This window comes from Macaca nemestrina, chromosome 3 (genome assembly GCF_043159975.1).
Source record: "Macaca nemestrina isolate mMacNem1 chromosome 3, mMacNem.hap1, whole genome shotgun sequence".
Taxonomy (NCBI): Eukaryota; Metazoa; Chordata; class Mammalia; order Primates; family Cercopithecidae; genus Macaca; species Macaca nemestrina.
Genome location: NC_092127.1, coordinates 117,297,062 through 117,362,512, shown reverse-complemented (window position 1 = coordinate 117,362,512; position 65,451 = coordinate 117,297,062). Strand labels below are relative to the sequence as shown.

General features: G+C 41.8%; 1 long non-coding RNA gene across 1 annotated transcript; it reads right to left on the bottom strand.

The window, feature by feature from the left end:
* Positions 1 to 16,820: 16,820 nt before the first annotated feature.
* LOC139362380 (uncharacterized) lies at positions 16,821 to 46,440 on the bottom strand. Its single transcript, XR_011621187.1, has 3 exons — positions 46,209 to 46,440; positions 43,592 to 43,805; positions 16,821 to 18,344 (listed from the first exon to the last, which is right to left on the bottom strand). It is a non-coding gene; the product is annotated as an uncharacterized lncRNA (long non-coding RNA).
* Between the last annotated feature and the right edge of the window lie 19,011 nt (positions 46,441 to 65,451).

Here is a 65,451-nt window from a genome sequence, read left to right as displayed (position 1 = left end):
GTGATAAGGGATCGATAATTCTGTATTCCTATTCACATCCTTTACTTTTTTTGTTTTTGGAGTTCCTCACATTCTAGATACTAATCTCAATCAATTAATCACATATTACATTTATTTCCAGTCTGTCGCCCATCTGTTAATTTTATTATAGTTTGTTCCATTTGAACTGAAATATTTAATTTCAATGTGGTCAAATAATCTGTTTTTTTTTTTTTTTTTTTTAATCCTTAAAGTTTATAGAGTTCAGAAGAATCTCAAGAAAGGATTTAGACTCATGGTGAGAATGTGACACAGTAAAAAGAGCATGTTTAAAACTGGCAAGTTGAATTTCCATTGAATGGGGTATGATGTGAAAAACATCAGTATTGTAAATTTCATCTACTTATGGAGTTAGTTATGTTCCACCCTATTCATCTTCTTCCATCTTCACACTTTCTCCCTTGAGAGGTCATATACTTTACTCTCTTATTCATTCCACAGACTCTAGCCAAAACCTCTTTTAAAATTCCAGACTCACATTTTCAACTGCCTGATCTAGGGTGAAGTAGAAATGTGTTTCCCTTGCCTGTCATTTCTTCTCCTTTCTTCTGACTAACAGAATATAATTATAGTAGTAAACACTTATATACTACTAATTACATGACAGATTTTTTTTCTGTGCTTTACAAATATAAATTCTTACATTAACCTTGTTTTAACAACCCTGTGAAGCCACACCCTTATTATTCCCATTTTATTGATGAGAAAACTGAGGCTGAGAAATTGTGACCTGTCCAAGATGATACAATTAGTATGTGGTGGAGCCAGGATACGTCTTTTTTTTTTTTTTTTTTTTTTTTTTGCTGTGGGGAACCAATTCCATATTTCAGAAGTGGAGTTGACACCATCACACCCCAGGAATGTGACCCAGGTCCCCCAGTACATGATTGGTTCAAGGATAGTCACGTGACCACACTGAACCAATCAAAGCCCCTTTATGGATGCTTTCTTTGTCTGAGCCCTGGGGAAATTCTCTGTTTCTGCTAATGAAATTGTATTGGTGTGTGAGGCTGCCAAGGGGCCATTATGCTATCCACATAAAATAACCTGAAGACGGAAAGAGATTGATACCTGATGACATCATTTGAGTCCCTGGATCCAGTTATGGCAGGAGCCAGTGTGAACCTGGACATTTTGGTTTTGTGAGCCCATTAATTCCCTCTTTTCCTTAACCTACTTTGTATTGGGTTTCCTTTACATGTATTCAAAACAAGTTCTCACTACTATCAATAACCTACAAGCACTTTTGTCAGGTCCTTGTTGTCACTTATCCTTTTTTTTTTTTTTTTTTTTTTTGAGAGACGGTCTCTCTCTGTCGCCCAGGCTGGAGTGCAGTGGCTCGACCTCAGCTCACTGCAATCTCTGCCTCCTGGATTAAAGCAATTATCCTGCCTCAGCCTCCTGAGTAGCTGGAATTACAGGCGCCTGCCACCATGCCCAGCTATTTTTTTTTTTTTTTTTTTTTAGTAGAGACGGACTTTCACCATTTTCGTCAGGCTGGTCTCGAACTCCTGACCTCGTGATCCACCCGCCTCGGCCTCCCAAAGTGCTGGGATTCCAGGCGTGAGCCACCGCGCCTGGCCACTTATCATTTAAATAGGCTTCTCTGATGAGGGAAATTCCCACATTATGAATTCAGCCTCATCAGTGCAGAATTCAGAGCCCAAATTCCCAGCCGCTTCGGCAGCTAGGAGGCAGGCATGTGACCCAGGTTCTGGCAACCATTTGACTGTCTGCACACAGGGTCCCACATGTGCATGCAGCCTCCATCTTTGCGAATGCAGGTAGCAGCCGATGAGCTCAGCTTTCAGGAGCGGCGGGGGCTACAAATACAAGTCCTTGACTCAGAAGTAGCACTGGTGCTGGAGCAGTAGGAGCTACACTAGTCAATTCCTTTCATTTCCTGCTTGGCAGCGGCAGTAGCAATGAAGGTGGCTGCCTCATCAGGTCAGTTCTGCTATGTGATTTGGGGCGTTGCTCTGGAAAGTTTAGCCTTGAATCTATTTCTCCAACTCTCCCAACAATTCTGGGGAACAATTCCGGAGAGAACCATACTTTAATAAATCACATTCTAGTTAAATTAGGCAGCATGGTTTCTGTTGTTTGCAACCAAGAATGCCGGCTGATATGTCCAGTCATAAAACACAAGCTCTAGGAGAACAGAACATGATAAAGTGTTTGACACATAATAGATGATTAATAAATTATAGATAGAATACAACTATGATCATATAACTATTCTGCTCATAGTCTATGAAGGCAGAAAAGCGGAAAAATTACTCACCATCCCATCACCAGAGATGATTATTAACCCTTTGGTGACTCTACTTCCAGGTTTTCTTTCTTTGTAAGTACAAACATAGATAGACATATAGATATATATAAAGAAATGGAATATTTTAAAGCAAAATGTGATTATAAGATACATATTCTTTATAATCTGCTCTTTTCCCCCCTTGTTTCTTACTTTTTAAAACCTCAGTACGTCATAGGCATTATTTCATGCAAACAAAAATTTTTTCTTTTTGAGACAAGGTCTCACTTTGTCGCCCAATGGCTTAATCACAGCTCACTGCAGGCTCAGGTGATCCTCCCACCTCAGCCTCCCAAGTAACTGGGACAAAGGCACATGCTACCACATCTGTCTAATTTTTTGTAGAGACAGAGTTTTGCCATGTTGCCCAGGCCAGTCTTGAATTCCTGGGCTCAAGTGGTTCTCTGCCTCAGTCTCCCAAAGTACTGGGATTACAAATGTGAATCACTGCACCCCCACTTCATGTAGACAAATTTTACCTCCATCATCATTCTTACCAGCTATAGCTTCAGGTATTCCATTGCTTGTATAAACCATATCTTGCATTTTGAAATGTTTAAATTAGTCCCAGTACCTATGTATTATATATGCAATACCTTTTACATATGTGTTAAATTATTACATATGCAGTTATGCATACTGATTATATATAATTATGTAATAATCAATTCTCTTAGAAAACTATTCTTGACAATATATCTCTGCTCACTTGATTGGAACCTTCTCTCACTTTCTATTTCTCCCTAGGAATTTCCCCCATTCCTATACCTTTTACTCTAAATCCTTACAATCAAGGCAACAAAAATGTGGAGTATATCAAAATATCTACACTAAGTATTAAATGTTTGGGAAGATTATTTGTTTATTTCCCTGCTTATGCGCCCTCCTTATCCATCCCATCTCATCCCTAAGGCTTTTGTTTTATTGCTTGTTTGTTTGTGAGACAGGGTCTCACTCTGTAGCCCAGGCTAGAGTGCAGTGGTGCAATCATTGCTCAATGCAAGATCAAATTCCTGGGCTCAACTGATCCTGCCTCCTCAACCTCCCTAGTAAATGGGACTACAGGTATGTACCACCACGTTCATTTATTCATTTATTTTGCTAGATTTGTAAAAACCAAAATTGATTACATTTTAAGCCTGACTTTTCCATTATGTCTTCAGGGTCAAACAAGACGTTTTCTCAGGTGAGTTTTTTAAAAGCCATCTTACTTTTGCATGTAGTGGCATATTTTAGGTGTTTAAGTATAATAAACCATGCACTGTGAGAAAACCCTGAATCAAAAAGAAAAAGATCTGGTGAAGAAGAAGAAATGTCATTCTACTCCTGAGAACTGAGTTTGATAAGTGAGACTTGCCCATTTCCCTATTCTGTGGCTAGCAGGACATCTTCTTGGATCTTGAAGATTTCCCTCAGGGCCAGGTGGAAAGAGACTGTGCCCCTGGTGATTAGCTAACATGTATTTCCAATTAGGGGCATCTTGTGGTTAATTGTCTCTTTTGTCCAAGGGGTAGCTTTCCTGACTCCTCTCCAGATATATATCATCCTCTCAAAGACGCCTCAGTATAAATAATAGAATAATTGTAAAAATGAACAAATGCACTCCTCTGCATTCAAGTGGTTACCATGGCAATGAGTGAATCACCAGTGTAAATTTCCTCTGAGCCAGCCATTCTCTGAAGGACCCAGTGCCGCCTCTCTTAACCAGAGGCTGCCTCTGCAGCTGAGCTTCTCAGGCCCTCTCTTCATGGAGCTAGAGGACACTCAAACCTATCAGAGAAGAGCTGCCCACCTTCTAAATCACAGATCTCTCAACATCTTTCTCTGTAATCCCACTCAAATTGCACACCCAATAGGTTTCCTAATGGAGTCAGCAGAGAAGTGATTCATATCAGCCCTAAGTGTTCATTAGAAATATTGGTACTAAATGAACTAAGATAATTTATCTGAAACATGCACTTAAAATTACTCTTTCTTTTCTATTTCCAGTTTCGTGAACAATTTTCCCTTTATGAAACCTTAGGAGCCTTTCCATTCAATTGCCATAATCCTTTGTATTAATATACTTCAGAGCCAGTTTCATTTTCTACTGTCTTTATTCTCTTAAATCTTTCTCTTTCTTCTCCTCTGCTTCCAGCTCCTCTTCTTCTTACTCTATAATGTTGATTACTAAGTGTTTGCCTCCCTGTCGGCCATTAATGGCCAGAATATATTAAAGAAATCATTGTTGTCAGGACTCAGGACTGAAATAGCCGTTAGAGGCAAAGTCCTGGAGGAAGACCAATGCCGAACACACTGCAGGCTTGTGTTGTATTTGATAACAACAGAGGTTCTCTGTGTGTAACTAGGCCCCAGAGTCTTCAAGTGAAATTGGACTTTGATCTTTGGCCAACTCAGAGTCCTCCTTATCCCATCCCGTCTCATCCCTAAGGCTTTTGTTCATTTGCTTGTTTGTTTGTGAGACATGGTCTCACTTTGTAGCCCAGGCTGTAGTGAAGTGGTGCAATCATTGCTCACTGAAAGGTCAAATTCCTGGGCTCAAATGATCCTCCCTCCTCAGCCTCCCTAGTAATTGGGACTACAGGTGTGCACCATGACGCCTAGCTAATTTTTTTTTTATTTTTGTAGAGACCAGGTCTGGCTATGTTGCCCAAGATGGTCTCAAACTCCTGGCCTGAAGCAATCCTCCCAACTCAGCCTCCCAAAGTGCTTGGATTACAGGTGTGAGCCACCACACCTGGCCTCTAAAACTTCTAATATACATTTCCTCATGTCTGCAAGACCTTGACTGGTTCGAAAAAAGTGCTGAGTCCTTGTACTTTTCATCTGCCAGCACCAAGGGGAAGGAAAGATCTCCTTCCCTGAGCTCTTGAGGATTGAATCCCTTTGAATCTGATGCAGGCTGCAGACTGGGCACATGCACACACCATACACCCACACATATTTTCTCACACACACAAACACACACTAAATTTTTGGTGAGTTCATGGATCGCCAGTGAAAGTTGGGGTGATAATTGCAGAGCAAAATGCATTATTCAGGATGAAAGGGTACAACAGCAGATCCTAACATCTAGTTTTTTGTCCTCACATAATTCATCCATGAGTGCTGATTAAACACTTCTTTTATGCCTAGATACTCTATCTCTGGCTAGGTACTTTGAAATGAAAAACAAAAGAAAAAAATATAATCCTTGTTCTGTAGTATTCTATAAGTTAGCAAGAGAAATGAGGGGAGACAAATACATGAACGAGCAAATAGAAGACATAGGAGGATAAAGGAAAAAGATAAATCTTTCTCTCTCTTTTTCTCTGGCTCTCTCTCTCTCTCTCTCTCTCTCTCTCACACACACACACACACACACACACACACACACACACACACACTGCAGAAAGGAAGACAAGGAAGGAAGAGAAGAGAACTTGTGGCTGGAATTAGTCACAGACACCTTCATAGAAGTAATTCTTGGATGCAAATCCAGATTACAGGTCACACTCCAACCACAAATGGAAAGGAAATTGAAAACTTCCAAAGTAGGCCCTCTGAGGTTAATAGTGTGATCATATACCTTCTTCCTTATTAACTCCAGTGTTAATTTTTCCCACATCCACAACTGGGAAGGAGAAAGGATGTAGAGTTTAAAGAAAATAAGGAACTCTCTATTCACCTAAAAGTGGTGTGGTTCTGCATATTCTCTCAATGTTTTAGTTGTGGAAAATCAGCAGTGCCAAGAGGCTATTTCCTTGTCTATCTGCAGGGTTACTGAAGTCAGCGAACTGCTCTGTTATGGGAAGAGTTCATGAAAGTATTTCTTAGGCAGAGAGAAAAATAACAAAAGGGGTTTTTTCAACCTAAAATATTTATATGAACAGGAATACTGTGCTGTATCACTCAAATGTTATGCTAAACTGAGAATCCAAGCAACCTTCCTCAGGACTGTGCCTCGGCAAAGCAGCTGAGCTATGGAAGATCGAGTTTATATAAAAAGGCATAACCAGCACTTGACGATCCATATGTAATGGTCCCAAGAATGAGGGTCTTGCATATGAAGTATGTGCCACTGGCTTTCCAAAACAACAGGAGAGGATGTATACTTTAGATAGCATGTTCTGGTTTCTATCATTTTTTTTTTTTAAGATTTTAATACAACTGTCAGAGCTGACCAATGATTTAAACAAATCTATCATGGCTGTAAAAAGAAATCATTGTGTTTTGGAGCCTCACATTAAGTTCGCATATCTAAAGTTCAAAAAATGACATTTAAGAAACATGAAATTTTCATAGAAATAGAGGCAAGTGCACACCCAATCTAAAGTCCTCTGAGGCGACATTCTGCTCCCAAATTGTGTGGATCAGAGCACTATTAATAGCTACAAGAATAACCTAAAATATCACATGGAAGCAAAGCAGGAAAGGGAATGGTATCATTAGAACCTGAACATTTCTGTTTTTTAACCTGATGTTTAAATTGGTGACACTATTGTAAGCATGAAAAATTGAGGAAGAAGTCACTGCTCAGTATTGCATAAATGTGCCTATTTGAGTTTGCATTTAATTAGAATTATTTGTGATTATTTGCTAATTATTTGGATAAGAAAGTGAAAAATAGTGAGAAAGCCATTCTGATGGAAGGGGATGGAGGTTGCAAGAAAGTTTTCATCCCTACTGTTCTCCAGGCTCTCTCATGATGCTTGCTGCCACGTTAAGTAGGCCTTTGTGATGCTCTGTCTACTTAAGTCTTCTGCAGCAGCTGGTCATGTTACTGCTTTTTTGAAGTTACCTTGCAGAGCTTGTCTGCAACTGTCTTTTTTTCTTTTCTTTTTTTTTTTTCTTTTTTTTTTTTGAGACAGTCTCACTCTGTTACCCAGGCTGGAGTGCAGTGGTGTGATCCTGGCTCACTGCAACCTCCTTCTCCCAGGTTCAAGTGATTCTTCTGCCTCAGCCTCCCGAGTAGCTTGGATTACAGGCGCCCACCACCACACCTGCCTAAATTTTGTACTTTTAGTAGAGACGGGGTTTCTCCATGTTGGCCAGGCTGGTCTCAAACTCCTGACCTCAGGTGATCACCTGCTTCAGCCTCCCAAAGTGCTGGGATTACAAGCATGAGCCACTGCACCCAGTCGTGCTACTGTCTTAACTGCTCTTTATCTTCTCTCCATCTCTTGGCTCATCTTCTTACATCTGTGCCTCCCACCACAAATGTGGATTTTCACCTGTCTCTATTTTCGACCTTTTCCTCTCTTGTTCCACAATTTCACAGGTTGATCTGAACCATCTCATGATTTCAGCCATCTTATAAACCAACATGGTCAAAATTCTACTCCAGCCCAAAGTTCTGTCCTGAGTATCAGGCCCAAATTTCCATGTTCCACATGAGACATTTTCACTTAAATATCCCCTAGGCTGCTTACATTCAGCATATCTAGAATAAAAGTATTATCTTCATCCCCAGATTTGCTGTTCTGTATTATTTCCTTCCTAGTGTCGTGTCACCACCATCCATTTGTTCAACAAATATTTATGGGGCTCTTACTATACGCCAGGCACTGTTCTAGGTGCTGGAGCTGCATCAACATACAAAACAAGTCCCCTGCCCTGATGGAGCTGGCATTCTAGTGGAACCACCCAAGTAACACAAGCCAGAGGCCTTGGAATCTGCCCCGCTCTCCCTCTCCACTCCAAGGCCCCAGTGAAGGTTATTTCTCTCTCTCTACCTCACGTCTTTCAATAGGCCCATGACTGTTTCCTGACTCCCATCTCTTCCTACTTCGATCCATCCTCCACAAGAGTGGTCTTTTCCGATTGCCAAGTGGCTTCTCATTGCCCATAGGATAAATTCGTAGTTAAGGCTTCTGCAGCCTGGCTTCCTTTTCCCCCTTGTGTACGCACTAGTCACTTAGCAACCTGTGTACTCATCCCCAAACACATCAAGTCCTTCCCTACCTCTCTGTCTCCTTCAAACAGGGACAATGTCCCCACCATCATTTTCTTTCTTAGCACAGAAATGAATAATCACAGCAATAGTTACTGTGTATTAAGTGCTCACTGAATCGTCAGAGACTGTTAAGCCCCTTCAACATATATTATTTAAACCCATAACACAAGTCTGCGAGGTAGGTTCTACAATTATGAACTCCGTTTTACAGAAGAAGAATTGAAGCTCAAAGATTAACTGTCTCAAGTTACGCAGCTAAAAGGTATTCCAAAGCTCCTGCTCTCTGCACAAAGCTGAACTCCATGCAACCCAGTACTTTGTACATATTAGATTCACACTTAATTCTTATTAAATTATTTAATTTTCTTATATCTGCATCTTTTGTTGGAAGCTGCTAATTAACATCATAAGAAGTGGATACATAAATAAATAAATTCCAGTCAAAATAAGTTTAATTACTAGGGATGTCTTAACACTCTCTCTTCAGATCCCAGAATGACAGTTCTTTTATGGATGTAGTTTTTTCTTTACTTATCTCCTTCCCTTGTTTCCCTTGTTTTCTTAACTTTAGAGCATGCTTGTGTAGGTTGTAAAGGTCAGAAGCCAGAGAGAATGGAGATAGAGATGCAGAGGGCACCCCAGAGACAGGACACGAAGAAGGCCCCATCCTATGCCCCAGGAACGATAAACTCCTGCCTCATGGCCCACACTAATTTTCTCTCTTTGTCTTGCCTTCTCTCCTTATTCTAGTCTGTCTGGGTGACAATAACTCTGGGGAAAAATGACAAGGACAAAATATGAGTTTCTCCCCACCCATTTTCGGAAGCCCAGGTCCCACTGATGACACCCAGAAAGACCCTCTGGGAAAGTAGTCAGATAAGATACATCAGCTCCAGGACATAGATTTTCTTCAGTAACACCAAACCCCAATATTTTGTTCTGTTTCCACTCAGCCTAACCCAAGCATGATGGAGTTGCTTATGGCCCTTTAGGCAAGTCACAAGGCAGAAACTTACTGTTTGTCATTTCCCCAACAGAGGCTGGGTGGCAGCACTTGACAGACATACTTGGAGGATAAAGACCATTTGGGGGATTCAAAACTAATAAAATTAAAAACTAAAAAAAAGACATACTTGGAGGGGAGGGTCTGCCAGTGCATGACCAAGAGGATATGGCCTGAGACAGCTGGGACAGGGGAGAGGCATGCCCAGGCCAATGTTGGGCACTGTGGGTAGTGGTTTCCCATGCCAAGGTAAGGATAGGGATGAAGTGACCAATCTGTTTCTCCCCCTGGATCTGAGTTATCGTCACAAACTAAGATAGACCTCAAGAGAGGGGTCTCCCACCTTGTCCCCTGGGACTTAGGGTATGTGAACATTTCTCATTACTGAAAGACCTCCCTGCTCCTGCAGGTTGGAGATGAGGCTGTCACCAGTGTGGAGGCACCAGCCCTCAGGGAGTGTCCCTGCTGCTGGTCAGGAAGGAGGGGGAGGCTGTCCTGGCCTTGCAAACCAGAGGTCAAGGGTCACTCAGGAGGTGGTGGCAATTGTGTGAGCTTTGATCTGTGGCACACATGAGCCACTCCAGAAACCCCACCTCATTTATAGAAACCAAAGTTTCTATAAATCACCTTACCCGTGGCTCTGAGGCACAGGCCTCCTCTTCATAGAGTCAGCCCCTGACATTGATGGAATAAACCTGTCATCCTCCCTCCACTGCTCTCAGTCTCCACTGACTCAGAACCTCATTCTTATCCTTGCCAGGCTACTTCCCCTGCTTGAGGAAGAAAGATGGAGGGCTTCTGGTTTTAAGGGAGAGTGTAAAACAAAGAAGGGTGGTGGGGAGGGGAACGCTGAGGAGGCCTTCTCCTCCAGGTGAGCCCTGAGAGGGTGTCCAGGCACTGCCATGCCTCCTTCCTCCCCTGCATGCCATCCTCTTTGAGCAGGTAGCCCAGCGCTCCCATGATTATAGAGAGGCCCTGGCAGGGGCCAGAGGGTTCAGTCTAGTCTCATTGGCCACCAGAACAGTGAGTCTCCACCCAAACTCTGCCACATGGACATCTTCCTCATTGCAGCTTCTTGGAGGAGAAGTGACAGGAGGTGCAGGAGAGGTGGTGAGCAGCACTGAAAGACTCAGGAGAGGAGAGGATGGGACTGGGATAGAAATGTGTCTTCACCACTGCTCAGAGAGGCAGGCAGGGCTAGGCAACGATTGAACGTGGAAAGAAGTCCATAGCTTTCCAGGTTATCTCATTTCATCCTTATTTTGTTGCCCCCCTTTAATAGATTACAGAATGAAGCCTTTAAGAAGTTGAGCTTTGATATTTGACAGATCATTGTAAGTCTTTAGGCCCCAGTGTCTTCACCTGCCATGAAATATCACCTTCTGGCTCATGTGCCACAAGGAGTATTCCATAAGGCTGAGGCTTTTGCTCAGGCCCCATGGTGTCACCATTTCTACCATGCTTGTTTGCATTAGCCTGGAAACCATATCCCATGAGGCCACTCCTGCCAGTGACAGACAGGGTGCGCCACAGCTTTCCCAGCAGCTCTTCTTAAGGTCGGCATGTTGAGGCCATTAAGGTAGCTTTCATGTCTTTCATGTTCAGTGTCAATTTACCAGTGTACAAGACCTCTCCCAGGTCTGGGGAAGGAAATTCAAACTCTTTGGCTTTAAGGAAGGGAACAAACAGAGAAAGCAAGAGGGAAAACCAGCTGATTGTGGCAATAAGAAATGTCCAAGACAGCTAATGTCTTATTTTGAAAAAATAACTCAAGCCTGTGTGGATAAAATAAATATTTAGGCTAGTAAGACTTTAATCCTGTAAGACCTGTTTGGGGTTGGGGTGGACCAAAATTAAGACAGTATTAACAGAATAGTAAAACTTTCACCTATGTTTTCTGATCATTCTTCAGCTTCCAAAGAGTTAAACATATATGCAAGTATGTAGTTTCAGCTACTCCTCAGTTTTATTAAATAACTAATTGATGGAGACCCTTACTTATGCTGACATTCATGGAAGCTCTGCCTTGAAGACAGGGTTGCCTTAGGCCCTGGGAGAATCAATATTGCATTTTTTTTTCTTCAATCTTTTATGGACATCATCATGTGATTTTTAATATAGATCTTTTTATGATGAATTTGAGGATAGCAGAATGACTTTTATGAGGACAAACCTGGTTACTCTGTATGTAATTCATTGGGGCTTTTAAGATGTAGAAATTTGATTGCCTGCCTAGTGTGGGGGCTTCTTTTTATTGCCCATTCAAGTTTGTTTATGAAATTCTCTGGCATCAGATAATATTGCTGTATGATAAGAACAGGGAGTGTTTTTGTGACCTTGTGGTGATGATGGTGGTTGTGGTTTGAGGGTCTCCTCTCTCAAATTCTCACTTTGAGAGAGGAGTGAGAACATTCAGTTACTCCCCGTGAAGACAGTGTAATTTGATGATACATAGAAGTTTTAACAGCTCCGTAATCACAGTGGACTGAAATGAAGGGTGCTGGTGTCTTCCTCTTTCTGGAAGCCCAAAAATCCCATGCCCATTGCACCATGAGGCAGACCAGACTCCTCCCCTGACTGTGGAGGTGAAGGTGCCAAAAGTCAAGTGCACTGTTCAAATGGGCAAGCCCAAGATCCATCGGATAATTGTATAATGAAAGTTGTAGGCAGCATTTCCAGGGCTCACCAGGCAACACCTGCCGAGCCAAGGAAGATAACCATGGAAAAGGCACATTCCTGGGCTCTGCCCTCTCTCTCCAATAAAATGTATAGTTCCACTAATCTAGCACTCTTCCTGTTTCTCAAACTCTATGTTCAATACTGTGCATGCATTACCTCAAGTAATCCTTACACAGATCCCTATGGAAGGGGAAATTGAGGTTTGTGGCAGTTAGGTAGCTTGCCTAAGCACAGTGCCTGTGCTTCTAACTATTAACACTTCACTAATCTGCTTTCCTACTGCCAAATAACAACCTGGCTATCTGTCTTCTTCAAACTAACTGTGTCTACAATCAAAGGCACCATCTTTCCTCCCAATTTGGCAATTTCTTGTTACTTCCCTATTGTTCATGGTCATACTCATTTCCTGCATCATCATCTCAATTCAAGTCCTTATGTGACTTTGCTTTTCATTTGCCTTCTGCCATGATTGTGAGGCTTCTCCAGGCATGTGGACACTGTAAGTCAGTTAAACCCCTTTCCTTTATAAATTACCCAGTCTCAATAAGCAAAAAGAACAAATCTGGAGGCATCACACTACCTGATTTCAAACTGTACTATAAAACCATAATCACCAAAACAGCATGGTACTGGTACAAAAATAGGCACATAGAACAATGGAACAGAATAGAAAACCTAGAAATAAATCCAATTACTTACAGCCAACTGATCTTTGACAAAGTAAACAAAAACATAAAGTGGGAAAAGGACACCATTTTCAACAAATGGAGCTGGGATAATTGGCTAGCCACATGTAGAAGAATGAAACTGGATCCTCATCCCTCACCTTATATAAAAATCAACTCAAGATGGCTTAAGGACTTTAAGACCTGAAATTATAAAAATTCTAGAAGCTAACACTGGAAAACCCCTTCTAGACATTAGCTGAGGCAAGGATTTCATGACCAAGAACCCGAAAGCAAATGCAATAAAAACAAAGATAAATAGCTGGGACTTAATTAAACTAAAGAGCTTTTGCACAGCAAAAGGAACAGTCAGCAGAGTAAACAGACAACCCTCAGACTGGGAGAAAATCTTCACAATCTATATATCTGACAAACGACTAATATCCAGAATCTACGAGGAACTCAAATAAATCAGCAAGAAAAAAACAAATAATCCCATCAAAAAGTGGGCTAAGAACATGAATACAGAATTCTCAAAAGAAGATATGCAAATGGCCAATAAACATGAAAAAATGCTCAACATCACTAATGACAAGGGAAATGCAAATCAAAACCACAATTCAATCCCACCTTACTCCTGCAAAAATGGCTGTAATCAAAAAATGAAAAAATAGTAGATGCTGGCACTGATGTGGTGAACAGGAAACACTTCTACACTGCTGGTGGGAATGTAAACTAGTACAATCACTATGGAAAACAGTGTGGAGATGCCTTAAAGAACTAAAAGTAGAACTACCATTTGATCTAGCAATCCCACTACTAGGTATCTACCTGGAAGAAAAGAAGTCATTATACAAAAAAGGTACTTGCACACACATGTTTATAGCAGCACAACTTGCAACTGCAAGAACGTGGAGCCAAACCAAATGCCCATCAGTCAACAAGTGGATAAAGAAACTGTGAGATATATATATATGTGTGTGTGTGTGTGTGTGTGTGTATGCACATATATATACCATCATATATATTCTGTCACATATATATTTCATCATATATATGTATATATATGATGGAATATTACTCAACCATAAAAAGAAATGAATGAATGGCATTCACAGTGACCTGGATGAGATTGGAGACTACTATTCTAAGTGAAGTAACTCAGGAATGGAAAACCAAACATCATATGTTCTCACTTGTAAGTGGGAGCTAAGCTATAAGGATCCAAAGACATAAGAATAACACAATGGACTTTGGGGATTTGGGGAAAGGGTAGGAAGGGGGTGAGGGATAAAACAGTATAAATAGGGTGCAATGAATTCTGCTTGGGTGATGGGTGCACCAAAATCTCACAAATCACCACTAACTTTTTCATATAACCAAACGCCACCTGTTCCCCAATAACCTATGGAAATAAAATAAATAAATAAATAAATAAATAAATAACCCAGCCTCAGGTATGTCTTTATTAGCAATGTGAAAACAGACTAATACACTATATAAGCCTATTCTAAATCTTGTCAGAACATACCCTTGGGTCTTATCAATCACTTATGGTTTTGATATTACATCTCTTCTTTAACATTACATTCCATTCAGCCCAGCAAATGCTCATTCAGCCTCTACTATGTGCCAGGACTTCGATGAATATGGTCGGATATCAAGACTGGAACTCAGAGTCTAGCAAAGGAGAGAAGTGTGGGCAAATAGTAGCAATACTGTCTAATGGTGTTATAATAGAGGAATTGATAAAGACTTTTGTAACATGCATAGGCAAGCATGAGTTCTCCTGCAGTGGTTTCTCCTAGAGGGGGCTGGATGTGAAGAATGGGTCAGAGGAGGCCAGGCGCAGAATGCATGGAACAGCATTCCAACAGAGGAACAGCGTAAGTGAAGACATGTGGTATTACAATACATGAGAGTCCCAAGTGGTCAAATATAATTCACACACAAGTGAGCAGCTGATAAGAAGCCCAGGAAAGTATGATGAGATGTTAGGTAAAGGATTTGCATGCTAAAAAATTTGTGCTTTTCTTTCTGTGAACACTGAGAGCCATCAGAGGTTTTTAAGGAATGAGGTGGCAGAATGAGATCTGACATGTTCAGAGGAGATATACTTGGAAATAAAGATATTTGCAATGACTATTTCTATTCAGCTTCTTTTCAAAAAATCTCCTTGGGAGACCAGAGGGCACTGATAAGCATTGTCAGCAGGTCTGCATGGGATAGGCCCAGGCAGATTACAGGACTTCTGGTCATTTCTGATAGTTTCTTAATCTTACAGGAAATCACAACAGCCTTTGTCTTTGTCATTCACCACACTTTCTATTCCCTGCTTTGGTGCCTGATTCTGTGCCTCCCTTTAATCTTTTGAAAGATTTATGGCAACAGCACTTTTGCATGTGATGTGCTCATCTGATGTCAGTTACCGTAGACGGAGGCTGGCAGAGAGATAGTCAGTTACAGTTGAGGACGTGTGACACTATGTGAGGGAAACATTTCTCTGGGGAAATAACTTGGCATTTCAGCTTCATACGAGGGCCCATTGGGGAGAAGAGAGGATGAGATGCCAATTTGCTAATGGGAATCTACAACCTTGAGCCCCCCTCTCCACAGAGAACTCAAACACTCATTGGCGGGGATCGTTTGCATTTACTCACATCTCAGAGGCTCTGGTGGAAATACAATCTGTAAATATTGAAGACAGAGCTGGAGACACAAAAATCGCTTTGCTTTTATTTGCCCCAAACCACATACACTCAAACAGATGAAATATGTATGAAGTGAGAACTATCTGTGGCACGTACAGAGTGTGTCCCATGGACGCATCCAGGGCCTCATTCTGAGGCTCGGATACCTGTCTCACAGAGACAGAGAGCCAGCGGCACCTGCATCTTTGATTTGGGCTTTTATTGTCTTTCATGCAATTTCTCCCCATGCAGTCTTGATAATGCCCTTTAAAAAATGTGTTTTAATCTTGGATCTCTCTGTCCACAGGATGCTCTTCTGACAGGGTCTCTTTTGGACAGAGGACTTGCAAAGTAAGGCTAACACAGTTGGGGAGCATTGGGGATAGGCAAATGTGGTGATGCAGGTTGTTTGCAGCAGTTGTCTACAAAGTGGCTCAAGGCAGGGGTGTCTATCTGGTTTGCACAGGCACCCGATAGCCTAGCAGTGGGGCTGGAGTTTTTCACACCACATGGATTCCTTATGGTGGGCAGCCTCCTATTACTGCTTCTGCCAGTCTGGCATCAGAAGGTGAAGTGGGGAGCTGGTTATAGGATCATGCCTGGTGTATTGGAGGGTTGGGGGGTGTCTATGGCACAGAGACATGGAGGTAAGATTACACATCCAATGAATGTGATGAGTCTTGGGGGTATCGCTCTCCTTCAGAACAGCCTCCTGGCCTCCCACCATCCTCGTTGTCCAACACACAAAAGCCCATCTTCTGTGTTGCTCTTTGCTGGAGGTGTGTGGAGCTCATAAACCTCTCATGATCCCCAAACATTCTCAGGGCAGCTTCAGATGCCATTCTTCAGCATCCTCCACCGGCTCCAGGGAGACAGGCATCCCAGCTCCTCCTCCAGGCTGTGCTCTACACAACCTCCCTTCACCTTGCCTCAGGCCCACCTCAGAGTTTGTACAGTTTCCTACCCAGCAAACCCCAAATTGGTGCATGCCACTCAGAGAGGAGCTGCTTGGTTTCAGAAAGTGAGCAGCAGGGATTCTGGGTGTGTGGGAGAATGACAGAATTAAAAAGGAAAGAGAAGATGGCCTGTCCCTCTATGGCTCTGCCTGAGGACAAGGTAGTGGGGAGGGTTAGAAAACTCACCCAGGTGTATCTCCATGTCTGGCAGTGACCCCAGGCTTCTGAGGCCAGACACCTCCCTGCGAAGTTACATAATAGATAAAGAGAACTATGTTGGATGGAAATGGAGGAATCACGGCTAAGATCTGAAGACCTGTTTACCACTCTGATTCTGCCACCTGCCAGCAAACCTGCGATGCCATTGCCCATGCAGCAGAGTCTGGACTTCCAAGCGCAGTATACAGGCCCTGCATGATCCCACCCCTGTTAATCTCTCCAACCTCACCTCCTTTGTGCTCCACTTCCCTCTACTCCGGCCATCCTCTCGCCCCTCCTCACTACCCCACCCCGCTCCCATGCCCCACAAATACACCAACAATATCAGACAATTTAGAATCTTTCAAATATCTCGCACTGCTTCTGGCCCCAGGATGTTTGTATATACTATTTCCTCTGACCTCTATGCTCCTCTATCCATACACTCCACAAAGCACCACAGGGAAGTTTCTGCCTGGGGAAGAGCCTCTTGCCATCTCTGAAGCCCCTGTAATGTTGCCCTTCTCATAGAACAAAGAAGTTCTCTGACTCTCAGAAGCCTGTAGACCCTTCAGCACACAGCACAGTGCAAAAATCCTCTTTCGGTCTCTGTGCATAAAACTTGGCTCAAATTTTATTTGGGGCCAGTATTTATGCCTCTCCAAGCATTACATGCACATAAATGTACATTTGGACATGCTCCCATACTTCAAATGCTTCTTATGAGGATCTGTTGATTTTTTGGTAGGCGTTAGATGGTAGCATGTTTTTGTTTTTTAATCACAAAAGGAACATGAAATGTAATAAAATTGAACAACGTGCAGCATACATTTCTCTTCTCTGTGGCGTCTTTTCAGAAAAAAACTGTGGCCATGGAATTTAACCATCTCTGTTAGTCTGTTGGGCTGCTTTTTAAAAAGGCCTTAGACTCTGCAGCTTAAAAATCAGACATTTATTTCTCACAGTTCTAGAGGCTGGGAAGTTCAAGATCAGGGTGCTGGCTAATTGGGTTTCTACCGAGGGCCTGCTTTCAGGTTCATGGATGGTGCCTCCTCATGCATCCTCACATGGTGGGGAGAAAGAGAACGAGCTCTCTGGTGTATCTTATAAAGACACTAACCCTATCGCATCACAGCTCCACCTTTATGACTTTATTTATCTGTAATTACTTCCTTACTCCAAATATAGCCACATTGGGGGTTAGGGCATCAACACATGAATTTGGGGAAGACATAATTTGGTCTATAGCACACCTGTGTTTTTTATTCTTTTGAAGCCCCTGCCTTACAGTAACCTGATCCCATACTATTCAATTCCCAAATAAAAAGGGCATGCATGCCTGGTGCCTTGAAGGTAATTCTGACACTCAGTTATATTTTTAGGGAGTTCTTAAAACAATTACTTCCAGAAAACTTGAAAAATATAAAATATACCAAAAAAGAAAATCAAAAGTCACCAACAAATCCCTTAATCAGGAGACAACATTTTGATATGCATCCTTCCAGCTAATGTACATAACTATCTAGTTGTCTATCCATATTTTTAATAAATATTGTATCATCCTTTACAATGTGTGGCTAGAGATGGCCTATATACTAATTACAATTCAGCTCTGGTTCTCTGTGGATGGATTGTGAACCAAATAACATACCCAAGGATCTGATAAACCAAAACTGTCTTTAACATTAGACTCTCAAAGAACTATTCAGATTCACTTTTTTCTTTCTTCTTCTTCTTTTTCTTTTTTTTTTTTTAGACGGGTCTCACTCTGTTGCCCAAGCTGGAGTGCGGTGGTATGATCTCTGCTCACTGCAGCCTTGACATTCTGGGCTCAAGCAATCCTCCCACCTCAGCCTCCTGAGTACCTGGAACAACAGACACATGTCACCACTCCCAGCTAATTGTTGTATTATTTGCAGAGGCAGGGTTTCATCATGTTGCCAGGATGGTCTGAAACTCCTGGGCTCAAGAGATCCTCTTGCCTCAGCTTCCCAACATGTTGGGATTAGAGGCATGAGCCACAGTGCCTGGCTGAGACTCACTTTTTATCATGACATCTGTCACCAGGGACTCTATGTGGATAAACAATCACACCCCTGCCCTCCCACACACACACTTAAAACATGCTCCCCAGTCACTGCTTTGGAATAAAGACCAAACATTTACCATGGTCTGGAAGGCTCTGAGTGGGCACATGCTGGCCCTGTCTACCTTACAGCCCATCACACGCCACTCTGCACCCCATCTTTCAGTCTTTAAGACGACAGCATGAAGGGTCCTTCCTTAGAGAAGTCTTCCCTGAATACCTAACTAGCCCAAATTCCCGTTGTATGCACTCCTAACCTCCCTTTCTTAGCATTTATCTAGGTTGTGATTTCACATTTTTGTTGTCTTCCCAGCTGAGCTATAAACTCAAATATAGTAGGCACTCAATATTTGATAAAGGAACAACTGAAGAAAACAATGCATACTTGATTTTTTTACCTTAGTGTTTTCTGATGAGGTAAAGCAAAACTGAAGCCCTTCGTTTATTTCCTCTCTGAGGTCACACAGCCAATTAGACATGTAAGGGGTTTGAGATCAGGACCTCAGGCACCTCCAGCTGTTTATTTGTTGCAGAATGAAGCTTCCTCCCATAAACCAATGACTGGGGATGAACAAAGGAGCTGGTTTCCCAAACTGAACTTTTTAAGCAAGGTCAGGAAATTGGGGGTTATTTTCCCAGGGAAATGTGGAAACTGCAAAATTATTGTGAACAGGGTAAAAAGTTATGGCTTATGTTTGAAGGAAATTGCTTTTCACTATAGAAAATTACTGCATGTTCTCTATCTCTGAACACAATTCCTTCTATGATTATGAAATCATATTCTTTTCTATGTATTTTTTCCCTTTGCTTCTGTCTGCAGTATACATCAAATAAAAGATTTTAAAAAAAAAGGGGGGAAAGAAGGAGAGAAATAAAAAGAAGATACAATGACCAGGCAAGTAATTTATGAGAGTTACCCATCTGTTTCTTTCACAAATGCAATAGGCTTCTTTAATATAACATTTATTAATATCGATACTGGTCATATTGAACAAAAAGAACTTTAAGAGGGGAGAAAAATCAAGCAGCCAGTGATAAACATGTGCTAGGAAGCAACTGCTGGCATGATCAGTATTTGGCTTGTTGAAAGTGGGAGCAAAAAAAGAGGTACAGACACTAATGACAGGCGTAGTAGCGGGGGCACTGGTCAGAGGTGCTGTTGCAGAAATCTTGCTGCACATGCTTGAGTATACAAGAAACATACCTTTTTAATTATCTCTCAGAACTTTCAACAGTAAACCTCACTTCTTTGTGAGGTAAGCACCCCCTATGTGCCATGTTTGTGCCACTGTCCTAAATCTCCAGGGTGTCAGGACATCTAGGGGTTGGGGTTGTGGTGCACAGAAAAAGCATCACAGGTTGGGCCTCAGTGATCTATTGATATGGCTGCTCAGATCCTGCACAGCCTGTGGTCTTTCAAACTGGGTGCCACATCATCAAGGCCTTTCTTTCTTGGGTCTCACTGCCATCTTTCCAAAATACCAGGAAGCCAGTCAGTCCAGGAAGGAGGAGTCCCCTGCTATGAGTTGAATTGTGACCTCCAAAAAAGATACGTGGAAGTCCTAACCCCCAGTACCACAGATGCAGTGGCTCACACCTGTGATCCCAGCACTTCGGGAGAGGTGGAAAGATAGCTTGAAGCCAAGAGTTCAAGATCAACCTGGTCAACAGAACCAGATCCCATCTCTACCAAAAAAAAAAAAAAAAAAAAAAAAACCAGCCAGGTGCAGTAGTGTGTGCCTGTAGTCCCAGCTACCCAAGAGGCTAAGGCAGAAGGATCACTTGAGTCCAAGAGTTCGTGACCAGCCTGGGCAACATGAGATCCTATCGTGCACGCACATATGCACACGTGGGTGTGAGAGAGACAGCAAGAGAGAAACAGAGAACGGAAAGAGGGAGGGAGGGAAGGAGAGAAGGGAGGGAAGGAGAGAGGGAAGGGAAGGAAGGAAGGAAGAAAGGAGGAGCTAGGGCCTGCCACAGTGACTCATGCCTGTAATCCCAGCACTTTGGGAGGTCGAGGCAGGTGGATTGCCTGAGCTCAGGAGTTCGAGACCACCCTGGGCAACATGGTGAAACCCCATCTCTATTAAAATACAAAAGCTTAGCTGGGTGTGGTGGTTCACACCTGTAGTCCCAGCTACTCGGGAGGCTGAGGCATGAAAAATCACTTGAGCCCCAGTGGTGGAGGTTGCAGTGAGCTGAGATCACACCTCTGCACTCCAGCTTGGGCTACAGAGTGAGACCCTGTCTCAAAAAAAAAAAAAAAAAGAAAGAAAAGAAAAGAAAGAAAAAAAAGAAAAGAAGGAAGAGCCAGGAAGCCTTTACAGAGGTAATCAAGCCAAAATTAAGTCATTAGGGTAGGTCCTTATGCAATATGATGGGTGTCCTCATATAAATAGGAAACCGGACACAGAGACACAAATGTAAAAGGGAATATGATATGAAGATACACTGGAAGAAGACAGCCATGTAATTGAAGTGATGCATCATCAAATCGCTTGGAGGAAACAGGAATCTATCATGGGGATAGTGAGCTGTCTCATGGACTCCAAGAACAGGAATGTGCTTAGGCTTCAGAAGGTCTTAGATCAAGGCTCATACTAGTTTGCTAGGGCTGCCATCGCAAAATACCACAGACCAGTAAATAACACAAACTTATTTTCTCACAGTTCCGGAGGCAAGGCTCAAAGTCCCATATAAAGGTGTTGGCAGCGCTGGTTTCTCCTGAGGCCTCTCTCCTTCGTTTGTAAGTGGCCATCTTCTCTATGTCTTCATATGGTCTCTGTGTGTGTGTCCCAATCTCCTCTTCTTATATGACACCAGTCAGTTGCATGAGGGTCCACCCTGATGACCTTGTTTAACTTCGATTAACACTTTGGAGACACTATCTCCAAATATAGTCACATTCTGAAGTCCTGGGCGTTAGGACTTAAACATATAACTTTTATAGGTGTGGTGGGAGGCAGGGGCAAGGCATAATTCAGACCGTTCTGAACCTCCATCTCTAAACCCTTCTTCTCCATTCAATCCATCTGTCGGAAGTCTTGCAGACATGGCAGCCAACAGCCCAAACTTTTTCATCTTATGGCTTCAGCCACTAGAAACACTCTCCCAGCTTTCTCATCCCAAGCCCAGAAATTCCTGGGGAAGACACCCACTGGCCCAGGTGAGATCACAGCTGTAGAGCACTATTTCCAAACTCTGAGTTTCTAGGGAAACATGATGGAAGGGATCCCCTGCCCACCCCCAATTTTGTGCAAATTACATGTAGGCAAACTCCAATTCCTCATTTTCTAATTGTCTCACCAAATCCAGCTTTTTATGCCAATCTCAATTCTTCCTTTTAGCAAAATTGATTAAGAAAACATTCATTTCTTGTGTAGGCTGTCTTGCAGAATGCTTGTTCCCTCAGGCTAGGTTATTTTAATTTTGACTAAGCTGAGAAGATGGAATCTGGGAGGGAGGAAGATATGCCTCCAGGTGCCCACTCCAAATAATTGTTCTCCACTTGTAAAACTAGTAGAAAGTATATTCTCTTCCCTACCACAGATACATGCTGCCCAGCCAACTCCCAACTCACATCTTAGAGCCCATGGGACTTTCCAGTTAGGTTCTGTGAGGTGTCCCTTGTCACACGTGCCAGTCCGCACACTGTTTCTGTTCTGCTCTGAGACAGAGTGACTGCTCTGAAGAAGATAAGCTTTTCTGGACCCAGAGCATATAGAGGACTGACCGTCCTTGGGTTGTTACTATAGACTGAATTTTGTCTCTCTAAAATTGAAACCCCAACCCCCAAGGCAATGGTATTTGGAAATGAGGCCTTTGGAGATGACTAGGTTTAAATAAGTAATGAGGGTGGGGTCCTCATGATGGGATTAGTGTCCTTAGGAGGAGAGATACCGGAGCTTTCTCTCTCTCTTGCTCTCTTTCTCTCTCTGCCACGTGAGGACACAGAAGGCGGTCATCTATACGCCAGAAAGTGAGCCCTCTTCAGAAACCAGCCATGCCCAGCACCCTGATCTCAGATTTCAGCCTCCAGAACAGTGAGAAAATACATTTCTATTGTTTGAGCCATTCAGTCTGTGGTGTTTTGTTATGGGAGCCAGGGCAGGCTAATACAGTTGTTTTTTCCAATTCCTTCTTTTTAGTTTGAAGGATTAAAGAGTTCTTTGGGGATAGAAGAAAATAAATGTAATATTAAATTGATTTCAAGTTTGTGTGTGAGAATTTTTTGTTTTAACTGGTTTGGTTCTAGATTGTAAAAAAAGAAGAAGAAATGAAAAAGAACTCAGGTCTCAGAGGAAAGGTAACACCCTTCCACAGGGCTCAATATAATTTTTGTTTTCTTTTTTTTTTTTGAGACAGAGTCTAGCTTTGTCATCCAGGCTAGAGTGCAATGGCGTGATCTTGGCTCACCGCAACCTCCGTCTCCCAGTGATCAAGTGATTTTCCCACCTCAGCCTCCCGAGTAGCTGGGACTTCAGGCACCTGCCATCATGCCTGGCTAACTTTTGTATTTTAGTTGAAATGGGGTTTCACCACGTTGACCAGGCTGATCTCAAACTCCTGACCTCAGGTGATCCACCCACCTTGGCCTCCCAAAGTGCTGGGATTACAGGCATGAACCACCATGCTCGGCCTTTTGTTTTCTTTGAAGCTGGGGTCAACCCTTGAATGAGTCATCCGTGGTCAGAGCATTATAGTTGAAAGGCAGAAAAGCACAGTATTGGGCTCTGGATCTGGACTACTTGGGTTCAAATCCTAGCCTGGTGAGAAACTGTCACTCTGTGCCTCAGTTTCCTCATCTATATAGGAGATAACATTAGCGATACTTTAGAAAGGGACAGTTCCTGTAGGCACTCCATGAATGACACAGGGAACATGGTAAGTCTTGAGAGAAGGAAGGGGTGCTCAATTTGTCATCCTTGGTCATTCCCTATAAAGGCTGAGAGCACCTAAAAGCTATTTCAGGAAGGCTTCTGGCATTCAGAAGGGAGTCCCAATGATCAGAACATAAAGCCCCACAGGGCAGTTATCCAAGGAAACAGGAAAATTGTATATACACATCCTATTAGTTTACACATGCTTCGACTATTGCTACCCAAAGTGTGGTCTAAGGACCAGCAGCATCAGCATCTCTGGAAAGCTTGTTAGAAGTGCAGAATCTCAGACTTACTGGAATCAGAACCTGCCTTTGACAAATCCTCAAGTCATTCGTTTGCATGTTAAAGCATGAGAAGCACTGGTTTCAGTGTTACCCACTATGTTGATAACAACCATTTGCACCACCACTCCTAGAGGAAAGTGGAAGGAGTTTCTCTAGTCTTTGCAGCAGATGAGGTTCCTCACACCTGCAGTCACTGGCCACTGTGTGTCTGTGGAAAGAAAACCAAAGGACACCAGGGGAGCTGCTTCAAAAACATCTCTTTCCTGTAGGCTTTTGTTATGTTCTCAGCAAATCCAATAGCAAGATATTGGGTTCTGAATACTGCAGTAAGTATAAAATCATGACATACGTGAAATGTGAAAATCGAATATGCAGTGAAACTTGATCATTTGCATGTAATTCAACCCGTTGGACCACGTAGGGTGCACTATGTCTTCCCTAAGCTTGATGCCCTCTCCCTCAGCCTCTATACACAAATCACAACCCATTTACACCTCCATTCTTTCACGTATTGTACTGTTCTCTAATCCTTTTTTACTTACTCTTTGCCCTCAAGAGAGTGAAATCATTGACAACTGGGCTTGTGACTTTTATTTCATTATCTCTCACACCTAACACAATGCCAGAGACACTGAGATGTATGGAGTAAGCAGTCACCTAAATTTTCGTTGAAATGAAAACTGTCAACATAGAGTATAAAAAGACTAGACCACACCTTGTAAAAGATGTCATAGGAACCCTAGAATTTGTATTTTTATGCAGAAAATTAATCCAGATGTTGTCTATGTTTAATTAGTCAATTTATTAGGAATCTAAGGATATTGAAAGAAAATGCATCATGGGGGGGCGGAAATAAGAATATACAACGTGGCCGGGTCAACCAAAGAAGAATTTCTGGATGGAAAGTTTGGGGAAGGGAATGCAATGGAGAACAGAAGGGATGGGTGTGGTCTCTCTCTAGCCTTAGTAAGTGTCATGAGGCAGAGTGGCGTATACCCCATGCTGGGATCATCCAAATTATCCCAGAGTCTACAGCTTCTTGCCCACGTAGGCAGGGAGCAAAAGTCGACCACGGAAGTACTTCAGCAATTCACAGCCTTCCTATGATGCATGTCCTGAGCTTACAGGTTCTGGATGAGAGTTGAGGATTTCCTGTAATCATTGGGATTGTCTCTACTGCTGCAAGGACTGTGCTTAGAATGACACTGCCTGCAACCTTGGAAATGTCTCCTTCATCTGTGAGTAATAGCCAAACCCAAAAGGGTCATTCAAGCCAAGTACACACTTATATTTTTCTATAGAAAAGAAAACAAAAGATAGACACATGAGTCAGACAGATGGGGATCCCTGATCCAAAGCTATGCTGGAGGATGTGGCCCCAGTGTCTGACCAAGTGGGTCAGCTAATGGACTCTACTTCCTTGAATTCAACCAATGCACCAGCCATGGGTAGTGATGGGGCACTCTCAACCAATGCACCAGCCATGGGTAGTGATGGGTAGTGATGGGTCCTTTACATGGACAGGACTTGCTTTGCCACGCTTTCCTGTGGCTGTGCATGCATAGTAGAGTGTACCTTCTCAGCAGGCAGGTGGAGCCCAAGAGAGAAGAGCCTGTTGCCAAACTCACCACTCACATGGGGCAGAGAGGAGTTAGGTCTGCTATTCGAGGAAAACAGTATCCTCGAGTCAGTGTTGTTTCCACTTCCACGAGGTGGTGCCCCAGTAACCACCTACCACTGCTCCTTTAGGGACCCTCCTGGGTCTACAGGTGAAAGTGCAGATTTACCCACCACAAGGTTCACAAGTAGATCTAACCTGCATGTGAATCAAAATCCCAAATAGACCATTAATCTAAGGCTGAAAATTCACTCTCTCTTGTGTTTTCCATACCAAAATATGTCATCCAATACGGCTCATCAGAGGTTCTGAAATTAGATTTACTGACAACATGAACATATTCCAATAATAAAAATGATTCTTTATTATTAAATTCTTGAGGAAAAATTTAAGTCCAAAGACTAAATCCTCTTGTAAATGAAAGTCGAAAGGAAACAAATTTTTAAAACAAATGAAGTTGCCTAAAACAAATGAAGTTTTCCAAGTCCAAAATTCTTAAGTCGAAATTAGAGAGTTCTTGATTCAAAAAACAAAAACACGGGTGAGGGGCAGGGAGAGGATTCAGGTTCTCTCTGCAGCGATCCCACCTTCCTCTCATTGGGATGGATACAGTTTCTTCAAGCCTTGAAGTCTCACATAAATGCTCTCGTTTTAGAGAATCCAAAGATGTAATATGACATATAGTTATTATAGCACTGGCTTCCTACCCACAAAATTTGGAAAACAAAAGCACTCTCAGGGATTCCTGGAAAAAAATTAGGTTCCTAGAATTAGTGTGTCATGTTGGCAAAGACGATAGCAGAGACTTGGGGGGTATCTGAGAGGAAAAAAAAATTGCAGAGTTAGTCTTCCCAGGATCTGCACTAAAGGCCCAGAGCTGGAATTTAAGCTCAGCTGAGATATGCTTCCATGCAGGGTATAATGGTGACACAGCTCATTCACCATGTCTAGGGAGGAAGCATCTCCACTCTGAGCGAGGCCTTGTTGGAAATGTGCAGTGGTGGTGGTAGCCTTAGGCACTGGGTCTTATTTGAGAAATTTCTTTTCCTTCCAGCATGTCTCGAATTTTCATTTCCCTTTGAGTGCTGTGTTTCTGACATCTCAGACATGAATGGAGTGTAGGCTCTTAGGGACACTGAGCCCTAGATTCTTTCTGAACAGTGAGTAGGGAGTTAGTACTGGACCACAATGGTGCTTCACTTGTCTCTCACTACAGAATTGCTGAGGCCAGAAAATCTGCTTCCCAGGAGATCCCATTCACCTTTGTGTTTGCCAGAGTTGAGACTTGGACTAGGGGATTCCTGCCCCTAATAACTCAGGGATGTATCAACTCTGTGGACCTAGGATTTAACCAGATGACCTCTGAGATCTCCTCAAGAACCAATGATTCTATGGCTGCCAAGGTAACAGGTCCCTTCTGTTTTGCTCTCCAGGCTTGAGCTATTTCCAAGTCTCAACTTTTGCCAGGTAATTCCTGAAGCTCCAAAGGCCCCTATCCAACCAGCTTCCATTCAGAAAACTTCACACCTTCCACCTCTAACTCCTGTTGCTGGCCATCCCATGGTAACTCAGCCTCACTCGCTTTTCACTGACTCCTTACTGCCTTTCCTCGCCTTTCACAGACGTCTCTGGCCTCTGGAGCCTGGTCTCCTTTTAAATTGAAATCCTGGCAATCTCAGATCCTACTGCTCCACTTCAGGAGCCCCTATTGCTTCCCCATCCCTTCCTCGGGTCACATAAACATCACAGAGCATCTCCAGGCCTCAGGACAGAAAAGGGATTAACCAAAATCCACATATTACACATGCCACTCATAGAAAGACATTTCTTTTTAATCCATAAGCCTGCCTAACACTGCTTTGTCCCCTCTCTGATGGCTTGCCCTGGGGATAAAACTGCCAGCTTTTCCAGTGAGGGCAGTTAAACTTTAAAGATCCTCTCATCTGTGGTGGCGTTGTGACCTGGAGGAAGCTATTATTATTTAACATGAATCAGGGGCCTTCAGCTCCCTCATGCTTCCCACTGATCTCACTCTCACTAGTTACAGGCTTTGTACATCCCCTGCTGGCATTTCTGTATGATATCGCTGCCATACAGATGCTGATAAATGCTATATAAAAGTCTATTAAATTAATCTAATGGCTGCCATGCTGGTCCCCTAATGACACAGCAGATAGGAGGGTCTTTAAATGTAAGTGCTTCTAGGAAGGCTCAAAATTGTTTCCTCCACTGGACAGTGGTTTAAATAAGCAATGTATAGCTCTTAAGGGGATTTGCTCAAAACTTCAATTTTCTCTGCCCAAACTAGAGGCTCCATGTAGGAAACCACTTTACCAGGTTCCTGAAGACAAGCTTGAAAAATATTCAGATTTATTAGTTAAATTTTCCCTTTTATGGTTTTTCATCCCCCCTCGCTGTGTCCTTCTCACCTCTGTCATTTTCTCCTTCTATTCTGCCTTTTTATTAATCTACTTTCTGACTCTATAGATTTGCCTATTCTGGACATTTCATATATGTGGAATCATACAATATATGGTCTTTTGTGCCTGGCTTCTTCCACTTCATATATTTTCAAGGTCAAGCCATGTTGTAGCATATATCAATACTTTATTCCTTTTCATTTCTGTATAATATCTCACTGTATAATTATACCATATTTTATCTATCCACTTTTCAGTTGATGGACATTCAGATTGTTACCATTTTTGGCTATTATGAATAATGTAGCTATGAACATTTCTGTACAACCGCTTGTGTAGACATCTGTTTGTGTACAACTGCTTGCTTAGACATCTGTTTTCATTTCTCTGGAGTGTATACCTAGGAGCAGAATTGCTGAGTCATATGGTAACTCAATGTTGAACATTTTGAGGCACTGCCAGATGGCTTTCCAAAGTGGCTGCATCATTATACACTCTCACCAGCAGTGTTTGAGGGTTCTAATTTCTCCCTGTCCTCACCAACACTTGTCATAATCTGTCCTTTCGGTTCTACCCATCCAGTGGTTATGAAGTGATAGCTCATTGTGGTTTTGAATTGTATTTCCCTGATGGTTAATGATGTTGAGCATCTTTCCTCGTGCTCATTAGCCATTTGCATAGTTTCTTTGAAGAAATGTTTACTCAGATTCTTTGACCATTTTGCAATTGTCTTTTTTTTTTCTTTGATGCAGGGTTTCAGTCTGTCACCCAGGCTGGAGTGTAGTGGCACGATCTCGGCTCACTGCAACCTCTCCCTCCCGGATTCAAGCAATTGTCCTGCCTCAGCCCCTGGAGTTGCTGGGACTACAGGTGTGTGCCACCACGCCTGGCTAATTTTTGTGTTCTTAGTAGAGACAGGGTTTCACCATGTTGGTCAGGCAGGTCTCAAACTCCTGATCTCAGGTGATCCACCTGCCTCAGCCTCCCAAAGTGCTGGGATTACAGGCATAAGCCACCGTGCCCGGTCTGCAGTTATCTTTTTAGCTAACCTCTTGAGTCCATCCATCTCTTTTCATCTTCCTAGTCAAAGATGCCATCATGTTTTTGCTGGACCACTGCATAAGCAACCCAAATGACCTTCCTGTGCCTACTCCTGCTCCCTTCCAACCTACTCTTCATATAGCAGTCAGAATGTTATCTTTAAACTACAAATCTGATCTCATCACTTTTTATTTAACACCTTTTGGTCAGTTCCCATGGCTCTTGAAATAGAGCCCCAAATCCTTCATGTGGCTCACAAGGCCCAGGGTAACTTTTCCATCCTATTTTGAACCTCTCAACTCCCTACTCTGTGCTCACAAACAATGACCTCCTTTTAGACTCTCAAATGCTCCAAATTCCTTCTGAGCTTCCACACATGTACATTCAATAGGTTCTAACTGAGACCTCACATGTTCCAGGCACTACTAGGATAGACACTGAACATGTTGCAGTAACCGAGTCCAATACACCCCCTGACCTCTTGGAGTGGGTAGTCTGGATGGGGAGAGAGAGAATCAACAAGTAATTAAATAAATGGCGACATAATGCCAGGTACAAAAGGTACCAGGAAGGAAGAGTACGGTGCATTGCTCCCACTGCTGAAAATGCTCTTCTTTCCCACCCTGTCCTGCATAACTCTTCAGCTAATGCATCACATCTTCAGAAAATGCCACCATGATTTCTAGCTTAGGTCAGTTTCCTATATAATGCACTTTGTAACTCTTCTTCACAGCATATATCAGAAACATAAATCAATTATTATACTTTTTATAATCATTTAACATCCTTCTGCCCCACTGCATCATAAGTCTTTTTCCCTACTGTGTCCACAGTACTTAGCACAGTCTCTGGAATGAATATTAAAGATTTTGAACAGATATGGGTTGAACGAATAAATGAATGCAATAACAGAATAAGTGAATGACAGCTAGAACCCTAAGTGCCCAACAACCCTCCAACAGGACATCTGTTGTCTTAGACACCCCCACTTCTTTCACTGCCACTGCTCAAGTTCTGGAAAGTGCCTTCTTTAACTTAGTCACTGTAATTCAGATTGTTCCTTTTTATTGTCTCATTCCTAATATGTGCCCAAGGAAGAACAGTTCATCTGCCCTTTCGGAGATGATTCATTAGTAACATCACACTCAGACATCCATTGGAGTGTAGGATCAAGGACAGCACTGCAAGACTGGGACAGACAGTATGTATAGCATTAATTGCAGTTGGAGATCCCAGTATGTTCCAGGGACAGTCATGAACATGCCCTGGGCTTCCATCAGCCTGGCTGGTCAACGGGTCATTAGCCTCTTAATCTCTTATTTCCCCTTTATTCTAGGTCCAACCCAGAACCCACTGTTGGCAACTATGTAAATAAAAAAGCTGAGATCCTTCCTGCCTAGGTTTCCAGGCATAATTCTTAGCCAAGACAAACTGGAACCTAAGTACTTATGACCTTCTCTAGGTTCTCCCATCCTCATGCCCTGAATCCTTCCTGTAACAGCTCTTCCTAGGCCTTCACCATCCTAACCCATTTAAGGCCACCATGTAATGCCCCTAGCTGGAGCCTCCTCATCCACTTATCCCGGACTAACCCCCAGTTCCTCTTGTTCCCATTTCTCTGTTTCTTCATGGCTTCTCTCACTCCACATTTTTGGGATCTCAGAGTCATCAATCTTTCGTTAAATTTTTTTGATAAACCTTACTGGGCTACTTTTGATGAATATTTTGGTGAGTTTTAGCATACAAGAAAAATGAGATCGGGCAAAAATAGATACCCGAGATATGAATATATTTTTTCATTGGGCACTGACTGCATACCTGTTCTTCCTACAACCTGTCATTGTCGTCCCAACTTTTGCTGGTTCCTAGAGTTGGTTTTGGTTTTTCTTTGCTGATTCCTAAAGAGGCTGTATTTAGTCTCTGCTCCCCAGTGCCAAGCTCAGTGCCTGCAGGTGGTAGATACTTAGTGCAGGTTTAAGGGAGGATAGACAGAGGAAGGGAGAGATGAAGGGGAGAGGAAGGGGGAAGGGACAGTCTTAAGCTTATATATAAGAATTGTACTTCCTTAGTACACTGTCTTGAAACAGTGTAGCTAGTATAGCTATCCAATTTGGTGGCCACTAGCCACATGTGGCTATTAATATTAAAATTAATTGAAATAAAAATTCCATTTATCATCAGTCGTATTTCAAATGCTCAATAGCCACAAGTGGCAAGGGCTACTGTGTTAGACAAAGCAGATGTAGAACATTTACATCATTGCAGCAGGTTCTATTGGGCAGACCCTAGAAACTTCCTAAATGCCCATAAAAGTTTTGTTTTGGGGTAATAGGGAGGTGCTTGGTGGTCGTTTTGTTAAGCATGTGGTGAGAAAATGAAGACCCCAGATCTTAGACCCTGAATATAATATAGGCAATTCTCTTTATTTCTTTGAGAGGATAAGATTTTTGAAAAGAAAAACAAACAGAGAAATAGCTGGCTTATCTAAATTTAAGAAGGTAAAATAAACTTATGATTTCATGGACCTACGGCACAAACTTGAAAAAAAGGTAAGCAAAAAAGAAAAAAAAAAAAACCTTTATGATTAATTACTCCTATTACTCTTAATTTTAACCTATGTTTGAAATACCATCACCCTGCAGCAGAGACCATATCTGTTAGGCAAATTAGCAAGCCCTGTAACAGCAAGGGAGCATCAGGCATAAAACCTCATTGATCTTAATCCACTAACACAGACTTTGTGAAATTGCAATTTTTTTTAATGTACCAATTTAGTTAATTATATAGGAACTCTAAAGGGAATTCTGTTTTTAGGCAATCTTTAAAAAGCACTTAATGTGCACATATTATATATTTTTTACACTTATTAAAGTGTATTCCAGCAGAACTTCTGCTTAAATAATTTTTATTAGCTTAGTTTTTGTTGTATTTACTCAAAAGAAATAAAGTAAAAACAAAATTCTTTAGTGCAGAATTTTTATTAATTAAGTCAGGGCCTCTCTCGCTACCTCCTGATCCCTCTCTCCTGCAAGCTACATTGTGAAATAGTGAGATTTTTGGCTGGGCATGGTGCTCACACCTGTAAACCCAGCACTTTGGGAGGCTAAGGCAGGAGAATCACTTGAGTCTAGGAGTTCAAGGCAGCAGTGAGCTGTGATCACACCACTGCACTCCAGCCTGGGTGACAGACCCTGTCAGAGAGAAAGAGAAAAGGAGAGAGAGAGAGGAGAAGGGAGAAGGAGGAGGAGGAGGAAGAAGAAGAAGAGGAAGAAGAAGAAGAAGAAAGAAGAAGAGGAAGAAGAAGAAGAAGAAGAAGAAGAGGAAGAGGAAGAGGAAGAGGAAGAGGAAGAGGAAGAAGAGGAAGAAGAGGAAGAAGAAGAAGAAGAAGAAGAAGAAGAAGAAGAGAGAAAGGAGAAAGGAGAAGGGAGAAGGGAGAAGGGAGGGAGGGGAGGGAAGAGAAGAGAAGAGAGAAGAAAAGAGAAGAGAAGAGAAGAGGAGAAGAGAGCAGAAGAGATAGATTTTATTGTTTTCCCAGACATTGAAAAAATCTGCTCATTCAATTGGAAAGCAGTGCGCCATTTTCTTTTAGTCAGTATCTTCAACAATAGTGAAGTAAGAAGAGCCTCCGCTGAAATTTTAGGAAGAGAGGAGCAGCGGAAACCACACACCAAATAGACAGAAACACATTCCCTGCAGAATAGCAAGAGGATCTGTGAGGAGGAAACCAAGAGAACAGTCTTAACAACATATTCCAAACTTCCTGCAGTTGTTTATATCTTCAGACAGATGAGAAGTTTCTATATATAGCTGTGCTTTAGCAAAATACTTTTCAGCTCCTGCTCTATCCAAAGAATGATAGGTAAAGCACAATGGACTTTTTGCAAATGAAGAAAATGGGTTTTTTTTTTTTGTTTTTTTCAGTTTGATAAATCAGGTATGCAAGTCATTTAAGTGTTAGTTTATTCTCCAAACTATGCCTTCCTCTTCCATGGGGTGAAATCAAACATTGAATAATTAAAGCAAATATGAAATCATAAATAATTCCATACAGACCCAAGGCTGTGGACATCAGAGACTTGGCTCCAGCCCATTGCTTTGATTCTAAAGGTCCAGAGACATCCTGTTGACCTCTCTAATAGGAAGAATCTAAAGTGCAGGGTAACCACTGACCCTCATTGAGATAAGACATACCTAACCCTAAGTCTCAAACCTGAGAAGACATGACTACCTAGAATATATCTGTGGCCCCAAGGTCCTCAGAAGTCTTGGCAATGCTTCCTTTCCCTATTGTCATTAAAATACCATTTATATCTCCATGAACTTAGCCATTAGCTCCTTCCGGCCTTTTCTGAAATTACATAAGCAATGTGATACATATACCGAACTCCAGTCCAGAACTCTCATATGAACTCCAGGCTGCCCTGCCCTCAACCTTGTTCCACCAATGGTCTTCCCCATCTCAGTCAGTGAAAACTCAATCCTTTCCCTCACTCGGGCCAAAAACTTTGAAGTCATCCTTGATTCCTCTCACATCCCTCATGCATAAACTCAACAAATCCTGAATCTGATCACTTCTTACATCTTAACTGCTATCACCCTAGTCCACTTGTTCTCAATCCCATTTGACAATTTTGCATCTCAGTGGACATTTGGCAATATCTGGAGGCATTTTGGATTGTCACATGGAGAGGGTTCTACTGGCATCTGGTAGAGGTTCTACTGGCATCTAGCGGATAGAGGTCAAGGATGCTGCCAAACATTGTGCAATGCACAGGACAGCACCCCGCAAACAAGGAATTAGCCAACATAAACTATTAATAGTGGTGGAGAACCTGCTCTGGTCCAAGTCACTTTCTCTTCCCTGGATTATGTCTGTAGCCTTCTAACAGTTCTCTTTGCTTCCATTCTTGCTTCCTTCTCCATAATTATTCCCTGCATAGCAATAAGAGTTATCCTGTTAAATAAGTCAGGTTTGGGGGAGTGGTAGGAATCTCCATAAATGAAGGAGTGTTGAGGTGCCTAGGGGTTCAGTACTAAGTACTACCAGGCTTCTTAGAGTCTCTCTCATGCAATCCCACCCAATCATGCACCTAGAGCTCTAGTCCCCAAACCCAATCCTAGACTCAGGTCCCTTGACTATTGGAGCCAAACATCATAGCCCCCCCCAATCCCAACCATCTGCTCAGAGGAGAAGAAAGAGTCAGATGGTCAGAGAGACTGAAGGGATTGAAGAAGTGGCTCTCCTTTAATACTGCTTCATCTTGAATCACTGGGGACCAGGTGAAGCTGGAATGCCCTGAGAATAGAACACTAGAAAGGCCGGGGCACCAAGTCTTCCCCTTCACCCACTACCCCTAGTGCAGACTTGCTAGAGACACTCCAGACAATGTGTTTGCTGCCAGCAAGGCTCTTTAGCTGTCTCTATGAATAATGTAAAATGGAACATTTCCATTTCCATATCTATCTCTCTACAATGTGCACGCCCTGTTAGGATTATTAAATTTCTTTGAGTTCCTTCAAAATAAAAATGAAAGTCATAGTGTGCATTTGGGGAGTCACTGGAAAATTAGGGAGACCCCTGTAAATGCTGCCACCCTCAGGCAAGTTATAAGAAACACCCAGTAATTACTTATAATAACAAATGCTTGATAAATCTCCCAACTGTTGCATTTTAAAATAGCTTGGAAGAAAAATAAAAGGGTCCTTTATAAGCTGCTAATGAGTTATTGGCATCTTTCTTAGAGATATTCCCTGGGAAAGTTAACACCCAAATTAAATAGTGAGCTGAGGTAGACGCATAGTAGCCACTCCATCAATATTTTAATTATAAATAATGAGAACAGATGAACTTTCCCATCAACAGGACTTTGAACAAACAAATGAAGAAATCTGCATTCATGGCCCTTCTCTCGGCCTCAGCAAGACCTGGACTTAACATGGTTTGGAGGCTCTGGGCTGCTTTCTCCTTTTCTCCATTTTCCCTCCATGAGCAAGAAATGGAAAAAGAGAAAAAGACACTACCTTCTTCCCCACTCCTGGCCTTTGAGGTGACAATGGGTGTGGCACTCCTGCCCACAATGGTAGAATGATCCTTTTCAGGATTTGCTACCGGAAGGAGCTGACCAACTGCCCACAGCAGCCCAGGGCTCCAGCTAGAGGCAAGGTCCTGAGCCTTCCTTCAGGCAGGCAGTCTGTGCCTCTCCTTAGGTCTTGGAGTGACTGATCCGTAGGGCCCACTTTTTTTCCCAATTATCATTTTGCTGTATGCTTTCTCCTTCCCTTGTCCCAAATGTTATTTGCCAATGCTTGAAGTACATACTTTATATTGTTCATTTTTTCTCAACGTGTAGGTATAACGAGGGGCTGAGTTACTGTTATTATTACTAATAATAAAAAAATAGCTAACTCTTTTGAACTTTCACTAAGTGCTAAGCCCTGTTCTAAAGACTCATTGAATCCTTTTACCAACGCTATGAAGTTGGAATGACGTGGTGAGTTTTGAGGAAGTCCAACAATTAACCTCCCTGTTCCCACTGGAGTTGAGAACTAATTGAGAGATAGACATGAGTATCTGAAAAATGAGATCAAAATATCCTTTATTACAACGTAGCCAATAAGGAGAACATGGCTTAAGGCTTAGGCTTTCTAATGCTGCAGCCCAGTATTGGACTCCTCACCAAAGCCCCAGCAACAGGGAGTTATCACAGAATTGCTTCCAGGTGCCTGGCCCCATAAAACTTAGAGCAGAGCTGAATGTGTCCTTCCTGTGAGCAGCCAGGTTAGGAGTAGGCAGGGGGATGAATGAATAGCGGGCAGAAAGAGGACAGAATTACCTGCTTCATGGAAACTCGAGGCCTGAGTAAAAAACATCCCAACGCTATTGCTATTTCCAGGGCCATATAGCTGATATACTACATGCAATGCACTTTTCCTGGCCAAACGCCATCATTCCTGAGCCACAAGGGGAATCCACACTTTCAGTTGCATGGGAGATGAATTAGGATGGTGCCTCCCTACTCTCACCCATCTGGTTGTCAGAAGCCCTGGGACTTCTGGGCCTGCTCCTGGTCTATGCAAGTCCATAAACATTAAGTACCTCCTGTCATTCTGGAACTGTGTTGCTCGATATTTCAGTCATACTTTTATGAAAGAATGAATCTCATGGAACTCATCATTTCTGTTCCTTCAGTTTTTCTCATTTATTTCAGCACCCTCTGTGCCAAATCTTGTTACCACCGGACTCTGTCTTTGTCGAAGAGCACACCGGGAATACCAGGACTTGCGTGAAATGGAAATAAGAGGAAAGCAACTGAGGCAGCAGCAGAAAGCAGACCTTTCCAGCAGCCCAGATTCAAGGCCAAGGGGTGAAATGAACTCAATTCTGATGTAGTGTAGGACTCAGGTCTGAGCCAAGGGTGCGGGGCACGGAGAGGGCTTCTGGCAAAAATGTGAGTGCTTCATATTTAGCATTGTAAGTCAAGGAAGGATCAGAAAGCTGGGTCCAGCCCTAGGGAAAACAGGCTGAAAGAAGATGAGAGGGTCAAGGCGCCAGCTGACCAGTGGTCTGAGACATCTGGGAGTCCCAGAGGAATTTGGAATAGAACCTGGGACATGAGGATGGACTGAAAGCTAAACAAGTGGACAAGCCAAGCACTCCGCTAGGGTAGGGAGGGAGGCAGGCTGCAGTGAATTAATGGGAAAGGGGTGCCCCTCCCTGGCCCTCTGAGTGTCCCGCTCTCCTGCATAAATAGGGATGAAGCCAGCTCCTGACCCTGCAGTCTTGGATATCATTGACTTTGAAGATTCCGGGCTCAGGAAGTGATCCCAGTAAGCAGAAGTGAGGGAGTAGAGGAAGTGATTTGGGAAGAGAAAAGTCCATGAAGGGCATATTAATGAGTGAGCTGCTGCTGTGAGCCAGTGGGCTCCACCCCCCAAGGGCTCCCTGGGGGAGCTTCTGCAGCCTTCACAGAGTCACCTATTGACTCCGAAGATTCTTCTTCTTCTTTTTTTTTTTTTTGTTTGTTAGTTTTTTTGAGACAGAGTCTAGCTCTGTCGACCAGGCTAGAGTGCAGTGGTGCAATCTTGGCTCACTGTATCCTCTGCCTCTGGGTTCAAGCAATTCTCTTGCTTCAGCCTCCCGAGTAGCTGGGATTATAGGCACATACCACCATGCCCAAATAATTTTTGAATTTTTAGTAGAGACAGAGTTTCACCATGTTGGCTAGGCTGGTCTTGAACTCCTGACCTAAAGTGATCCACTTGCCTTGGCCTCCCAAAGTGCTGGTATTACAGGTATGAGCCACTGCGCCTGACCAGCTTCGAAGATTCTTGGTTCAGGACAGAGGTGGACACAAAACACACGTGCAACAAGCTCTTGGTGATGGGAGTGGGAATGCGAGTGGGTGGGTGTGGTCAGTTATTTTCTAATGGTATTGTGACAATTTTTTGTCCAAAGCAGAACTCTTTGGAGAATGGAGGTGTCATTAATAATTACTAAAACTAGTAACTAAAGATAATGACCTTTCTTGCGTCTTCCAAAAATAAATTGTCAAGACTGCCTCAAAGAGACTGACTCCAGGAGCAGATATTTTTCAATGAAAAACAATGATTTTGTGCTTCCTTCCCCTCCCAATCCCAGAGGCTGGGGTAGCAGAGCCCCTTGCTGCCCACCCCCACCACATTTCGAGTTGCCTGTGTCCACCCGCATCTACCCGCATTCACCTGCGTCAGAGGTGGACAGCTAGCTTCAGCCTGCTGACAGCTTCCCATCTCTGGCCTGTCGCACTCTCTGCTTCTCTGCCTGAGGGCTCCTCACATCCCGGAGCTTGCTCTGATGTCAGGAACGACCCAGAAGTGTGGCAAATTAAGTCCCCAGGGAGGCAACCTTGTTTTTTTGTTTTTATTTATTTATTTATTTAATTTTATTTTTGCAACCTTTAACCAATGGGAATGGAGCTGGTGAATTTGCCCAGTCTCCCTGTGTTCTGGTGGGTGACTGTGGAGGCTGCACAACCTTCCCCAGGAACACCTTGACAGGACTGAGCCCACTGGCCCACAGCAGTAACTCACGCAATAACATGCACTTCGTGGACTTTTCTCTCTTCCCAATAGCACTTCCTCTACTTCTGCTTCTTGGGATCACATCCTGAACAAGCAACCTGCCCCCAAGTCTTGTCCTAGGATCTGCTTTGAGGAGAATCCAAGCTAAGACACTGGATAGCAATGGAAACCCCATTCAACCTTACACTGATTGAGGTCCTGCTTGTGCTGGACTCTGGGGATGCAAAGTCCCTGCTTTCTAGAGAAAAAGGGGGCAGCCAAAGCAAATACACGTGCCAGGACCCAGTCACCAGAGCTGGGTCTCCCAGATGGCCTACAGATGGTCCTGCTCTCGTTTTCTTATGAAAGGGTAGTTATGGTTACAGATGACACTCTTGCTGCTAAGACCCAGCTGCTGCGGGCATCCTTCAGTCCACTTCCTCGGGGAATGCTGGGCAGGTCGTCCATCCACAGGGTGTTCATCACACTCCCACCATGCACAAACAACACTGCTGGCATACAGAGAAAGACAAAACCCAGTCCTGCCTGCAGAGCTCCAGCAGTTAAACACACAAAACAGGTGAAGCCAGTTTGAGCCCAGGCCTCAAGCATGTCTGATGCATGTATGTGCATGAGCGGATTTGCACAGCAGCAGGGGTCTGCTTGGAGGAGATTAAGGATTGGAGAAGACAGCAAGGGGCCCATTTCCCAACCCAGACTCACAAACTATCAAAATCAATGAAAGACTAAGTCTTTTAACAAAATAGGACTTGCAATTGTATGTACCCTAACCACAGCAGTGATGTCCCATCACCTTTGCCATATTCTATTGGTTAAAAGCAAATTCCAGACCAGGTGTGGTGGCTCAGGCCTGCAATCCCAGCACTTTGGGAGGCCGAGGCAGGTGGATCACTTGATCTCAGGAGTTCGAGACCAGTCTGGGCAATGTGGCAAAACTCTCTCTCTACATAAAAAAAAAAATAGCCAGGTGTGGTTGTGTGCATCTGTAGTCCTAGCTACTAGCGGGGCTGAGGTGAGAGGATCGCTTGAACCTGGGAGGTCAAGGCTGCAGTGAGCTGAGATCGCGCCACTGCACTTCAACCTGGATGACAAAGTGAGACCCTGCCTCAGAAAAAAAAAAAAAAAGCCAATTCTACATCCCCCACATCCTGCCCACACTCAAAGAGAGGGATTACATCAGAAGGTAGCACCAGGAATCATTGGGGTCATTCTACAATCCATATGCCATGAGGGGTAGGGAGGTAGTGCCTGGGATTTTTACTTATAAATGGTGCCATTTATCAAAAGAGTGAATTAGGCTAGGTGCAGGGGCTCACACCTATAATCCTAGCACTTTGGGAGGCTGAGTCAGGAGGACTGCTTGAGGCCAGAAGGTCTAGACTACAATGAGCTATGAGTATGCCATTTCACTCCAGCCTGGGTGACAGGCCAAGACCCTGTCTCTGAATAAATTGACAAATTAATTAATTTATTTAATTTTTAAAAAAGAGGGTCCAATTTGAGGGGCAAAGAGTGCGGTGGTGAATCTTAGAGTCAATGGAGATCAAAATAGGATCTGCAGAGAATTTTGGAATTTATCTCAGTTTAACTGTGGGAAAAGAGACTAGGCTGTGGAAAATGAGACTTGGGTTTCTGGGACAGAGGACAAGAGGAGGCCTCAGGGACTCTGAAGATAGTTCTACTGATTCTGTTCATTTGTTAGAAAAACCAAGTGATAAAATAGACCTGTGATCAAATCTCTGTAGCAAGGATGAAGGGGAGGAAAACACAGTTGTATTTTCAAGAGCAGGAACTGTGTATTTTAATGGATGCATTTCCACGTTTATTGAAAGGAAGAAGCAGACCAATTGTCTCAAGTTCTGAATTTATTCCCTGGAGAAAAGATTTCAGCTTCTTCTGAGAGAAAATGGATAATCACAGGAGGCTTCAGAGGGCATACAAGTGAGGGCTTTGGGTTCAGAGACAAGGCAGCTGGAGCGCTGAGCAGGGTGAGGGGCGAGAGACGCACTGAGATAGGAGAACAGGGAGCCACTGTCCAGTCCCAGCCATGCGGTGTCTTAGCTCTGTGACACCCAGCCTATGACCTGGCCTCCTCCAGCCTCCATCTCTAGGCCTATTCCATGGAAATGTCATGGAATGCTTATTTTTCTGAGCTGTCCTGAGGACCAAACAAGAGCATTCATCCCACAGAATTTTAGAAGTACCTGCAAAGAGAAATATGACTAAGTCCCATCTTCCTTCAGCTCACAGGCCTGTTGATTTGTGTGAGCCAGTTTTATCAACCAGAGTGTGGCCAAAACACATGAGATGTTCCCAAAAGACTACCTGTTGCATAGCACTGATACCATTTCCTACCTTGATACCCAAAGCAGGAGTGGGTGGAAAGTTAACTGAGGTGACCACAGGAGTTCTCTTTACTAGGACAGAGTCTAAAGTGTTCTAACATGATTGTTTTTTTTTTTTTTTTCCAGTACTACCCATTCATTTCACAGATATGTCCTGATATAATTTTTTAAATCGATCTTGCCAGGTGTGGTGGCTCACGCCTGTAATCCAAGCACTTTAGGAGACCAAGACGGGCAGATCACCTGGAGTTGGGTGTGCAAGACCAGCCTGACCATGGAGAAACCTAGTCTCTACTAAAAATACAAAATTAGCCGGGCACGGTGGCACATGCCTGCAATCTGGCTACTCGGGAGGCTGAGGCAGGAGAATCGCTTGAACCCAGGAGGCGGAGGTTGTGGTGAGCCGAGATCATGCCATTGCACTCCAGACTGGGCAACAAGAGTGAAACTCTGTCTCAAAAAAAAAAAAAAATTGATCTCAATATCATGGAATTAGAGACAGCAGAGAACCACCTATCACTGATATGTCCTCAAATCATACCCACAATCTCCTTGCATCTCAGTTTTTTCATCTGTAAAATGAAAATAATAATAATAATACAATAATTATCCACCTCAAATGGAGGCTCAAAGGAGAGAATGGCTATACCGTTGTTTCCTAAACTGAAATAAGAATCCAAGCAGGAGCGAAGTGTGCTCTCTACTGTGTGTGTTTCAACTCAGTCCGAGGATCCTGAAGATCCTAGCACCATGCAGCTGTAGTTGACATTTGCAGAGAACTTCATGATTGTTAAAAGTTATTCTTTCCCCCAAATACTATGGCACCCTGCTCCTTCTGGCCTTAATAATGGAAATGGAATTGGAAGCATGAATGCTGAGGTAATTGAAGTTAGAGTTTATCAATGTGAGAGCTGGAATTAGGAAGCCTAAGGCCTGGCACCCTGGTGCAGATGCTTCGCCTGTGACCGTACAACTTTCCACGCAACCACAGACACCATCAAAGGAGCACATGATCCGCATCAGCTTTCAGTTTCTGCACTGACCCTAAAGATGGCCGAGGGTCACAAGGACCTCCTGAGCTGCAACATCTTGTTTCTGAGTTTCAGACAAACTTCAACTGAGTTCTAAAGCAACCTGGATCCAATTATGGAATTATTAGATGGATACAAATGTATGAAACAATTAAAAATACAATATGGGCATGATATTGCTTATCCTTGGTTTTGTTGGATGACATCCATCTTTTTTAATGGTAGGGGAAAAAAGTATGTACTCACTATTTACTCAAAACCCACCACCCGCAGGCTCAGAGGAAGCTCTGGGCATCTGTCAGCAGTTGCTTTTCTCTAGTGGCCATTGGCTTGCCCCAAGCCAGCCGGACATACCCTCATCTGATTCCATTCAGACCAAGAGTGTTAAGAAGTCTACTGCCCCCACCCCCGCCCCCAATATCTTTGGTCCTCTTCTTCCTTTTAGTGATAGACCTCCAGTTACTAAGTTTTCACAGAGCCTACGGCCACTCAGTTAAAGATATCATTTTGCAAATGCCCCTGGAGCCAGGCGCAGTCACATGACTAAGTTTGTACCAAAAGATTAGAAATAGAAGCAGTTAATGCAACTTCTTTTTTTTTTTTTTTTTTTTTTTGAGACCGAGTTTTGCTCTTGTTGCCCAGGCTGGAGTGCAATGGCATAATCTCGGCTCACCGCAACCTCTGCCTCCTGGGTTCAAGCGATTCTCCTGCCTCAGCCTCCCGAGTAGCTGGGATTACAGGCATGCACCATCACACCAGGTTACTTTTTTGTGTTTTTAGTAGAGACAGGGTTTCTCCATGTTGGTTAGGCTGGTCTTGAACTCCCAACCTCAGATGATCCGCCTGCCTCAGCCTCCCAAAGTGCTGGGATTACACGCGTGAACCACCATGCCCAGCTGATGCAACTTCTTTAAAAGGAAAGGATAAGCTTTGGCCTTCCTCTCTCTCCCCTCAGACTACAATGTGGATATACTGGTGTTGCTCTCCTTTGGATAGTGTGGACAGAAGTGTCAACCTAGGGAATAGTGGGGCAACAAGAAAGAAGGAACCTGGGCCTCTGGATATCCTTCTAGATCAGAGCCACAAATTCCGCCCAGCCAGCTTTTCCCAGAATATTATGTAAGAAGACATAAGCTCCTATTACTAAGCTACTGTGTTTGGGAGTATTTTTGTTACAGCAGCTGAGCCTAGACTTTGACTAACACACCTGTGCATTGGTGAAGAAATGGGCTGAATTATAGTGTGACTCCTATACAAGAAAAATATTAATTGATGCACTCTTATGGATGTTAAAACTGTAACCAGGACATTGAACATCAAAGAACATAATAAATGAGGGTGAACTCAAAGATCATAGGCTTTATTTTCATAGTCCTCACAATTTCTAGGCAAGTATTAATCTTGTAGACCACTAAGTACATGAAAACTACCTTTCATAATGGCAGGTGTGGAGGAGGGCTGAGGAAGAAGAAAAATGTTGAACCTCCATAGAGCATTTACTATGTACTAAAGACTCTACTCCACATGTTATATCCTGTCAATAGTGAAGGTAGATATTATCCCCTCATTCCCACTGCCCCATCCACATCTTAAATGAGAACATGGGCTCAGAAAGGCTTGATTTGCCCAAAGTCAGCAAGTTTGAGAGCCAGAATTTGAACCCAAATCTACTGGTGTCAAACTTCTTCTCAAGAATAAAGAATCAATAAGAATAAAAGTGGGTTGCCATCTCATGACAATTATGACCCTTCAAATAATAAGCACTTTACACTCATTTTAAAGCTCTAATAATACCAGAGAAGTACAATTTTGAGCAGGTGAAAGGACCTGTATTTTTTTCTGCAAAGTGTTGGTGAATGCTACCTTCTTGTCTCTGTCACCTCTGCTTCAGGATGGGGACCAGGGCTAGAGCTTTGTGTTCTTAGCACCCCATCCATATGCCATTCTGTGTGGTCACACATCTCATCCAACTTCCTAGGACTCTCCATTCCCACTGTGGTCAGTCTAGCACTTCAGTGAGACAGAGGACTGACTTGGAGAAACCAAATCTAGAACCAGACCCTCTCACTGAGACAAGTAACAGGAGGCCAAACTGCCCGCAGGTGTTGGGATCCTAGATAAAGCCCTGACTCTCCTCAAGCCGGCGTTCAGTGGGGAGAGAGAGACAATAAACAAAACCATATACACAGCGAAGAAATTACGCGGGTATGGGGACAGAGACTGGGCTAGAAGGTAGCTACTTTACATCGGAAGGTTAGGGAGTGCCTCTCTGAGGACACCAAGGATGTTTCACCTGAGCGAAATGCGGAAGTAATTTGTGCAAAGTCAACAAGTTCAAAGTTACCTAAGGTAAAGGTGTGTGGTTTGGGAGACATCAGGAAGACCGCCTTAGCACCAGGGCTGAAGGAAGAGCTCCTGGATTCCCTGTTCCAGTCTCTCCTCTTCATGGTCCTGTAGTCCCCGCAGGGTTTGAACTGGGAGCACTCTCTAGCCCAGACCAGGATTCCACGACAGGTCCCCATTCCCAGGTGGCAGCTGGGAGAGACGAGGCTACAGAGCTGGTTACCAAGACAGGGAATGAGGTTGGGACACCAACACCAGACCTGAGGGCAGGGTGGGGAGTGGGGCTCAGGAACCAACAGGTAAGCCAATTAGTAGAACTGGGACATCAGTGCCAACAAACAGCAGAGCAAACAAACTGCAGTGTCTGGATGTGGAATTTCCAAGGAAATGTATGACTATTTCAGCACAGTTCACACCTCCCTCACTCCCACACAAAATGTGCATTCCCTCTGTCTTTGCCTCTTGCTTCTCTCCCTTTTGTTTACTCTATTCTAGGCACACTTGCCACCTGGCCCGACTCACGTCTGCCTCCAATGCTTGAACTTGCTGTTCCCTCTTTCTGGAATTCCCTTCCCTCAGATGCCCTCAGGGCTCATGCTCTTACCTACTTCAGTCTTTGCACAAATGTCACCCTCTCAGTCAGGCCCATGCTGGCCACCCTCTTCCAAATTGCAAACACAAGATGGAGGAAGAAGCTCCCTGGCTAAAGGAGAGGAACCCTGTGAGGGAACCTGGCTCAGCCAAGGACAGAAACAATATGTCACTTAGGTGAAAGTCAGGCAGCTGTGGAACCCATCCTGGCACCCAGCATTCCCTTCTAATTGCCTGGGGAGAGTTGAGGAACCAAACTAGAATTCCACCATTGATATACCACTAACACTGGGGTCCGGGCACATGAGTTTTGGTTTTACTGTGTTTGTGTGTTTTTTAGGGGAATATAGACAACACATTACCAAAAAGGTTCAAAATTTAAAACATACCAAGGGACACTCAGTGAAAACCCCTCCTGTTCCTCTTGCCTTTTAACTACCTGCTCCCTCCACCAAAAGCCATAAATCTTATCAGTGTCTGGTGTATCTTTCCAGAAATATTTTATAGATAAACAACCAAAGATGTTTCTATTCCCCCCCCGCCCTTTATCCAAATGGTGGCATCCTATACATACCCTCTTCGCTTTTTTCACTTAAATGTCTTAAGATATCTCCCTCTCAGCTTCTTCACTCCTGTCACAGCAGCTTAGTAATCTCTTTAGGTATGCTATCATGTTTTATTTAAGCAGTTCCCTTTTGATGAACATGTGGGCTATTTCTAATCCTTTGTTGTCAAAAACAGTACTGCAGAGAATAACCTTAAACACAGATCATTTCACCATGGATAATTCCGTTGGGATTGCTGTACCCAGGGTGTGAGCATTTTTAAGTTTTGATCAACAGCACCAATCTGTCCTTCCTAAGGAAAACCCCCTATATGAGCAGGCAACCGAAATATGACTATTTCAGCACAAAACCCACACTTCAGTGCTCAGGACTTGGCCCATAGTTGGAGCTTAATAAATGTTTGTTAGGTGAGTATATGGGAGGATGAGAGGATGACTAGATGGGAGGTTGGGTAGATGGATATACAACTAATGATGAAATTCAAGACAGTGCAAGTACTGCCTCCTTCCAGAAGGTCTCTCTGAAAACCAACCTACACTTATTCCTCTCTTTTTTGTTTCCAGGGCCACAGAGTTTAAGACTTAATTGTTCTTCTTCATATGTATCCCTTTTGTGTCCTTAAATTAAGGGTAAATTCCTGGAGGGTCAGGACGACAGAGACTGGCAGGAAACAGCAGAGCAGATGGAATCCCAGCTCTACCATGTACTAGCTGTAGGACTCTGGGCAAGTTGCTAAATCGACCTGGCACCAGCTGCCTTGTATGTCAAGTGGGGGTGATTACACTTGTACTTACCTACCCCATAGGTGGTGCTGAGAGAATTACACATGCTAATGAGAGTAATGAGCTTAGAACGTGCCGGCCAACAGCAAGCCCTCGACAAATGTTTGCTGCTGATCATGATCGTGTTTCTGTTGTATCTCTTCCATTGCTTACAGTAGTGGTGGGCACACAAAGAGATATTCTGCCAGTATTTCACCGCTGATTCCATACACTTTCATAAACAATCAGTTTTAGTTGAACCATGCCATTCTTCCAGCATGCACATTGCTTTTGAATGCTGTTGAATATCTCTGACCTTATCTGCTTAGCTTGAGTCAACACAAGTATACATTAACTTATTCCATGAAAATTTAATATTATCAACCAGGAGCCAAGATTGGAGCCATGAACAAGACAGCAAAATCTTTGCCTTCATGGGGGCTTCATTTTAGTGAAGGAGACACAGCCAAAGGAGCTAAGTGAAAGAGGCAGCCACTCTGGGGAATTCACTGCATGAAATGACTTTGTTTTGAAAGTTTCAGAGGCAGAATTATCCAGATTGTCTGTCGGCATATCCCAAATGTACCTGGCTGTTTGCTTTGCTCTCGAGTTCATTCATTTTAGCTATGAAGCTTTTACCCAAGTGCTCGGAATTTCCTTTCTTGAACATCCCTTTAATCAGATCCATTCCCCTCCTCACCTCCTTGATCATTCTTCTCCAGCATAGTTGCTAATGATGTGTGCATGTGCCAGACTTGCACAAATGTTGGGCTGCCAACCACTCTGCGCCTGTTAATTTCATTCTCAGCGCAAGCCGGGATCCTTGAGTTACAACAGATGCTGCTTCCCTGGGGCTTCAGTGCCCATCGATCAGCTTTGTTGATGAGGAAGGAAAGTTTCCTCCTTGACTGCCATTTGAATATAATTTATTGTGTTCTGAAAGAAAAGTGGAAAGACGAAAATGTATGGATGGGCAATAATACAAATGAATTGTGATGGATGACACTCAGATTTCAGTTTCAAAGGAATATGCTTTTAAGTCGATAAATGATTGCAGTGGTGAGACGAAGTCTCCACAGCTGTGCCAAATGGGCCCTTCTAAATGGTCAGCGTGCCTGTTGGAGTCCACGAGGGAGTGAGATGGACAATTATAATAAAGAAAATAATAAAATAAGCACATGGTGTTTAAGAGCAATGACACCATAAACAGACTGTGGATTTTAATCCAAGCTCCAATCTTGAGCAAGTTACTTAATGGTTCTGTGCCTCATTTCCTCAAGTGTAAAATGGGAATTCTAATACCCGCTTCTAGTGGGATTTCTGGGAGGATTAAATGAGTTAAAATACAGGAAGTCATTAGAACAGTGTCTGGCATGTAGTAAGCACTAGATTGATATTTGCTCTTTTTGTTGTGATTAATGATGAATGTTGCACTCTACCAGGTCCTGAGCTAAGCCTGTTTGTCCACGACTTCACTCCACTATCACCACCACTCTCCCTGTGACCATCATTGTGCTTACCCTTTACAGGGGGAAATGGGTGGAGAGCTATGCACTTGTCTTCCAAATACAGAAGAATTTCTGACTTTGCTCTTATCCTCACTTAGGTTTTTGTTGTTGTTTTGTTTTGTTTCGTTTTGTTTTTGGAGATGAAGTTTCACTCTTGTCGCTCAGGCTGGAGTGCAATGCTGTGATCATGGCTCACTGCAACTCCCACCTCCTCAGTTCAAGCGATTCTCCTGCCTCAGCCTCCCAAGTAGCTGGGATTACAGGCGCACACCACCACACTAGCTAATTTTTGTATTGTTTTAGTAGAGACAGGGTTTCACCATGTTTCCCACGCTGGTCTCAAACTTCTGACCTCAGGTGATCTGCCCTCCTCAGCATCCCAAAGTTCTGGGATTACAGGTGAGAGCCACCATGCCCAGTCTCTCACTTAGGTTTTATATGAGTGTCCTGTTTATGTATTTGCAGTTCCAATTAGGTATAGGAAAAAATTTTAAACACTGGAAATAAATATTCCGAGCTGTTCATAGTGATTGTTTCAGGGTGATAGGATTATGAGGGACTAGATTTCTTCCTTCTATCTTTCTGTATTTTGATAATTTCTAAAACTAGTTGTGTGTGTATATGTATACATGTTTATTTACAATAAAATGTATAAAATGAATGTTTAAATATGAAAGAAGGGCAGATTTAGTTCACCTCTTTCTTTTCCTAAAATAACTCAATCAACTTCCTCATCAGAGCACATTAATTAAGAAATCAGGAACTCAGTGTCACATACAGGACCAAGACTAGCTGATACTGGGCCTGGTCGTTGAAGAATTGTTGCTATTTCTGGGGACTTTCTTGTTCTATGAGATACCTAAGCCCATACAACAACATAATTTTATATGATGAATTATGTAGTTACATACATGCTGTACTAAGAAATGCTGCATCTGAGATAAAGGTATGAATTTTAAATATCATAAATAATTTAAAATTAGAATGAAAATAAATAACAACAAAAGCAACAGCATATTTCCTATGTAAAGAGGAATTGCTTACATTTCAGGTGGTTTGTGAGTTCCTTTTGAATTGAGTACTTCTATTATCTGAGTCCTGGCCTGAATCTGAGGTTAATTAGATGTTACCTTACAGCTGTAGAGACCGTTTCTCCTTTAACAATACCACTCAACTTTTCATTTATCTTTCCTGGTTTCCTGCTCACCTGAAAATCTGTTGAGAATACATTACAGGTTTGATAGATTGGATTAAAAGGGGAAAAAAATAAAATAAAGGTAGTCCTACTTCACACTAATCTTATTTAAGAAAGCAGCATGAGAGCTCTAAGGTCGACTGTCTGAGCTCAAGAATTCAAGGGCAGGGGCAGTTAGAAGTCCTCCACATTCAATCTACAGCCTCAAAAAATCTTAGGCCTCTCATGGAATATAAGTAGTGGTAATGGGAGTAAGGCATGTTCTCTCTCTCTATGGCCCCCCCACCTCAATTTTGCAACAGTAGGAACCCAAGAGGAAAAAAAAATTGTCCAAAATGTGTTAGAACCTTTTATTAATATGTATTTCCAAAATACTGCTGTACAGTAAATCACCCAACTACTTAGTCACTTAACAAAAAACAACAACTGTTGACAAGGATGCAGAGAAAAGAGAACACTTTACACTGTTGGGGAGAATGTAAATCAGTACAGCCTCTATGGAAAACAGTATGGAGGTTCCCAAAGAACTAAAAATAGAAATGCCATAAAATCCAGCAATTCCACTACTTAAAATCTACCCCCCAAAAATTATTATATTTAAAAAAGACACCTGAACGCACACGTTTATAGCAACACTATCTACAACAGCAAAGTCATGGAATCAACCTAAGTGTGCATTCAGTGGATGATTGGATAAAGAAAATGTAGTATGTCTACAGAATGGAATACTACTCAGCCATAAAAAAAATGAGATTGTTTGTTTTATTTTGTTTGCAGCAACATGGATGAAACTGGAGGCCATGATCTTAAGAGAAACAACTCAGACACAGAAAGACAAATACTGTATGTTCTCTTTTGTAAGTGGAGCTAAATAATGTGCACACATGAACTTAGAATGTGGAATGATAGACAATGGAGACTCAGAAGGGTGGGAAGGTGGGAGGGGATGGGTGATGAGAAATTAATGGGTATAATGTACATTGTTTGATAGATACCCTAAAAGCCCTGACTTTACCACTACGCAATATATCCATATAACCAAAATTAGAATTGTACCCCATAAATTTGTACAAATAAAATAAATAAAAACAAATAAATAAATGCACATAACCTATTTAACCACTTTTGACTGTTTCTAGTATTTTGCTATCATAAACAGTGCACCAAAGTCATTGTACTTTGTCATGTCACATATGTAATGTATACATATTTGTAAAATCTAGATGTGGCATTGCTGGGTCAAAGGGCATATGCATTAAATGTGTTTCATTAACAAAAAATGGAAAATGAATAAATAGTTTTTAAAAACAATGTAGGCTGAGCGCAGTGGTTCACACCTGTAATAGCCACACTTTGAGAGGCCGAGGTAGGCAGATCACTTGAGCCCAGAAGTTCAAGACCAGCCTGGGCAACATGGCAAAACCTTGCCTCTGCAAAAAATATAAAATTTAGCGGGGCATGTAGTACCCTGTAGTAGTACACACCTGTAGTCCCAGCTACTTGGGAGGCTGAGGCAGGAGGATGGTTTGAGCCTGGGAGGCAGAGGTTTCAGTGAGCTGAGATTGTACTATTGCACTCCAGCATGGGTGACAGAGTGAGACTCTGTCTTAAACAACAGCAACAACAACAACAACAAAAAACACCTACTTGCTTAAATAGCAATTAGGTATGATTTCTCAGCTAGACAGTTCTGCTTACCTGTACTGGGCTTAGCTAAATTTGACTGGGCTCCCCCGGGACATGTGTGGTCAGCAGGTTTGGGGTCTGGGCCTCAGTTGGGTTGACTTTTTCCTAATCCACATGATTCTCCCACAGGCTAACACACTCTAGTGGACATGGCAGCTAGATAGTGTTCCACCAAGGAAAGAGGATGTGGGCACAATCTCTTAAATTCTAAACTCAGAACTGATCCTCCATGACTTCTACTGCATTCCACTGGCCAAAGCATAACACAGGCCAGCCCAGATTCCAGATGGGGAATAGTTGCAAACTCATGCTGCAAAGGGTATGGATACAAGAAGCAGGGAAAATTGGGGCCACGTTTGTGATCAACCTACCACAAACTGGAAACATAATGGTACAGGAAATAAGCGACAATTATGAAATAAGTTTCATTGTTGTAATTATCCTGAAACAGTGTAGATCATAGGATTTTCACCAAGATGAAAACCAAAAAGTACTCAAAATTTTAATTAAGGACCTTCTGAGAAGACACGAGAGACACCCATCAGATCCTGTCCCTGACCCACCCCCTAAGAGGCATTTCTCGCTCTGAAAGAAGAGTCCTTTGATCCCTGATGATTCTATGGAAGATTATTCCAAGTCTGGGGCCCCTTCAGAATGAAATCACTGCAGGCCTGTGAAGGGTTTGTTAGGTACCCAAGGTGATCAATTATTTCTGCAGTCCTGAAGGAGCACAGAGCAGTGAGATCATTGAAGTTGTTTCAGATGTCTTAACAAGGTCTCCTGATCTCAGGCTTTGTTTGACACGGTCAAGTTTTGACAAAAGGTAGAAACGTAAAATTATGCTGTAGCCTGAAAAAATTCTCTTTTAAATGAAACCCTAAATTTATATTCAAAATTGTACGCATACTGCAATTGAAACCATGTAAAGCTATGTACATAAAAAGACAAAAGTAGACCAGGAACACACAAAAGGGAAAATAATTATATTCAGATGATGCAGTGGTCGTGTTTTTCTCATTTTTCAAAATGTTCTTTAATGCTGGGGTTATACTGTCTTACCATAAAAGGGCGGGGGGGCTGTAAATAAATTGAAAGCAAAGGTTAACAAGCATTTATCTTCAATAGTATACACATTGCAGAACAGCAAAAGCTCAGTGTTGTCCTTATTTTATAATCTTAAGTCTGACAATGAAATATTCAAATGCCAAGAAATACAAAAGCAGTTCAGAATTATACTTTAGGAAGAGTTATGTGACTCCACTATCATTACTTAATTCATACAAAGTGCCTTAAATAAGTGGTTTTATCTTTATCTTGTGATTTTTTATTTGGTAGATTTCTATGAATTTGTCTAATGATGACAGGCCAGCAGGGCCCGTGTGCTGAAGCATATCTAACAATGCAATCACAGTAATTTGAAAAAATAACAAAAGAATAATCACGGCTATATATTCTCTGGCTGGTTTTGAATGCAAATGCAAAAATGTGGGTAAATGTTCAAAATTAATGTGTCTAAAGCCAGAAAGAAAAACCTGGGTCGGTAGGAAACATTTTAACTTAGAGTGTCAAATAATAAAGTTAACTCAATGTAAAAGCAAAGGAAACATGTTTTGTGTTTTGTTTTCCAAGGCTGAACACAAAGCTTTTAACATTAGTCAGAAGTTTGATTAAAGGATGCAGCACTATCTGAATCAGAAAAGTAGTTTTTGCTCTTCAGTAGTTTGCTATGGAGTAGTTTGTAAGGAATGAGTTGATCATTCCAGACTATTCTTAGATCCCTCCCCTGCCTCCTACTTCCCTACAGAAACCAGAAATAACCACAATAGGAACATTTTCTATCCATGCCATACTGGTTCCTTTCAAGTTATTTTTATATACATTTTCTCATTTAAGATTCTTCCAGACCAGTGGACTAAATAGCACAGACATTATCATCCCCATTTACAAATAAGAAAGCAAGACCACCCCCCAAAATAAGTAACTTTGAGATTACAAATATGTTATGTACCCTGATCTGATCACTCTACATTATATGTATTGAAGCATCACTGTGTACTCCATGAATATGTACAACTGTTTGCCCATTTAAAAATAAAAATTTTAAATTTTGAAAAGTTAAAAAAAAATGTAAGTAGTTCAAAGACATACAACTGGTAAGTGGCAGATTAGGTTCACCCTTATGAGTAGCAGAAAAGGAGGTCTCTTAAAGATGCTGCCTATCATTAAGAAAAGATGTATGATATTAGAGAGAAATTTAAAATATAAAAGCAAAAAAAAAATGCCCATAATTCCACTTATCAGAGAGAGCCACTTTTAACACCTTGACATAGCTCCTTCCAGCTATAATGGTCTAGCTTTGTATTTCACTGAACAAACTGAATCAGTAAAAAAACAACTTTCACATTCTCCCCCACCGGTCTACCAACCCCACATCTGTGTCTATATACCCTGCTTTCCCTCCTGGTACAAGAGATGAACTGGCCGTGTTCCTACTGTTTATTCTGCACTTGATTTTATTTTCTTTTACCTACTCAGAGATTCATTCTGCAATTAGCTACTAATCAGTGGTTCCCCCATGCCAAACAATTTCTATCCGTAAGCAAATATACTGTAATCTCTCCCATCCAGAACAAAGAAACAAACAATGAACAACTCTTTGTGGCCCCCACATCCTTCTCTCCTTCTCTCACGGCAGCCCTGTTTCTCTGCTCTCCTTTTTAGCACACAGTCTTCAAAGTTGTCTAGACTCCCTGGCTCCTGTTGTGCCTTGAACACACTCCACGCAGGCTTGCATTCCTGCCCCTCCACTAAAACTGCTTTTGTCCAGGCCAGTGACCTCCCCATGTCCAAATCCAGTAGTCAGTCCTCAGTGCTCTTCTTAATCCTGCAGGAGCACTTGACATCTATCCCACTTTCTTTGAAACACATTCTTCTTTTGGTTCCCAGCACACCATCCTCTCTTGGTTTTACTCCTGTCTCCACAACCACTTCTCACTTTTGCAGGTTCTTCCTCTCCCCAACCCTAAGATTGGCCCAGTGCTCAACCTTTTCACTTCTTTTTCTCTATACCAACTTGCTTAGTGATCTCATCAGTCCCATGCCTTAAATTACCACCTGTATGTTGATAATCCCCACATTTTATCTCCAGCCCTGATATAAATTTCTCCCCGGAACTCCAGAATTACATATCTCCACTTGGACATCTAATAGGCTTTCCTGGTAGGCTCCAATATGGCCTTACTGTTTGTTTATAAGTGGTATCAGTTTTGATTCATTGAGAATCCCTTCTGATTAACCAGCCTGTTAGACACCAGTTGACACTTTCATTTTGACGAAGGCATCTCAACTTTAAAATGGCCACACTGAAATCTTGATTCCAGCCCCCTAGTGCTCCATCTTCTCACAGTCTTTCCCATTTCTGTAAACACTCTTGGACTTACAGTTCCCTCTGCCTGGAAATCTGTTCCCCCAGATACCTGCTTGACTTGCTCCTTCACTTCGTTCAAGTTTCTATTCAAACAGCAGCTGCGAAATCCTCCCTCAGCACCTACTTAAAAAAGGGGCTCCCCATTCCCCTCACTGTGCTTCATCCTTGGCCTTTTCTGTTTTGCTGTGTTGCTCTTTTCATTAAAGCACATGTAAGATGATAAAATCTGGAAGGAGGTTATATATGATATGGCAGATTTGCTCATTCGGTTGTCTGTTTACACTGTTCTCCCACTGAAAATTAAGCCTCAGGCAGACAGGGACGTATTTTAGATTTTGGTTTGGTGTTTGATACTCAGGGCCTAGAAACATGTTTTATGCACAATAGGCTTTTTGTCTTCTCGGAGGAGACAGAAATTGAACAAATGACTGGGCAAATGTATCCTATTATATGTTATATAATTGAATGATTTCAGCTAAGAAGAAAAAAGAAGCAGGGAAGGGACTAGAGAATGAGAGAGACATGGGGGTCTATGTACATGCACACATACAACACATGATTTAGAAAAATAGTACCAAAAAGGCCATTTGGTAACCTGCTTCTTTTAAAACAGTATATATAGATATTTTGGCCAGGTGTGGTGGCTCACACCTATAATGCCAGCACTTTGGGAGCCTGAGGCAGGTGGATCACTTGAGGTCAGGAGTTGGAGACCAGCCTGGACAACATGGTAAAACCCTGTCTCTACAAAAAATACAAAAATTGGCTGGACATGGTGGTGCATGCCTGTGATCCCAACTACTCAGGAGTACCACTTGAACCTGGGATGTGGAGGTTGCAGTGAGCCGAGATCATACCACTGTACTCCAGCCTGGGCAACAAGTGAGACACTTTCTCAAACAAACAAAAAACCAGTATTTTTAATGATAACATAAGGTTCTATTGTATAGATTATTGTCTATTTAACCAATCCAGCATTGTCAATTATTTAAATGGGTTCCTTTTTTCACCTCTATAAATAATTAGTTAGGTTTATTTTTTTGAATTTATGTTAATTTTATTTTATTAATTTTTTTATTTTTCCATAAGTTATTGGGGTACAGGTCATATTTGGTTACATGAGTAAGTTCTTTTGTGGTGATTTGTGAGATTTTGGTGCAACCATCACCCGAGCAGTATATACTGCACCATATTTACATTCTTGTATCCGTCGCTCCCCTCCCACTGTTCCCCCCAAGTCACCAAAGTCCATTGTATCATTCTTATGCCTTTGCATCCTCACAGCTTAGCTCCCACATATCAATGAGAACATACAATATTTGGTTTTCCACTCTTGAGTTACTTCACTTAGAATAATAGTCTCCAATCTTACCCAGGTCACTGCAAATGCTGTTAATTCATTCATTTTTATAGCTGCGCAGTATTCCTTTGTGTATATATACCACAGTTTACCCACTTGTTGATTGATGGGCATTTGGTTTGGGTCTACATTTTTGCTATTGTGAATTGTGCTACTATATACATGTGTATGCAAGTATCTTTTTCATATAATGACTACTTTTCCTCTGGGTAGACACCCAGTAGTGGGATTGCTAGATCAAATGGTAATTTTACTTTTAGTTCTTTAAGGAATCTCCACACCATTTTCCACAGTGGTTGTAGTAGTTTACATGCCCATCAGCAGTGTAGAAGTCTTCCATGTTCACTACATCCACGCCAACATCGACTGTTTGTTGTTTTTTTTTTCTTTATTATGGCCATTCTTTCAGGAGTAAGGTGGTATTGCATTGTGATTTTGATTTGCATTTCACTAATCATTAGTGATGTTGAGCATTTTTTCATATGTTTGTTGGTCATTTGTATATTTTGTTTTGAGAATTGTCTATGCATGTCCTTAGCCCATTTTTTGATGGGATTGTTAGCTTTTATCTTGCTGATTTGTTTGAGTTGGTTGTAGATTCTGGATATTAGTCCTTTGCCAGGTGTATAGATTGAGAAGATTTTCTCCCACTCTGTGGGTTGTCTGTTTACTCTGCTGACTGTTCCTTTTGCCGTACAAAAGCTCTTTAGTTTAATTAGGTACCAGCTATTTATCTTTGTTTTTATTGCATTTGCTTTTGGGTTCTTAGTCATGAAATCCTTGCCTAAGCCAATGTCTAGAAGGAATTTTCCAGTGTTATCTTCTAGAATTTTTAAGTTTCAAGTCTTCACTTTAAGTCCTTAATCCATCTTGAGTTGATTTTTATATAAGGTGAGAGATGAGGATCCAGTTTTATTCTTTTACATGTGGCTAGCCAATTATCCCAGCACCATTTGCTGAAAAGAATGTCCTTTCCCCAGTTTATGTTTTTGTTTGCTTTGTCAAAGATCAGTTGGCTGTAAGTATTTGGGTTTATTTTTGGGTTCTCTATTCTGTTCCATTGTTCTATGTGCCTATTTTTGTACCAGTACCGTGCTGTTTTGGTGACTATGGCCTTATAGTAAAGTTTGAAATCAGGTAGTGTGATGCACCAGATTTGTTCTTTTTGCTTAGTCTTGCTTTGGCTATGCAGGCTCTTTTTTGGTTCCATATGAGCTTTAGAATTGTTTTTTCTAATTCTGTGAAGAATGATTGGAGGTATCCTGATGGGGATTGTGTTGAATTTGTAGATTGCTTTTGGTACTATGGTCATTTTCACAATATTGATTCTGCTCATCCATGAGCATGGGATGTGTTTCCATTTGTTTGTGCCATCTATGATTTCTTTCCCATTGTTTTGTAGTTTTCCTTATAGAGGTCTTTTACCTCCTTCATTAGATATATTCCTAAGTATTTCATTTTTTTTCAGTTATTGTAAAAGAGGTTGAGTTCTTGATTTGATTCTCTGCTTGGTAGCTGTTGGTGTATAGAAGAGCTACTGATTCGCATACATTAATCTTGTATCTGGAAAATTTGCTGAATTCTTTTTTTTTTTAAGATGATGTATTTGCTTTATTATCAAAACACATTTCATCATTTAACATATTCCAGAGTTTCCTTAAACCAACTGTATTCTGGAAATGCCTTCTAAAATGTTAAAATAAAAATGCTTTCCATACCACCTTTCAAAATCATTAAAATTATTTGAAAGGCTCTGCTGTTTTAAACACCTTTTAAGTAAGTAAGCCTATGGTCACTTGTCTCAGAGGCATTCTTAGGCAAGGCAAGAATAAAACTGGAAAAATGCCATGTCAATTCCAAAGAAAATCCTAGTAAAAAATAATGTTTTCTGCTGGATGAATTAAAGAGTGTAAATTTGCTGAAAGATGTATGCAAAGTATTTAGGTATCACCTTTAAGTGGACTCAAAGAAAGAGTACCAGTTTGCACAATAGAAGAAGGGGAGTTTTGCTCTAGGATGGGCATTCATTATCTCCATGATTTATACTGTGTCACTTAACTTCTGTGTGTCTTTCTTTTTTTTTATTATTATTATACTTTAAGTTCTAGAGTACATGTGCACAATGTGCAGGTTTATTACATATGTATACGTGTGTCATGTTGGTGTGCTGCGCCCATTAACATTAGGTATATCTCCTAATTAGGTCATTTACATTAGGTCATTTACATTAGGTCATTTACATTAGGTATATCTCCTAATGCTGTCCCTTTCCCTACCCCCACCCCACAATAGGACCTGGTGTGTGATGTTCCCCTTCCTGTGTTCAAGTGATCTCATTGTTCAGTTTCCACCTATGAGTGAGAACATGCGGTATTTGGTTTTCTGCTCTTGCGATAGTTTGCTGAGAATGATGGTTTCCAGCTGCATCCATGTCTCTACAAAGGACACAAACTCATCCTTTTTCATAGCTGCATAGTATTCCATGGTGTATATGTGCCACATTTTCTTAATCCAGTCTGTCACTGATGGACATTTGGGTTGATTCCAAGTCTTTGCTATTGTGAATAGTGCCGCAATAAACATACGTGTGCCTGTGTCTTTATAGCAACACGACTTATAATCCTTTGGGTATATACCAAGTAATGGGATGGCTGGGTCAAATGGTATTTCTAGTTCTAGATCCTTGAGGAATCGCCACACTGTTTTCCACAGTGGTTGAACTAGTTTACAGTTCCACCAACAGTGTAAAAGTGTTCCTATTTCTCCACATCCTCTCCAGCACCTGTTGTTTCCTGACTTTTTAAAGATTCCTATTCTAACTGGTGTGAGATGGCATCTCATTGTGGTTTTGATTTGCAATTCTCTGATGGCGAGTGATGATGAGCATTTTTTCATGTGTCTGTTGGCTGTATGAATGTCTTCTTTTGAGAAGTGTCTGTTCATATCCTTTGCCCACTTTTTGATGGGATTGCTTGTTTTTTTCTTGTAAATTTGATTGAGTTCTTAATAGGCTCTGGATATTAGCCCTGTGTTAGATGAGTAGATTGCAAAAATTTTCTCCCATTCTGTAGGTTGCCTGTTCACTCTGATGGTAGTTTCTTTTGCTGTGCAGAAGCTCTTTAGTTTAATTAGATCCCATTTGTCAATTTTGACTTTTGTTGCTGTTGCTTTTGGCGTTTTAGATATGAAGTCCTTTCCCATGCCTATGTCCTGAATGGTATTACCTTGGTTTTCTTCTAGGGTTTTTATGGTTTTAGGTCTAACATTTAAGTCTTTAATCCATCTTGAATTAATTTTCGTATAAGGAGTAAGGAAAGGATCCAGTTTCAGCTTTCTACTTATGGCTAGCCAATTTTCCCAGCACCATTTATTAAATAGGGAATCCTTTCCCCATTTCTTGTTTTTCTCAGGTTTGTCAAAGATCAGATGGCTGTAGATGTGTGGTATTATTTCTGAGGGCTCTATTCTGTTCCATTGGTCTATATATCTGTTTTGGTACCAGCACCATGCTGTTTTGGTTACTGTAGCCTTGTAGTATAGTTTGAAGTCAGGTAGCATGATGCCTCCAGCTTTGTTCTTTTGGCTTAGGATTGTCTTGGCAATGTGGGGTATTTTTTGGTTCCATATGAACTTTAAAGCAGTTTTTTCCAATTCTGTAAAGAAAGTCATTGGTAGCTTAATGGGGATGGCATTGAATCCATAAATTACCTTGGGCAGTATGGCCATTTTCACAATATTGATTCTTCCTATCCATGAGCATGGTATGTTCTTGCATTTCTTTGTGTCCTCCTTTATTTCACTGAACAGTGGTTTGTAGTTCTCCTTGAAGAGGTCCTTTACATCCCTTGTAAGTTGGATTCCTTATTCTCTTTGAAGCTATTGTGAATGGAAGTTCATTCATGATTTGGCTCTCTGTTTGTCTGTTATTGGTGTATAAGAATGCTTGTGATTTTTGCACATTGATTTTGTATCCTGAGACTTTGCTGAAGTTGCTTATCAGCTTAAGGAGATTTTGGGCTGAGACCATGGGGCTTTCTAAATATACAATCATGTCATCTGCAAACAGGGACAATTTGACTTCTTTTCCTAACTGAATACCCTTGATTTCTTTCTCTTGCCTGATTGCCCTAGCCAGAACTTCCAACACTATGTTGAATAGGAGTGGTGAGAGAGGGCATCCCTGTCTTGTGCCAGTTTTCAAAGGGAATGCTTCCAGTTTTTGCCCATTCAGTATGATATTGGCTGTGGGTTTGTCATAAATAGCTCTTATTATTTTGAGATACATTCCATCAATACCGAATTTATTGAGTGTTTTTAGCATGAAGGGCTGTTGAATTTGTCAAAGGCCTTTTCTGCATCTATTGAGATAATCATGTGGTTTTTGTCTTTGGTTCTGTTTATATGCTGGATTATGTTTATTGATTTGCATATGTAGAACCAGCCTTGCATCCCAGGGATGAAGCCCACTTGATCATGGTGGATAAGCTTTTTGATGTTCTGCTGGATTCGATTTGCCAGTATTTTATTGAGGATTTTTGCATTGATGTTCATCAGGGATAGTGGTCTAAAATTCTCTTTTTTTGTTGTATCTCTGCCAGGCTTTGGTATCAGGATCATGTTGTCCTCGTAAAATGAGTTAGGGAGGATTCCCTCTTTTTCTATTGATTGGAATAGTTTCAGAAGGAATGGTACCAACCCCTCCTTGTACCTCTGGTAGAATTCGGCTGTGAATTTGTCTGGTCCTGGACTTTTTTTGGTTGGTAGGCTATTAATTATTGCCTCAATTTCAGTTCCTGCTATTGGTCTATTCAGGGATTCAACTTCTTCCTGGTTTAGTCTTGGGAGAGTGTAAGCGTCCAGGAAATTATCCATTTCTTCTAGGTTTTCTAGTTTATTTGCATAGAGATGTTTATAGTATTCTCTGATGGTAGTTTGTATTTCTGTGGGGTCTGTGGTGATATCCCCTTTATCATTTTTTTATTGTGTCTATTTGATTTATCTCTCTTTTCTTCTTTATTAGTCTTATTATCGGTCTATCAATTTTGTTGATCTTTTCAAAAAACCAGCTCCTGGATTCATTGATTTTTTGGAGGGTTTTGTGTGTCTCTATCTCCTTCAGTTCTGCTCTGATCTTTGTTATTTCTTGCCTTCTGCTAGCTTTCGAATGTGTTTGCTCTTGCTTCTCTAGTTCTTTTAATTGTGATGTTAGGGTGTCAATTTTAGGTCTTTCCTGCTTTCTCTTGTGAGCATGTAGTGCTATAAATTTCCCTCTACACACTGCTTTAAATGTGTCCCAGAGATTCTGGTATGTTGTATCTTTGTTCTCATTGGTTTCAAAGAACACCTTTATTTCTGCCTTCATTTCGTTATGTACCCAGTAGCCATTCAGGAGCAGGTTGTTCAGTTTCCATGTAGTTGAGCGGTTTTGATTGAGTTTCTTAGTCCTGAGTTCTAGTTTGATTGCACTGTGGTCTGAGAGACAGTTTGTAATAATTTCTGTTCTTTTACATTTGCTGAGGAGTGCTTTACTTTCAACTATGTGGTCAATTTTGGACTAAGTGCGATGTGGTGCTGAGAAGAATGTATATTCTGTTGCTTTTGGGTGGAGAGTTCTGTAGATGTCTATTAGGTCCTCTTGGTACAGAGTTTAGTTCAATTCCTGGATATCCACCTTTGTTAACTTTCTGTCTTGTTGATCTGTCTAATCTTGACAATGGGGTGTTAAAGTCTCCCATTATTATTGTATGGGAGTCTAAGTCTCTTTGTAAGTCTCTAAGGACATGCTTTATTAATCTGGGTGCTCCTGTATTGGGTGCATATATATTTAGGATAGTTAGGTCTTCCTGATGAATTGATCCCTTTACCATTATGTAATGGACTTCTTTGTCTCTTTTTATCTTTGACGGTTTAAAGTCTGTTTAACAGAGACTAGGATTGCAACCCCTGCTTTTTTTTTGTTTTCCATTTGCTTGGTAGATCTTCCTCCATCCCTTTATTTTGAATCTATGTGTGTCTCTGCATGTGAGATGGGTCTCTTGAATACAGCAAACTGATGGGTCTTGACTCTTTATCCAATTTGCCAGTCTGTGTCTTTTAATTGGACCATTTAGTCCATTTACATTTAAGATTAATATTGTTATATGTGAACTTGATCCTGTCATTGTGATATTAATTGGTTATTTTGCTCCTTAGTTGATGCAGTTTCTTCCTAGCATTGATGGACTTTACATTTTGGCATGTTTTTGCAGTGTCTGGTACCTGTTGTTCCTTTCCATGTTTAGTGCTTCCTTCAGGATCTCTTGTAGGGCAGGCCGGGTGGTGACAAAATCTCTAAGCATTTGCTTGTCTGTAAAGGATTTTATTTCTCCTTCACTTATGAAAATTAGTTTGGCTGGATATGAAATTCTGGTTTGAAAATTCTTTTCTTTAAGAATGTTGAATATTGGCCCCCAATCTCTTCTGGCTTCGACAGTTTCTGCTGAGAGATCTGCTGTTAGTCTGATGGACTCCCCTTTGTAGGTAACCCGACCTTTCTCTCTGGCTACCCTTAACATTTTTTCCTTCATTTCAACTTTGGTGAATCTGACAATTACGTGTCTTGGAGTTGCTCTTCTTGAGGAGTATCTTTGTGGTGTTCTCTGTATTTCCTGAATTTGAATATTGGCCTGCCTTACTAGGTTTGGGAAGTTCTCCTGGATGATATCCTGCAGTGTTTTCCAACTTGGTTCCATTTTCTCCCTCACTTTCAGGCACACCAGTCAGACATAGATTTGGTCTTTTCACACAATCCCATATTTCTTGGAGGTTTTGTCCATTTCTTTTTACTCTTTTTTCTCTACACTTCTCTTCTCACTTCATTTCATTCATTTGATCTTCAGTCACTGATACTCTTTCTTCCAGTTGATTGAGTCAGTTACTGAAGCTTGTGCATTTGTCACATTGTTCTCATGTTATGGTTTTCATCTCTGTCAGTTCTTTAAAGGACTTCTCTACATTGGTTATTCTAGTTATCCATTTGTCAAATCTTTTTTCAAGGTTTTTAGTTTCTTTGCACTGGTTACATAGTTCGTCCTTTAGCTCTGAGAAGCTTGATTGACTAAAGCCTTCTTCTCTCAACTCGTCAAAGTCATTCTCCATCCAGCTTTGTTCCGTTGCTGGCAATGAGCTGCGTTCTTTTGGAGGGGAAGATGCACCCTGATTTTTTGAATTTCCAGCTTTTCTGCCCTGCTTTTTCCCCATCTTTGTGGTTTTATCTGCCTTTGGTCGTGGATGATGATGGTGACGTACTGATGGGATGTTGGTGTGGGTGTCCTTTCTATTTGTTAGTTTTCCTTCTAACAGTCAGGACCCTCAGCTGTAGGTCTTTTGGAGTTTGCTTGAGGTCCACTCCAGACCCTGTTTACCTGGGTATCAGCAGTGGAGACTGCAGAAGATAGAATATTGCAGAACAGTGAGTGTTGCTGTCTGATTCTTGCTCTGGAAGCTTCATCTAAGGGGGTGTACCAAACCGTGTGAGGTGTGAGGTGTCGGTCTGCACCTAGTGGGGGATGTCTCCCAGTTAGGCTACTCAGGGGTCAGGGACCCACTTGAGCAGACAGTCTGTCTGTTCTCAGATCTCAACCTCCGTGCTGGGAGATCCACTGCTCTCTTCAAAGCTGTCAGACAGGAACATTTACCTCTGCCGAGGTTTCTGCTGCTTTTTGTTTAGCTATGCCCTGTCCCCAGAGGCGGACTCTACAAAGGCAGGCAGGCCTCCTTGAGCTGTGGTGGGCTGCACCCAATTCGAGCTTCCCAGTGGCTTCGTTTACCTACTTAAGCCTTAGCAATGGCAGGCGTCCCTCCCCCAGCCTCGCTGCCACCTTGCAGTTAGGTCTCAGACTGTGTGCTAGCAATGAGGGAGGTTCTGTGGGCATGAGACCCTCTGGGCCAGGTGTGAGATATAATCTCCTGGTGTGCTGTTTGCTAAGACCCTTGGTAAAGTGCAGTATTAGCATGGGAGTTACCCGATTTTCCAGGTGTTGTGTGTCTCAATTTCCTTTGGCTAGGAAATGAATTCCCTTCCCCCTTGTGCTTCCCAGGTGAGGCAATGCCTCACCCCGCTTCAGCTTTTGCTGCTCAGGCTGCACCCATGGACCAGCACCAACTGTCTGACACTCCCTAGTGAGATGAGCCCGGTACCTCAGTTGAAAATGCAGAAATCACCTGTCTTCTGTGTCACTCACGCTGGGAGCTGGAGGCTGGAGCTGTTCCTATTCGGCCATCTTGGGCGCACCGCTCTTGCTGAATTCTTTTATCAGTTCTAAGAGCTTTCTGGAGGAGTCCTTAGGGTTTTCAAGATAGATGATCATACCATCAGCAAACAGTGACAGTTTGACTTCCTCTTTACTGATTTGGGTGACCTTTGTTTGTTTCTCTTGTCTAATTGCTCTGACTAGGACTTCCAGTACTATGGTGAAGAGGAGTGGTGAGAGTGGGCATCCTTGTCTTGTTCCAGTTCTCAAAGGGAATGCTTTCAACTTTTCCTCATTCAGTATTATTTTGGATGTGGGTTTGTCATAGATGGTTTTTATTACATTAAGGCATATCCCTTTATGCTGATTTTACTGAGAGTTTTAATCATAAAGCAATGCTGGATTTTGTCAAATGCTTTTTCTGCATCTGCATTTTCATGAGCTATTGAGGATTATGTGATTTTTGTTTTTAATTCTGTTTATGTGGTGTATCGCATTTATTGACTTGCATATATTAAATGATCCCTGCATCCCTGGTATGAAACCCACTTGACCATAGTGGATTATCTTTTTGATATGTTGTTGGATTCAGTTAGCTAGTATTTTGTTAAGAATTTTAGCATCTATGTTAACCAAGGATTTCAGTCTCTAGCTTTCTTTCTTGGACACGTCCTTTTGTGGTTTTGGTATTAGGGTGATGTTGGCTTTATAGAATGAATCAAGGAGGGTTCCTTCTTTCTCTATTTTGTGGAATAGTGTCAAAAGGATTAGTACCAATTCTTCTTTGAATGTCTGGTAGGATTCTGCTGTGAATCCATCTGGTCCTAGACATTTTTTTTGTTGGTGGTGGTAATTTCTTAATTACCATTCCAATCTTGCTGCTTGTTATTGGTCTGTTCAGAATATCCAGTGCTTCCTGATTTAGACTAGGAGGGTTGTATTTTTACAAGAATTTATCTATCTCTTCTAGATTTTCTAGTTTATATATGTAAAGGTATTCATTGTAGCCTTGAATTATGTTTTGTATTTCAGTGGCTTCACTTGTAATATCTCCTGTTTAATTTCTTAGTGTCGTCATTTTGATTTTATCTCTTCTTTTCTTGGTTAATCTTGCTAATGGTCTATCTACTTAATTTATCTTTTCAAAGAATCAGCCTTTTGTCTCATTTATCGTTTGTATGTTTTTGTTTGTTTCAATTTCATTTAGTTCTGCTCTGACCTTGGTTATTTCCTTTCTTCTGCTGGGTTTGGGTTTGGTTTGTTTTTGTTTCTCTAATTCCTTGAGGTGTGACCTTAGATTGTCAGCTTGTGCTCTTTTGGACTTTTTGATGTAGGCAATTACGGCTTTGAACTTTCCTCTTAGCACTGTGTTTGCTGCATCCCAGAGATTTTGATAGGTTGTGCTATTATTATCATTCAGTTCAAAGAATTTTTAAATTTCTACCTTGATTTTGTTTTTGACCCAATGCTCATTCAGGAGCAGGTTATTTAATTTCCATGTATTTGCATGATTTTGAAGGTTCCTTTTGGAGTTGATTTCCCGTTTTATTCCACTGTGGTCTGAGAGAATGCTTGATATGATTTCAATTCTCTTAAATTTATTGAAGCTCATTTTATGGCCTATCATATGGTCTATCTTGGAGAAAATTCCATGCACTTTTGAATGTGTACTCTGCGATTGTTGGATAAAATGTTCTGTACATATTTGTTAGGTCCATTTTTTCCAAGAAACAATCCAATGTTTCTTTGTTAACTTTCTGTCTTGATGACCTGTCTAGAGCTATCAGTGGAGTATTGAAGTCCCCCACTATTATGTTGCTCTCTGTCTCATTTCTTAGGTATATTAGTATTGTTTTATAAATTTGGGATCTCCAGGGTTAGGTGCATGTATGTTTAGGATTGTGACATTTTCTTGTTGGACAAGGCCTTTTATCATTATATAATGTCCTTCTTTGTCTCTTTTTGCCATTGTTGCTTTAAAGTTTGTTATGTGTGTACTTTGGGTTTTTTTGTTTTTTGCTTTTGCTTTATAACTTGTATTTTTGTTATAAATACAAGTTATAACAAACTTGGTCCTGTGTGATTTATGCTTTAAAGAGGTTCTGTTTTGACTTGTTTCCAGGATTTGTTTCAAGATTTAGGGCTCCTTTTAGCAGTTCTTGTAGTGGTGGTAATGGCAAATTCTCTCAAATTTGGTAATGGCAAATTATCTCAGCATTTGTTTGTCTGAAAACAACTATATCTTTCCTTCATATATGATGCTTAGTTTCACTGGACACAAGATTCTTAACTGATAATTGTTTTGTTTGAGGAGGCTGAAGATAGGCCCCAAATCCCTTCTAGCTTGTAGGGTTTCTGCTGAGAATTCTGCTGTTAATTTGATAGGTGTTCCTTTATAGGTTACCTGGTGCTTCTGTCTCACAGCTCTTAAGATTCTTTCCTTCATCTTAACTTTGGATAACCTTATGACAATGTGCCTAGGTGAAGATATTTTTAAAGTGAATTTCCCAGGTGTTCTTTGTGCTTCTTTTATTTA